The sequence below is a fragment of the Adiantum capillus-veneris genome, chromosome 9, assembly GCF_014529385.1.
Source record: "Adiantum capillus-veneris isolate H3 chromosome 9, ASM1452938v2, whole genome shotgun sequence".
Taxonomy (NCBI): domain Eukaryota; kingdom Viridiplantae; phylum Streptophyta; class Polypodiopsida; order Polypodiales; family Pteridaceae; genus Adiantum; species Adiantum capillus-veneris.
In genome coordinates, this window is record NC_140939.1 from 103,785,554 (window position 1) to 103,857,642 (window position 72,089).

At 44.5% G+C, this 72,089-nt stretch overlaps 1 protein-coding gene across 3 annotated transcripts; it reads left to right on the forward strand.

Annotated features, from left to right (window-relative positions):
- The first annotated feature begins 9,101 nt into the window (after positions 1–9,101).
- Positions 9,102–55,630, forward strand: LOC147450918 (uncharacterized). 3 transcript variants are annotated; one of them, XR_015189176.1, is made up of 6 exons: positions 9,102–9,273; positions 51,936–52,223; positions 52,297–52,372; positions 53,984–54,057; positions 54,155–54,262; positions 54,585–54,625. XR_015189176.1 is itself a non-coding variant. In XM_086519914.1 (5 exons), the coding sequence occupies exons 1-5, from the start codon at positions 9,198–9,200 to the stop codon at positions 54,163–54,165; spliced, it is 525 nt and encodes a 174-aa protein (XP_086376040.1). In that variant the 5' UTR covers positions 9,102–9,197; the 3' UTR covers positions 54,166–54,297. The 3 variants fall into 3 exon arrangements, 2 of the variants coding, with proteins under 2 accessions (XP_086376040.1, XP_086376041.1); XM_086519914.1 differs by lacking the exon at positions 54,585–54,625 and having other exon boundaries at positions 54,155–54,297; XM_086519915.1 differs by lacking the exons at positions 51,936–52,223; positions 52,297–52,372 and adding an exon at positions 55,295–55,630 and having other exon boundaries at positions 9,117–9,273; positions 54,585–54,686.
- Positions 55,631–72,089: the final 16,459 nt, after the last annotated feature.

Genomic DNA, 72,089 nt, shown 5'->3' on the forward strand with positions numbered 1-72,089 from the left:
TGCCAAGAGCTAGCTCCTTTCGGACTTCTTATGGCTCAATAATGGTAAAGGTGTAGGCAAGTCTAAAAAGACTCCATTATTAAGTCCAAAGCTCCCGAGGTCTGCACCATCCCCCACATAGTGGGCTTAACAAAACCGATATTAGATCCCAGTTCCACTCACCCTATTATAATTAACAACATCAACCATTTATAGGCTACTTAAGGACCCCTCTTCTTAAGCAAGAAAAGAGAAACCAAATGCTCTGATACCAATGTAATGGGGAAGGGCCTATGAACTTAGAGGATAGCGGAATTAAGAGAATTAGAGTGAGAAATTTTGAGAGCATAGAGGGTGAACTTAATTGGTAGTAGCAACTCTATCATAACACTTAATTAACTAGGCATGAACAATACTTTTACAAGAGAGAGAGTGTAGAGAATATGACAACAGTTGAGGACCGGATTTATGTGGAGCCGGTCCCCCCTCCAAAAGGCATTTGTATTATAGATTCTCTCATTAAGAGAGACTTGGTACAATACAATCTTTGTGTTCCTTGAGACCTCCTTGGCAATATGAAGATGGAAGGTTCACACACCAAGCTTTTGCATAATTTCAACAATCAATCTTAGCTTGGAAACAATCAAGAACTTGTGAACATCATTAATCTTTGTGTTCCCTAAATCATTTGAGTGCATGAAGATGTATACTTTTTATGCATCAACTTGTGCTTAAAGCAATAATTAATCTACCTTGCAATACAATTAATCTACTTGCATTAAGTAATTAATCTACTTGCAATAAACCATTAGCCTTCTTGCAATAAGCATAACATGCACTTGTAGAAAGCATTAACTATCCCAAGCCTCAATCCCAAGACCTCAAACACCTTCGAAGGTGGAGAGAGCTAGAAGGGAATGAGGGTAGGGAAGAGGAAGAAGAAACATTTCATAGGAGAAAGAAGTAGTTCCTCACTTATCATACTCTTGTTGCTAGCATACATAAATAGCATAGTAATGAAGAAGGAGGAGATGGCAAGCTTAAGCATTGAAGCATAGCTCTTGGTTGGATTTGCATTCCATAGCCAAGAGAGTTGGTGTAGGCTCTCAACTTCTCAAGGAGCTTGGAGAAGGAGATGGAGCTCTTGCACTTTGCATAGCACACCATGAGAGTGTTTGTGAGTGTGTGTGGGTGAGTATACCCCCTAAGCACCCCCCTAGCTTGCTTGGGTCGACCCCCCCTTGTAGCTCATGCTTGAAGCTCATTGGACCCCTCCAGGCCTAGCCAATCACAAGCAGGAGCCATTACAAGCAACATGGGTAGCCTTGGGACAAGTGTCCCCCTTTCCCCTTTGAGAGAGAGGACTTGATAAATGCAAAATCAATGAATTAAATATCCTAAATTATCATTGGACCCCTTGGGTGGCCAACCAATAGGCTTCAGGCACACCATGAGGGCAACATGGGGAGGAACTTGACAAGTGTCCTTGCTGCCTCTTCAAGCTGGGGCTTCCCTTGTATGTGTGTGTGTGTGTGTGTGTGTGTGTGTGTGTGTGTGTGTGTTCTCTCTCATCCCCCCCCTTGTAGGCTCGCCCCCCTCCTTGTAGGGATCTTTTTGACTTTGTATGAGCAAGCCCCTTAGTCATCAAGCATGACAAAGCACTTGAACTAGGGGGTGTTCCCACAAGCATCTCAGGCAAGCATCACAAGGCACCTCAAACACCTTAATCATGTAGCAAGTCAAGCACCTCAAGCATGGAGCCAGTCAAGCACCTCAAGCATCTTAATCAAGCACCTCAAGCATGTCAAGCACCTCAAGCACGACAAGCACCTTAAGCAGGACAAGCACCTCGAGCTTAGGCCGGGTTCCCACCTCAAGCTCAGCCCTAGCTTGCCTAAGGTCAAAGGACTTTTACACACATTATTGGAGGTCTTCAATGAAGCTAACCCTAAGGTCTTATGCTCCATTGGTTAGCCTTGCTCTTTGATAGACCATCTCTCATTTGGGCCCCTTAACCATTGGCCCCGTGTTGAGATAGATCTATAAGCACATGTCTATATCTTAACCTTGTTCCCGTGTATTCTCCCACATTAAGTGATCAATTTAATATGAGAAAATCATTTGGGTTGGATAGATATTAATTTTTATGACATAGATATAGTGAAGGAGTTGATGCAGAGGCTAGTTGTAGATGTCGACCCTCAACGACGTCTGCAGAGGTACTCCATCGTCGAAGCTCTGCCTGCCTTTTATAGTCGACATAGCTCTCGCTCTCCATTCCCTCGACCCAGCTGTTTTTGAGTCGAAGTGCGCAAGATCGTGCCCGCAGCTTCTCTTCCACCTGTTGATGACGATACTACTAATTTTCTTTTTTTTACAGTTCTTTTAACCTTACTTCATTTTCATTTGTACCTCGCCATTCCACTAGATTCACACGGATTGTATCTGTGTGGTTTCATATGGAGTTTTAGCCTTTTGTAAACTGTTGATATAACATTTCATTTGTCCATCCTCTTCCCCTTCCTAGTGCGACTACCTACTATGTTGGCCCTTTCACGAAGCTCGATCCTGCTGCAATACTTTTTTGCACAACCCAGGGCATCCTTGGGCATTGATAGGGATGATGATGATTTACACCTTGCTATTTTATGCTTTTAGTTTTAGTAGTCTTTAACTTTACTTCATTTATAATAATAATAAAAACCAGCAGTAGATTAGATTCACAAAGATTGTTTCAGTTTGGTCTCTTTGACCTTTTGAATACACATACACAAACATATATTGTGCGTGTTCTATATGATCTTTCATAGCTGGGAGTTGATGTTCACATCAACAAATTTTTCAAGCTCGAATTTTTTGTAAAACGATGGATATAGAAACTATATTACCAAGACCTAAGCCAGGGGCCGGATTGATATTCAAACTTCTATTATGGCTTTTTGGTGTCCAGTGTGAGGTGCTCATGTACTACTGTACTTGGATTCATGACCACGTCTGGTGTCAAGTCTTCTCTCTCTCTCTCTCTCTCTCTCTCTCTCTCTCTCTCTCTCTCTCTCTCTCTCTCTCAAACTTGTGTACTAACAGCTGTAGACAACCCTAAAAGATTAGTTACAATATGGCTAATATCAGTGTAGACGTGGCACAATGAAGTTTTGTTACCACAATTCATTTATAGATATTTCCCAAACGGGTGGCTCTACAATCGTTATGCTAACATGGAATGCATTTCTATTAGTAGCATCTTCACTACTATTCAATCAAACATTTCATTAGCCACTTATTCTTGCAATGGCAAAGATCTTTCTAGCATGATCTCACCACACCAGTACATTGTAAGCCCAGACATATAAAAGAGGATGAGAGCGTTGCAATAACTTTTTGCTCGAATGTGTACATAGAGTAGATCTTTTCTTTTGGCAATTGCTACGCTTGTCATAAGAATGGTGAACTACTGAATTAAGACATATGTATTTTTTCAATAAAAAAAACCTTCCTAACTCGAACCCTAGTCCATGAAGTTATTTTCCATAGGAAGATATCTACAAGAAGTAGCATTGTATTGGGAGATGGGATCCAAGGCCTCCATTAATCCAGGGACCTGACATTAAGGGAGTGTTTTAAACCTTGTCAATTTGGCTTACTTTCCTTTGTACAAAAGTTTACTTCCCCTCGTGGCACTCCATTCAAACACAAACTTTTATTCATAACTTCCTTATCAATTTTATTACTGGGTGTATTTTCACAGTATATATATCTTATCCATGAATATTGGGATATACATATCTAACAAGAGCATTTCACATTTCTATAACAATCGCTCGCTCTACATGTTCTCGTTAGATAAATAGTTTTGGTTTCTTATGAGTTGCTCTCTTTATTTGTGACTCAAATTCATCTATGATATTAAGTTGCACTGCAGAGTTTTTTTCCTTCTTGCTAAGCTGTCTCACGTTCAGTTTCAGCAAGGTTATGTATAACTTTTTATTTGCTCTCGAGTTTACTTTATTTTTAACTTTTTGATTGTCAAGTCAAGGTGCCAACACTGTACATTCTAAAAGTGTAATCAAACACTAATATTGAATCGATAGGTACGATATTCTTTTATTTCATTGCAAATTACTAACAAAAGATTACCACATTTTGAATTTGTTAACTATACTTTGGGCGAGTTGCAGCACTTGTACCTCATCCCATATACCAACAATGATATATATATTTTCAAATACAATATACACTTGTACCTCATCCCATATACCAACAATGATATATATATTTTCAAATACAATATATTTTCCTGGTATATACATCAAATATGTCATTCCTCTTTTCATATTTCATTTCTCTGCATTGTGTTCTAAGCTAAATACTCAGACACTACTAATGTCATGGCTTCTGATTGTATTGAAAGGAACTTTTATTGAGATGGTTTGTCAATGAGCTATGCAGCTACTCATGTGAGTTAAGGTGCTCTGGGATAGTAAATAATAGTTTGTAAGTACCCTCCTACTCAAACATGCTCCACATTGCTCTTACACATGTGATAAATGTTATATTTTTATACATCGCTTAGTCCATTGGTCATAGACACACATATTTTCTGATTTAGGCAGTGTGTAGATAGTCATCTTGGTGCAAATCCGCTGACTTAGGCAATACATTGATAAATTGCAGATTCATGATTTTTAGAAAATATCAAATGCAAATTCACTGATTTAGGTAGCACGTCTTATTGGTGTAGATTCGCCGGTTGAGGCAACACCGATCACAAAATCATATTGCAGTGGCTGGCCACCATTGTAACTACTGGTATAATTTTGTTACCCGGGTATACAAAATGAAGGATATTTGGATTTTGATTTGAAATGGATATGTGTTGGCAGATGTTTGAAATTGGATTTGGAATGGGTATATGATGCTTTTCTATCCCGACAATATTTATGAAACTGAACTTGAGATTGATGAGCATAGAGGATGAGTTGTGTGACGAATTATATCCTGTTTTATCAGGGTATGACATATACTGCTTATTCTAGTGGTATGGGACACTAGAGTAGGTAGTATGTGGATGACGGTAGGCATAAGCAATGTTGTCTAAAATTTTATGGATTTTTCTTTTACTATTTGATACAGATTTCTAATCATTGTTTTTGACTAGTATTGTTTGCAGATTTTTATATTCGCAAAAACTGAGAACAATTGCTTTCCAACGGAGAGGTATGTTATGGAATTGATATTTTATTATTTATTGCAGCTGACAGGTGGAAAAGACTTGACCGAGCTAGGCCTATGCGAATGGAAATATATATATTGTAAATTTTATTATTCAAGTGCTCTTTTATGAGCTTTGGCCATTTATGACCGACCGACCAGTTTGTAATCAATTTGACCATTCAAGAAATCTATAAATCAAATACGTCAAGAAGGAAATGGTCACTCTTGCACGGGGGGAGATTGCACACAGTGCTTATGTCTTTCTTCTCTCCTCTCCTCCCTTCTCTCTCGCCAAGCCGGTGTAGCACTCCGCTCTAGGAGGTGCACCTGCATGTGTTCTTTCGCTCTCTCCCGCTTTCTATCTCTCTTTGTTCGCGTATATCGTCGACTATGTGCTCGTGGATGCGTCAGGTATGCAGATCTATCGTTTTATTGTCCGTAACGTGTTATTTTACGTATTTTGCAGGGATGCTGCGTCTTACGTTTGTAGCATTGGCTAGGCGTCCCATGTGACATCAGCCTTTTAAAGGTCAAAAAAACATTAAAACATAACATGTTGATTTTACAAGGCTAAACAAGTGATAAAATCACGAGGCCTACAAAAGAAAAAGGCATGTTAGTAAACACAACAATCTCCTAGTGAGAATACAATATACCTGCAAGCGCATCACCGGACAAAATAATGAAAAGAAATTCTTGAATACAAACAAGGCAGTTAAACAAACCAAATGAGCACAAATGGTGTGACAAAAAGCAAGGTCAGTAGTGAGGCTGAGAACTTGGAAGGCGGAACAAAAGGGGTTCTAGAGGTTATCCTAGAATGCCCCTACGCAACATTTTTGCATCAGTCATGAGTGTTGGCCAAGAAAAGTTGGTAGTAGCACCAACACCAGTGCTGCAGTAGTAGAACCTCGTAGCACCAGTGTTGTGGGGTTCTAATGTTAGTGCTCACACATGTGTGCACAGAATATAGTGGATACAATTAAGCTTTCTCCTACTAATATTTTATACTTCAAGGTAGGTGTTAGTGCTTTTGCAAATACTATTTAATGTGGCATGATGTACATGAGTTTTGCTGTTTAAACCGCAAGAAAATGTCAAGTATTGTGCCACGGGGCCTCCCTTACACCTCTCAACCTTCTCTTTTACCTACGTCCTTCACTTGCTCACTACATTAAGTGTGAATATGAAGCGTCATGAAGTTGCAATTGGGTGACGAAAAAAAGCAGCATGCTCGAGAGTGTCAGGTTCGTGGGCAAGGTCGTAGAGACAGTGGAGTTGTTGAAGACACTGATGTTTCACAGAAGGGCATGATGATGCTTTATACGAGGGTGCACATGCATGTAAATCCTACGGGGAGGTAACTAGCCCTTGAGCAAGCATTTCGTGCAACATAGATGCGTGTATTAGGGTTGGCTATTGGCATCCTCACCCATATCGGCTATGGGTTACTTGCCTCCTCAACCATAATTCCCTCGTGCTCTACCAGCGAAAGACCTCTAAAGTCGTGTCTTCACCTGTAAGTGAAAGCGAGAGACTTTTGCACCTTGTCTTCACACACAGCTTCTTGCCATTTTTTCTTTACAATTCCTTTATCACTACCATCTACAATGTTAACATCCTCCCCGCCAACTACACTAGTCAAACAGTAGGGACTTCGATAAGTTTTGGGGTGCCTCAAAATGTCGCACCGTGCTCTCAGTCGGTTCTTGGTGAAGGTGATTAACTAGTGGTTGATTAAACAAAATGAGATCGGCCGACCACTTGGAGTTGCTTGACTTTATCCTCGTGGATTATTATGTGGGGTGGCCACTCGTGATGTAGAAAGCATAGCCCTCGATCTCCCCGACACACAATTTGCTCTTGGTAGTATTGTTGTGTCAACTTCCTCCTGCATTTGTCGCTGGCCACCCATCCCGGCGTTCACGAGAGAGAGAGAGAGAGAGAGAGAGAGAGAGAGAGAGAGAGAGAGAGAGAGAGAGAGAGAGAGAGAGAGAGAGAGAGAGAGAGAGAGAGAGAGAGAGATCCTAAGTTCGACTTCTCACTAGGCACGTGTGGCCTTAGACTCTCTGCCTTCACATCATACACTCATGAATTTCCACCTCCAATTTGGCTCCTCTTAAGGCTCTATGTGCCCATCATTGGCTCCTCTACTACTGATAGTGCTTAAGGGAGTTTCATTACCCAAAAGAATCTTGCCAGCAAGTTCCTAAGTAGCCCCTTCTTCCTCTTGATTTCCTCCCACTAGCATCTGCCCCTATTGAAACAACCCTACCTCTTAGTCATGTTCCACACCTCTGTGCTCTCTGCACCATGCAATGCAAAGCTTGATCACCCGTTCCCAAAGCTAAAAATGCCACAGAGCCTATCCATAGACATTGGTGTTGCTCATGCTACCTTTCTCCCATCACCTCTTTGCATTCGGAGTTTCCCTACGGTTTTCAATACAAAGGGCACTAGGTCAATGATTGATCTAGACAACACATTGGTGGATCGAGGTTGAGTTGCAGTGGACAATATACAAGTGCTTGATGACATTGAGGGCTAGTTGGGAGGCACACACAAGTGAAGCCATGGAAACAACAACTAGAACATAGAAGGAGAGGGAGATCCCCTCAGCATCAATCATCTAAGCTACCTTTGAGAGGCTTATTAGAAAGGTTACTGTCACACAACTTATAGAGGTGACATACAACTTTAGCCAAGAGAGCCTCATTGGCATAAGGGTCTTTGGCTAGGTGCACAAAGCTAAGTTAAAAGATAGGTCTATGGTTGCTATCAAGAAGCTGTTGCAATTCAACTTTAGCCAAGAGAGCCTCATTGGCATAAGGGTCTTTGGCTAGGTGCACAAAGCTAAGTTAAAGGATAGGTCTATGGTTGCTATCAAGAAGTTGTTGCAATTCAGCTATCCAGGAGATCGAGAGTTCACAAAGGGATTGAGACTCTGGACAAGATTTAGTATAGAAACTTGGTGCCCTTGTTAAGCTATTGGAAGGTGGGTGAAGAGGGGTAATTGGTGTATGAGTACACAGAAGGTGGAATGGAAGCTTAGAAGACAGGATGCATGGAGATGAGGGGATGTGCTGGGTGGAGGGGCGGTTTCTTGAGATAGTGGAGGAGCGGCCCAGGTTGAGAGGAGAGTGGAGGAGAGGCTCATGCAGTAGGGAATGAGAATCTGCTGGGGGTTCTCTCTCTCTCTCTCTCTCTCTCTCTCTCTCTCTCTTCGTTGGAAATTGAATGTCTTCAAGGTGAATGGGTGACGTTTGAGGCCAAGAAACATAGGAGATGGAGGTTGAAGGGTGCGAAGGAATGAACTATGGGTATTGTTCGAGGTCAAGAAACATCTGGGCATAGGGGCTGTAGCAAAAGAAGATGGAGGTTACAGGAGGATGGAGAGGAGGTTGTTCTCTCTCTCTCTCTCTCTCTCTCTCTTGTGATGTTGTCTCCTAGGGCTGCGGAGAATAAGACAGTCAAAGAGCTAGAGTCAGAAGTCCTTCGCCAGGCTGAGAGAGAGAGAGAGAGAGAGAGAGAGAGTTTGCTCTGCAATGGTGGGGAGTTGTAATAGCTGCCATGAATAATATGAGCCATCACCATAGCCAATAGCCTACAACGTTGGGAACTTGCCGCCATCGCCAATTGATCTCTCCCTCTTTTGTTGCGCATCCTCTAAGTAGCGTACGATTGAAGCTACATCATCATTATAGGTTAAATAGAAAGAGTAGGTTCGATTTTGAATATGACTTACCTCCGTGATAAATAACCATGTGCATATATTTACTTGTCTCCTGAATGAGTACTTGCTCTCTCCATCAACCACTAAAAAACCAACCACTCAAAATATTGTACATTTTAAAAGAAATAATCTTCCCTTTTTTCATTAGCAAAAAAGGGAGGCATCACTAAGGCCTCACCCCTTTGGGCCAGGGGCAGGCCAAAACGGCAAATAGACTCTATCACGGTAAACTATCTAAAACGAAATGCTGACTCATGTTCAAAAATTTCTGTAGATGATGGCTTCCCAGAGCGCTGCATTCTTTCGAGATGGCAGGTTCTGCGTCACCCACGAAACAGTGCCCTCCGCTGGTAAGCTGCTTTTGTTGCTTCATTGAGTGCGTGTGTGTGCGTATGGTGTGTGGTCGTGCGTGTCGTTGTTGTTCGCATTCTTATCCTCCGGGTTTCTAGAAATTATGTGAAAATTGGCCTCAGGGAAGGAGGTGCAGTGTTGGTTGCGCATTTGACAATGCCTGTAGATAACCAGCTGCCTAATAGATGATTGTCTCCTGTTAAGACAGTTTAGTACATACAGGTGGTTGGTGGGTTATTGTTTTGTTTAGTAGTAGATGGGTATTCAAATAGAAGCACAGGTAGCTAAGCACAGGTAGCTAATATCACAAGTAGACATGGGCTGCCAGTCAGCTGCTGACATGGCACGTTCCATGGCATTGCAGTAGGGGAACAGGTCATGCAGATGACCCTAGCAAGTGTAGGTAATGGCAAAAAGTAAAAAACCCCTGCTGAAAGCTCCAACGGAGATCTCAAGAAAACGGGCACTTGCTTTTTGCCAGAAAACCACAACATGCACACTCGGATAGGGCTAATTTTAGGCTGTGGTCACCAAGGAACGTGTTTCAGAGGGTCTTGATAGGAGAAACAATTTGAGCCTTGAAACATTTTGCTGATCAAGTGAAACACATTCCATCACTAACAAGAATCCAACATTGCAACCTTGAAACATTGCATGGTGAGGTTGGACTCAGGGGAGCCTGTTTATGGAGCAGGTTAGTTCAACTCGTTCCTAAAGGAGGACCGCTTTGGCTGATCTCCTACTTATCTTCTTATGAACCGTAGCTATCAATCACATGCCATCCCGGCATGGTGTACAGGCGAAGGAGCTCGAACGTGTATGGCTAAAACAAGCATTTGAACCTTTGCGGACACCGATTACTGTTTCAGGATCCATAACTAAAGATTTAGTCTATCTAGGTGCCCTTCGAGTTTCACTATAGAGGTAGTATGTTTGATGCTTTGTTGTCTTTGCTGGGGACCTGGACTCGTCAGATTCCTTAATCACTCTTTATGGCCTCTAGATCCTTGGACTTGGGATGCACCTAGGATTTGAGAGGGGGTGTTAGAGTTTTGAGGTGTCCTCCTATGTTTCCCATCTAAATCTAGGGAGAGGGCTTCTTTATGGTTGTGCCTGGCCTTGTGAGGTTCATGTCCTGTATACCTACTTGGACGGTGCCCACGTGCTACTTGGTTAGGTCAGATTTAGACCTATTTATTAGAGGGCGCCCGCTTTAGGGCTGTGACTCTTGAGATTTCTCTTTTTATTGATTCGTGGGGGCTTGTGGAGAGTCAGGCACCCGGGTTTCCTACTTATGTAAAGATGAGAGCGCCCTCTCATTGCTAGACTGGTGGAGGCATTTTACTATTAATGTAACGTGCAGCGGAAGTGATTGATGGTGTAAGCTCAGGATGAGTGAACAGTGAGTGCTCAAGGTTCCTTTAACTTCAGAGGAAGGAGGAGCCTTCCTTGCTTAGAGAGAATGTGCAATGACCAAAACAAGAGTGGAATGCAAATTGGGTGAGAGTGCATGAGAGAGAGAGAGAGAGAGAGAGAGAGAGAGAGAGAGAGAGAGAGAGAGAGAGAGAGAGAGAGAGATGGATGTCTCGCTCATAGGAGAGGGGATCTAGCCCAGATGCCGTCAGGATGGGCGTCCAGTGAGCGTAGTGTGAACCTGGCCAGTGTGGCCGGCCATTATTATAAAAGGGAGGCCAAGGCCTCATTTGCAGTTATCGACCCCCACTGGCAGAGTGCCGGTGGTTTGCCCGTGAGTCTAGGAGTGTGCGAGGTCACCTCGAGGAGGTGAGGCTGGGTGGTCTGGGATGCTCGGTCTTATAGGTGCACGTCTACGTCCTCGGACGTTGGCTCCAACACGAGGGAGCTGCCGGATGGTGGCTATGGTTGGGTGGTTCGTCTGACGTGTGTCTGTAGGCGGTCCGTGTAGTCAGAAGATCCACTCCCTTCGTTCGTTTGAGAGAGAGAGAGAGAGAGAGAGAGAGAGAGAGAGAGAGAGAGAGAGAGAGAGAGAGAGAGAGAGAGAGAGAGAGATATGAAATGAAATGATATATTAACGTCTACAAAAGGCCAAAATGACCTATGAGACCAAACTGATTACAATGATGAGTCTAGTACCAAGTCTGGGTACAAACAAAGAAAACTAAAAACTAAAAACTGAGATAGGAGTGTGCTGCCGACTCCTATGGGTGGCTGGTAAGCTGAGCAATGGTATCATGCCACAAAGGTACAAAGTGGGGATAAGTGTCACCATGATACAATATAGCAGTAGCATGAAGCCTATCCTGATCGACACTCCGGCTGGCGTGCTAGAATCTTGTGGATCCTCTGCCGCAATCTCCTCTGGTGCTGCGTGGCTCCCCTCCTCAGTCGTGGTTGTCTCGACCTCCCCAACTCTATAGCTCGGTCAATGAGAGTACCGTTGGTGTGTGTATGGGTGGGAACCGAGCTCTGTGATCGTGGTGTCCCTTCTGCCTCTGTGGTACTCGTACTGAAGAAATCTGAGATGCGTCTCTGGGACTATCTCTGTCTATGCCCTCTCAATAGAGAGAGAGAGACGACACCAGATGGGGTCCCAAACCCCCCTCCAAGGGCCCCCCTCTCTATTGCTAGAGAGGTATTTGCTTTAGATTGCACAAAGGTCTGGTACAATGCTTCTAGATGCTATGGTACTTGACGACGATGATGTCAACGACGACGACGACGGCGGCGAAGATTGAGGGCTGGAAATGAAAAATGCTAGGCTGAAGGCTGGCTGAAAATTGGGCGCTGTCCTAGGGCTGAATTTTGCAATTGTGATGCGGTGACGACGAGTCTATGCAAAAATGCTGATGGCTGAAATCTGAAAACGCTGGCTGAAACTGATGGCGTTAGTGGATTCTGACGAGGATTTGGTACGGGGAAAAGGTACGAAACTGCGAGGCTATGGGCTGAAAACGCTGAGGACTACCGGCGTTTTCCCAAGGTTGAAAAGGCTGACGTCTGCTGGTCAAAAACGCTAGGCTTTCTGGATCTGCTTCTTGAGAAGACACTGGAGAGCTTGAGGGTGCTGCCGGTCTACTGGGTGCTTGCCCTCCTTGTGTCTCTGCTTCTTTTGTAAGGTGCAGCGGAATGAATGTTTGAACTTTGCTCAAGATGAGTGCTCCGAACTGTGCTCAAGGTTCCTTTTGTTCTTATGGAAGGAGGAGCCTTCCGTTCTTAATGAGAGTGCAATGATCTCAAACAAAGTGAATGGAAACTGTGCGTGCAAGTGTATGAGACTGAGAGATAGAGAGAGAAGAGAATACGACACCGGAGATGTTGTCAAACCCTCCTCCGAAGGCCCCACTCTCTATGGCGAGAGCGGTCTACTTATGATTGCACAAATCTCTACAATGCTTGCACTTGCCGACGATGTCGACGACGACGACGAGACGGACTGAAATCTGGAAACTCTAATGGCTGAAATCTGCAAATCTTCTATTTGCTGAATTCTGACTCTATGTCGGTGACGATGTCGATGACGACGATGCGACGACGACGCGCTGAAAACGCAGATGCTGAAATCTGCATTTTTTGGGCTGAAATTGTAAACCTTGCGGAAACTGACCCTGCGGCGAGGAACTGCTGCGGGAAGGTGAGATCTGCGAGGTTCGGGACTTGATTTGCGATGTTTAAGGGCTGAAAATTGAAAACGCTGGGGTTTCTTGAAGTTCTGTCGCGGAGAATCTGCAAAACGCTAGGGTGTGATGCAGATGCAAAAACGCTAGGGCTGAAAATCTGCTTTGCTGCTGCCGGTTGTCACAAAACAGGAGCGTACACGAGCACTTAGAAATCTGAAAAATAAAATACTTTGCAAATGTGAGAGAAGGGAGAAGATCGACACAGTATTGGGGACCAGAAGATGGGCTGCCCCCCCCCCCCCCCCGTCAAGAGTATTCTTTATTCAGGGAGAATTCGTATACAAGCACGAGAACCCGAGGAAACCCCTCCGTTTTGTAATCTTAGACCCGAAGGTCGTCTTTCCCGTAAAGGGCTTGGGCACAAGGCCGTTCTTTCCCGTAAGGGACTTAGGCGTGAGGCCGTACTTTCCCGTAAGGGACTTAGGCGTGAAGCCGTACTTCCCGTGAGGGACTTTCCTGTAAGAAGGGAGATTCCTGCAAAACAAACCACACAAAGCAACAACTCGCAATGCGTATCAACAAATTATACCTGTTGCTCCTTGTTCGGAAAGGCGACCTCCGTACTCAGTCGTCACCTGAACACTTGCAGATTCCTGTCACCAGCACTTGCTCCAGAATCCCCAGCGCTTCAGACTTTTGCTGCTCCTTGCCTTCTTCCAAAAACTGAACGTTGGCTGCCTTTTTATAGGCCCGTGCACCGGCGGAAATAGGGCATAGAAGCAGAAGCTTTGGTGCTTCTAGAGAGAGGAGAGAGAGAGCTCGCTGTTTCTGGCGCTTCTAGAGAGAGGAGAGAGCTCGCTGTTTTCAGCCCATCCGTACAGCTTGTGTGGGTTTTTTTTAACGTAAGCTTTTGGGGATGCTTTATTTTATTAATAAAAGGGACCGGCCACTTTATAAAATAAAGTGTGAACTTCTTTAATTTAAAAACTCACTCAGTTAGTGAAAACAATGCTACACGAACACATTCCAGGCGTCCCCGGGTGCAGAACACGGGCACAGATGCAATGCAGACACAGACTCCTCGCGGGAAAGCATCTGCCCTCTCGCGAAAGTTCCTGCTTTTCGTAAAAAGCTTCCTTGAACCCATCTTTATTCTTGTGCTTGCATTCTTACGCGTATTTTCTTACTCAGTTCGGATTTCCTCCTCAGCCTACGGAATGCCCCCTTTCTGATGCACCCGTCACCCATCATGTGACGCATTAGGGGCACTCGTAACCCGGCCCTTTCCACCAAACTTACGGAAACTCCTTCGCGATGTTTACCGTCACCCATCAAATGATACATCAAAGTTGTCCGTTCTTGATGGCACTTCTTGTAGCTACAATCTTTTAACAGTTCTTAATGTACACAATAAAATATCCTAGAGAAAGAAATTAATCATTAAAAATTAGAAAATAGTCCAATTAGCAACATCCCTCTGGTTTCTAAACAGTTGACCTCAACTGTAGTGCTTGAACATATACCTCCAGTATCTCGGGATAAGCTGCTAATTCCTCCTGCGTCATCCACTGAGCATCTAGATTCAAATAGTTCTTAAACTTAACCAAATACTTCCGTGTTATTTTTTCGGACTTGAGGGGCCGCTCCTGATGACTTACTATATGCTCCGGTTGGAGTATTTCTTCTGTTTCCTCAACCTGAGGAGGTTCCTCAGCACTAGGCTGACTCGGAGGCGGTCCCACATACTGCCGGAGTAAACTGACATGGAAAGCATTATGGATCCTCCAATTAGGCGGTAGCTCTAATCGGAAGGTGACATCATTCACTTGCACAGTGATCTTAAACGGCCCATAATAACGGGTAGAAAGTTTAACCACCTTCCCCTTATGAGACGCTTGTTTCTTAAGTCTTGCCTTCTCAAACTTGAGTAAGACTAACTGTCCGACTGTTAAGTTTAGATTCCTCCTGTGCTTGTCTGCAGCTTTCTTATGCTTTTCCTGAGAGCGTAGAATAGCTCTCCTAACTTGCCCGTAGGTTGTGTCCAAGTCCCGAACAAATTCATCTGCTGCAAAGATCTTATCCTTAGTTAAAAGGATCGGTGGAAGCAAAGGCTTACCATAGAGAATCTCAAAAGGTGCTTTCCCCGTCGATGAGTGTATGGTATTGTTATACGCATACTCGACAAGAGGCAAATATTTCTCCCAGTCAGATTGCCGGTCTGACACATAAGCTTTTAACATATCCAATACTGTGGAATTGGCTATCTCACCTTGCCCGTCCGTTTGAGGATGGTAGGCAGATTAAAATTCAACTTCGTACCAAGATTATCCATCAAGGCACGCCAAAAATTTCCGGTCATGCGAGGATCTCAATCACTCACAATAGACTTAGGCATTCCATGATGCTTAAAGATCTGTGCCAGAAAAACCCTAGCCATATGATCTGCTTTGATCGTTTTCTTGACTGGTATAAAGTGTGCTTGCTTGCTAAACCTGTCCACAATGGTCCAGATCGCGTCATTTCCAGTCCGAGTTCTAGGGAGGTCCATGATGAAGTCCATGGCAATTCTTTCCCAAGGTTCATTAGGCACATGCAATGGTTGTAGCAACCCAGGCGTCTTATGCCGATCATACTTCACCTTTTGGCAAACCAAGCATTCCCTCACATACTTATCAATGTCTGCTTTAAGGCTAGGCCAAAAGAAATATCTTTCCATTGCTAAGGTCGTAGGGAGAATACCCCGATGACCCGCATAAGGCGAAGCGTGTGCTTCATCCATGATCTTCTTTCTTAATGGTTCCGCAACACATATGGCCTGATGGTGGTAGAGATAACCGTCCCGAATGGAATAGGGAAACTCATTCTCTCCACGATGTAGCTTTCCCCAAACGGTGGAGAAGTTTGGATCATTCGGATACAAATCCGATAGTGCTTCTAATTCTTGGTGATACACCGAAGTGATAGCGTTCACCCTTGGCCGCCTAGACAATGCGTCCGCGACCACATTCTTACTCCCAGCCGTGTGAAGGATCTGGAAGTGAAACATAGACAAAAAGTTTGCCCATCTCATCTGCTTCTCAGATAGTTTCCTTTGCGTAAGAAAATACTGCAAACTCTGGTGATCAGTCTTGATCACAAAATCCGCTCCTAGAAGATAGTGCTTCCAGTTGGATAAGGCGTGAATCACAGCCGTGAGTTCCTTTTCGTAGATTGATGCATGCAACTCTGCATCCTTGAGCCGTCTGCTTTCGTAGGCCAGTGCATGGCCTTCTTGGTTTAACACTGCTCCGATGCAATCTCCTGACGCATGGCAGTGAACCTCAAATGGTTTCCTTAAGTTAGGCACTATCAAAATAGGTCCATGGCTTAGCAAGTACTTGAGCCGATCAAAAGCTCCTTGTTGTCTCGATCCCCATTTGAAAGGGATCTTCTTCTTTGTCAAATCATGAAGTGGGCCTGCTACATGGGCAAATCCTTGGACAAACCTTCGATAATACGAACATAATCCCAGGAAGCTACGTACATCATGTACCGTAGTGGGAATAGGCCAATCTTCTACCACTCGGATCTTGGCAGGATCCATACGTACTTGATTGTGAGAGACTATATGGCCGAGATAGTGTATCTCTGAGAGAAAGAACTCGCTCTTCTTTGCATTCACATGCAACTCATGCTTTCGCAATTCTTGAAACACTAGGTCCAAGTGCTTCCAATGTTCCTCTTCTGACTTAGAGAAGATGAGTATGTCGTCAAAGAATACTCCCGTAAAAGCTCTATACGGGCTGAAAACGCGGTCCATCATGCGATTGAACGTCGCAGGAGCATTGGTCAAGCCGAAAGGCATTACCAAAAATTCATATAGTCCAAAGGTTGTGCGGAAAGCAGTCTTATGAACATCCTCAGGGGCGATCCGTATCTGATGATACCCACTCTTTAAGTCTATGCGACTAAAGACACTTGCACCCTGCAACTTATCAAGTATATCATCAATCCGAGGGATCGGAAAGCGATTCTTGACCGTGATCTTGTTTAAAGACCTATAGTCTATGCACATTCGAAACGTGCCATCTTTCTTCTGTACCAGTAGAACTGGAGAGCAGTAGGGTGAAGCACTTGGCCGTACTAACCCTTTCTCTAGAAGCTCGTTGACTTGCTTCAAAATTTCCTCTTGCTGAGCAAGACTCACCCGATAAGGGGGTTGATTGGGAGGCGAGCTACCCGGTATGAGATCTATGCAGTGATCTTCCGTGCGTACTGGAGGTAGTTCATCAGGGAGTGTTTCCGTGAAACAATCTTTGTACTTTTCAATAAATTGAAAACGCTTAATTTCCAGACTAGAGAGTGAATCCCCACTAGTTTTATCCTTCTCACGTGCAAAAATCAAGTAAGCAGAAACACACTTCTTCATTTCTTTCTTAATGGAGATATGGCTTACAATTGGAAACTGCCAATCTCCTACATCAGCATGAATCTTTATTTTCTTACCCCCATGATCAAAAGTGAGGGTCTTTTCCACATAATCGGGGATAGGTGTCATGTGGAAGTGCCATGGCATACCCAAGATGATATCACATCCCTCGATGGGTGCCATCAAAAATGATTCGCGGTCCTTGTACTTGCCAATCCAAAGATTGAGCTGTCCTTGCACGGGAGTTGCATTGGTTGTCAACCCCTCGAATGCCGATCCGGATGTAATTGGTGTGCCAAGTTGAGCCGGTGTGAGGCACAAACATTTCGCAGTATCCTGGGAGATGAAGTTATCCGTGGATCCTGGATCATAAAGAATCAGTACTCGCTGGTTGTTCAAAGACCCCCAGCCCTTCAGAAGCTGACGCTTCCCTTTCTCCGTTTCTGTGTTTCCTTGAACATGTTCGAGCTTGGTGGAGCGGGTTCCTTCCTTGCTTTATCTTGCCTCGTAGGGGCATGTTCTTGCCGTTGCTGCTTTAACGGGCAATCCGGTTTCATATGTCCTTTCTCGCCACAGTAGAAGCATCTTCCTTCCTCTCTGAAGGTTTGAAGTTGAGTAGGAGAGAGATACTTAGTTCGCTTGTCATTGCCCTCTGGCTTCTTAGAATGATCATGGTCCCTAGGTGGAGGATGTTTTCTTCCTTGCCCCCCTTGGTCATCGTAGACCCCTCTTTGTCTCGCATGGTAAGTGCTATGCTCCATTTTTCTAGGCGTCCCAGTTGAGTGCAAATCCTCAGCAATGATTGTTGACTCCATCATCCTCTGAAGAGTGTCATGCGGATACACTTTCATACTCTTTCGAAGCTGCGGTTGGAGACCCGCTTTGAACTTTCGTTTCTTTTCCTCGTCGGCAATCTTCATGAAGGGAGTGACCTTCAGAAGGACCGACCAATACTTGTCCACATAGGTAGTTACTCTTTCATGTTCCTTCTGGGCGAGCCAGTCCCATTCCTTCCGTATGTCCTGCTCGAAGTCAGGCGGAAGAAATTGTTCATAAAATTCAGATTTGAATCTCTCCCAAGTTCTGGCCTGAGAACCTTCCAGAATCTTGGCTAACCACCAATTACTTGCCGTTTCCTTGAGGTGCATCCCCACATGGCGTAATTTGGATCTTTCTGTGAAGTGCCCATTGGTAAAGGCGACTTCAAACTGTCTGATGAAGGACAATGCTTTGGAGATCTCTCCGTCCGTTGTAGGTTTCGAACTTGATGTCCTTGTCGCCCGATTTGAAGACTCTCATGCGATGTTGAGACTTGCGACCATGCTTCTTGAATCGAGGCTTATCTTTAGGTTGATGTAGGGTAGTAGTAGTAGCGGCTTCCTTCTTCTGGCGAGACGATTGAGAAGTAGAAGTATAATCAGGAGAGTAAGATGGAGATGAGATAGAGATGTCCTTGCTCTCGTCTAGCAAAGAGAGCGCTTTTTCCTGGCCTTTCCTTGGAGTAGGCCGTTCATTCCGATCCGAAGATCCTTTGTGCACCTCGGCATGTTCTTCTTCTCTTTCTTCCCGTGGTCTCACACCAACAGTGTGGTCTGGATGCCCGGCTGCATCGGTTCCATTCGTTCTCTTCATTCCGCCCAAGAGCTTTTGGACATTTGGCAATAGTAGGATTTGTTGCAAATCCGCAAGCTGAGCTCGCACTTGTTGAAGCTCCTCTTCAACGCTTCTCCCTTGGCTCGACATGGTTCTTCCCGTTCCTCCCATAATCGTCCTTCTTTGCAGAGAAAGAGAGGAGTCCGAGCGCTGATACCACTGTCACAAAACGGGAGCGTACATGAGCACTTAGAAATCTGAAAAATAAAATACTTTGCAAATGTGAGAGAAGGGAGAAGATCGACACAGTATTGGGGACCAGAATATGGGTTGGTCCCCCCCCCCCCCCCCCCCCGTCAAGAGTATTCTTTATTCAGGGAGAATTCGTATACAAGCACGAGAACCCGAGGAAACCCCTCCGTTCTGTAATCTTAGACCCGAAGGTCGTCTTTCCCGTAAAGGGCTTGGGCACAAGGCCATTCTTTCCCGTAAGGGACTTAGGCGTGAAGCCGTACTTTCCCGTAAGGGACTTAGGTGTGAAGCCGTACTTCCCGTGAGGGACTTTCCTGTAAGAAGGGAGATTCTTGCAAAACAAACCACACAAAGCAACAACTCGCAATGCGTATCAACAAATTATACCTGTCGCTCCTTGCTCGGAAAGGCGACCTCCGTACTCAGTTGTCACCCGAACACTTGCAGATTCCCATCGCCAGCACTTGCTCCAGAATCCCCAGCGCTTCAGACTTCTACTGCTCCTTGCCTTCTTCCAAAAACTGAACGCTGGCTGCCTTTTTATAGGCCCGTGCACCCGGCGGAAATAGGGCATAAAAGCAGAAGCTTTGGCGCTTCTAGAGAGAGGAGAGAGAGAGCTCGCTGTTTTCAGCCCATCCGTATAGCTTGTGTGGGTTTTTTTTAACGTAAGCTTTTGGGGATGCTTTATTTTATTAATAAAAGGGACCGGCCCCTTAAAAGTGGCCGGCCACTTTATAAAATAAAGTGTGAACTTGTTTAAACTTCAAAAACTCACTCAGTTAGTGAAAACAATGCTACAGGAACACATTCCAGGCGTCCCCGTGTGCAGAACACGGGCACAGATGCAATGCAGACACAGACTCCTCGCGGGAAAGCATCTGCCCTCCCGCGAAAGTTCCTGCTTTTCGTAAAAAGCTTCTTTGAACCCATCTTTATTCTTGTGCTTGCATTCTTACGCGTATTTTCTTACTCAGTTCGGATTTCCTCCTCAGCCTACGGAATGACCCCTTTCTGATGCACCCGTCACCTATCATGTGACGCATCAGGGGCACTCGTAACCCGGCCCTTTCCACCGAACTTAGGGAAACTCCTTCGCGATGTTTACCGTCACCCATCAAATGACACATCAGAGTTGTTGTAACCGGCCTGTTAACTTCAAAAAGGGCGGTAGACTTTACTTCAAACCTTGATTTAGCTTTCACCCATTATTAGTCGTCTATTCTACCCGTGCTATAATGACACAAGAGAGGGGAATGGGATACAGATGCTAGAATGCATTTGTATGCGAGTCAGACACGAGATTGGCCCCTAAATAGGCGCCCCTTTTGGTATTTCTTTATTCTTTAAAAGAGGGATTAAAAGCTGTGGTTCCCTACAAGCTGCCCCGCACAATCTTGGCTGAATTTCAACTGTTTTGGCCTGATTTCGGCAGCATAAATGTACTAGGACCCTTCACAGTCAATATTCCCACGCATTGGATGACTTTCCCGACGCATACGGACACTTTGCAAAACCTGGCGAGAATCTGCAGCACGCTGAATTTCTCTGTTTTCTGCCCCGAAAATGCGCCAAATCACCTGTACAGCGGTTCCCTTGCGTCCCCGAACTTCCTGGGGGTATTAGGGTCCGTGTAGGGCCAAAACCCTAAACCTGCAAAAATACACAGCAGGCTGTAATTCACTGTTTTGGGCTCCGTTTCGCGTGCCGGTCGCATCCGTAGCAAGTCCTCGAGCTCCCGCACCTGTAGGGCTACTTGCCCTTTGAATCGGACGAGATTTCGCACGTGAACCTCTCCGAATCACCTGTACCTGCGGGGGATTAGCCGCTAGCTAATCCAGTACCTGTGCAAGAGGCTCTTGCCTCGGCAATCGCGCATGAACCCACACAACTGTACATTGGTCAATCTGATGAGCCCACTAGAGGGGCATAGTCATAAAGAATAGGGGAGAGAGAGAGCAGTGAGAGGTGTGCAGGTCATGACATCCTGCACCTCACTGTACATAGAGGGTAAGCCAACACTCCATTGAAGCTCTCCCACCTGTGACAGCACTCAAAAACAAGCTCACTGCTGAAAATCATGTTTTTGCCTTCTCTTTAAGTAGTAAACTGGCCTCAGAGTGCCAAGTCTCACTCATTTGTGCATTTTCCCGCTTTAGACCCTCGAGTCTAAAAATATCTCACCTGCAGCCTCTGTTGACTTGGCCACAGAGTAACAAAATGATCCCCATGTCAAACTGCACGTAATGACGCGAAGACATTTTGCCGTCCAAAAATAGCAGTCCCTAAAATTTAGGAGTTTCTGCCATTACATTCTTCTAGGTCATCTGACCCTCTTTGTACACCGCAGCCACACCCAGAACTGAAATGTAGCCTATGTAACAAAGGATTCCGCTTTGGCTGGCCAATGACCCCACTTTGGCTAACCATAGTCCTTGTCCAATCTTAGTGCTCTTTAGCCCTCAGGCCTGGACTCTCTCTGAACAGTTCCACACTGGCTATGCAATGCAGGGCAGTTAGATTTTCAAAGGGGTGTTTCCAAAAGGTAAAACAAACGAAATTCCCGAAAGAAAGAGAAAATAAACAAAAATTCAATTGCCACTGGTTGGTGACATACCCCCCTCTTGAAATCTCAAACGTCCTCGTTTGCACCTATGTCGTACATGGTCAGAGTCAACCTTGGTGTATTCAATACCTCGTCGACACATGTACGACACATACATGCTAATTGTCAACCCTGGTGTATTCAACACCTCGTCGACACACATATTGCCTGCGTGTGAACTCTATCCCAATGACATAGTGGTAGCTTCGCACTCTGCCATTGCTTTGAGTCATTAACTTTCCAATGACAAAATGGTAGCAACGCATTTTGCCATTGTCTTTTAGTACACGTTGGATCGAGTAACACTTTCAAGCATACCCAAACCAACAGTTTAAGAATGCAGTTACACATGTACCCTTTAATAGAAGCAATTACTGTATCCTTGACAAACTGACAAGAAATACTCACTTCTATAGCACTAACTAAACTTTTGGACATTCCATAAGAGCAATTGCCAAACTGACAATCTGTACAGCTCTAACATTCATGTAACATGCACTTCATTTGAGCTCACTGTAAGTAACATGTACATTTCTTTCAGAAGCGATTGTCACACTGACAATCCATGTAGCTCTGAATCTCAAGGAGTCAAGGTAGGTTGCAAATCAAGGTTTTAAGTTCCCATACTTTTAGTGACTCTGCAAGTTCACTTTTTTCCATCCACTTGACATCCAGAGGTGAATAGCTTTTGAACTTTACCAAATAGCGCCTTGCAACCTTGCCTTTTCTTTTCTTTCTTTATGTGCCAAAATCTGTTCCGGGACCAAGATCTCGTCAAGTTCCTCGACTTCCGACTGATCTTCAACTGGCATATCTTCTGGCACATCACCCACATAGGGTCTGAGAAGACTCATGTGAAACGCATTGTGAAGCTTCCAACTCTCAGGCAATTTCAGCCTTTATGCAATATCACTGATTTGCATACTGAGCATCGAAAACAATCTTTCTCTGCTCTTCATCTTGATCTTTGGAGATTAACCTGTGATCTACTCTTATGCTGTCACTTTTATTGAGCTGAGTATTCTCTTTTTGACCCAATTTTGGCAGCATAACTGTAGTAGAAACCTTCACAACCAAAAATCCACATATCCAAGTGATTATCCACGCATAATAGAGCACTTTTGCAAACCTGTCCTGGAAATTCAGCACGCTGAATTCTCTGTTTTTAGCTCCTAAAATGCTCCAGATCACTTGTATTACTGTCCTCTAGCTTCCCCGAAGCTCTTGGGACAAAAAGACATCAAATAGGGTCAAAACCCTAAATCTGCAGAAAAATACAGCAAGCTATATTTTCTTCTTTCGGGCTCTGTTTTGTGTGTCAATCGCACCAATTCGTAGCCTTTGATCTTCTGCATCAGTAGGACTACTTGCCCTTTGATTTACACGAGATTTCTCGCAAGAAATCTTGTTAAATCATCCTGTACTTGTTTTGAAGTAGCCTTTAGCTAATTCGGTAACTGTATGAAATCATTCCAAGTGGAAGGAGTCTGTCCTTGTAACAACAATGTATTCCACCACTGACTTGCATTTTTTAAAGAAAAGTGGCAGCTTTCTTGACTTTAAATGCTCCTTCCAACAAATGCTTTGTCAAACTGTTCGAGGAAAGAGGAAACCTTTGTCCTCTCATCAAAGCCATTGAATGTGTCAATGGACTCACTGATCATCTTCTTTGTATGGCTTTAGCTTATCCATTGACTCCAAATTGTCAAAAGAGACACTTTGCATAATGGGTACACCTGTGGGAGCCATCTGTACTCCCTGGCCAGTAACATGTTGATGTCCAGGTGTCATATTCACTGATGGGATTGAAAAACCAACCATACCCAAGTTGCCTTGTGACACCCCAAACTGACCTTGTGTGCTCTGAAATCCTGGTGCAAACCAAAGTTTGCATACATGGGGTTGGGAACCATGCCTTGCATACCCCTAAACACTGTTCCTGGCATGCCAAAATTGCCTTGAACTTGATGTGCTATTGATGAAGATTGTATGAACTCCATAAATCTTGGATTCTCCATCAATTGCTTGAACATGGTCATAGCAGTAACAACCTGCAAAGCTTTCTCTGCTTGGCCTGAACTCTCGTCAATTTCATGTGCAGTTGGAATAGGCTGTCTATCCTCTGAAGAGGAACCCTCTTCTTTGTTGCCATCCATCCTGTATCCAAAGAAAGACTCGTAGCCTTTCTCACCTGCATCCAAAGAAAGACTCTCGTAGCCTTTCTCACCTGTAAATCCACTCGATCTACTTTCAAACTCTCTGTGTTTTCAAGGTCATCCCAAACTCTCTCTGTGTCTTTAACCCAAACTTGACCAAGGCTCACTTTTTGAGGAAAAAGTGATTTAATCCCGTCGATGGAACCATGTAACCGACCTGTTAACTTCAAAAAGGGCTGTAGACTTTACTTCAAACCTTGATTTATTTTTCACCCATTATAGTCGTCTATTCTACCTGTGCTATAATGACACAAGAGAGGGGAATGGGATACAGATGCTAGAATGCATCTGTATGGGAGTCAGACACCAGATTGGCCCCTAAATAGGTGCCCCTTTTGGTATTTCTTTATTCTTTAAAAGAGTGATTAAAAGCTGTGGTTCCCTACAAGCTGCCCCGCACAATCTTGGCTGAATTTCAACTGTTTTGGCCTGATTTCGGCAGCATAACTGTACTAGGACCCTTCACAGTCAATATTCCCACGCATTGGATGACTTTCCTGACACATACGGACACTTTGCAAAACCTGGCGAGAATCTGCAGCACGCTGAATTTCTCAGTTTTCTGCCCCGAAAATGCGCCAAATCAACTGTACAGCGGTTGCCTTGCGTCCCCGAACCTCTTGGGGGTATTAGGGTCCGTTTAGTGCCAAAACCCTAAACCTGCAAAAATACACAGCAGGCTGTAATTCACTGTTTTGGGCTCTGTTTCGCGTGCCGGTCGCATCCGTAGCAAGTCATCGAGCTCCCGCACCTGTAGGGCTACTTGCCCTTTGAATCGGACGAGATTTTGCATGTGAAACCTCTCCGAATCACCTGTACCTGCGGGGGATTAGCCGCTAGCTAATCCAGTACCTGTGCAAGAGGCTCTTGCCTCGGCAATCGCGCATGAACCCACACAACTGTACATTGGTCAATCTGATGAGCCCACTAGAGGGGCATAACCATAAAGAATAGGGGAGAGAGAGAGCAGTGAAAGGTGTGCAGGTCATGACATCCTGCACCTCACTGTACATAGAGGGTAAGCCAACACTCCATTGAAGCTCTCCCACCTGTGACAGCACTCAAAAACAAGCTCACTGCTGAAAATCACGTTTTTGCCTTCTCTTTAAGTAGTAAACTGGCCTCAGAGTGCCAAGTCTCACTCATTTGTGCATTTTCCTGCTTTAGACCCTCGGGTCTAAAAATATCTCACCTGCAGCCTCTGTTGACTTGGCCACAGAGTAACAAAATGATCCCCATGTCAAACTGCACGTAATGATGCGAAGACATTTTACCGTCCAAAAATAGCAATCCCTAAAATTTAGGAGTTTCTGCCATTACATTCTTCTAGGTCATCTGACCCTCTTTGTACACTGCAGCCACACCCAGAACTGAAATGTAGCTTATGTACCAAAGGATTCTGCTTTGGCTGGCCAATGACCCCACCTTGGCTAACCATAGTCCTTGTCCAATCTTAGTGCTCTTTAGCCCTCAGGCCTAGACTCTCTCTGAACAGTTCCACACTGGCTATGCAATGCAGGGCAGTTAGATTTCCAGAGGGGTGTTTCCAAAAGGTAAAACAAATGAAATTCCCCAAAGAAAGAGAAAATAAACAAAAATGGAATTGCCTCTGGCCGGTGACAGTTGTCCGTTCTTGATGGCACTTCCTGTAGCTACAATCTTTTAACAGTTCTTAATGTACACAATAAAATATCCTAGAGAAAGAAGTTAATCATTAAAAATTAGAAAATGGTCCAATTAGCAACACCGGTTGTCCTGCAAATGCAAAACGCTAGGCTGATCTGATGTTCTGCTGTCGTCGGAATCTACAAGTGCAAAAACGCTGGCTGATCTGGTCCAAAATGCTAGGTTGCTGCTGCGGAGAAAAATTACTAGGCCTCTTGGATTCTGCTGAGAAGTTGCCTGTTGAGCTTGTGCTCCTGCTGCCTCTTCTACCAGAAAGTGCTAACTTTGGTTTGCTTATATACAAACTTACTCAATTTGCCCTATCTACTTTCCAACAAAAGTCACTTAAAAATAATAAGTGAAAAATGTCAAAAATAGACTAAATGCACTGAAAAATTCCCTTGAAGGATTCTAATGGGAATGCTTATGATCATGCTGTGTGCAACCAGAGGATATGAATCTACACTAAGTGACTGGGCATGCACGATCTACGAATAGACTCATAAAAGTGCCAGATCACTTTCTAATCTAGACTGACTTGACTTGAACTGAACCCTGGTCATGCTGTAGCTTGTCCACGGACACATAGGGTTGGATGTGCCACGTGACATCCCCTCCTTTTCAAAGTGAGGTATTGGTACCGAACTGTATGGCGTCGAGGAAGATCGCCAACAACATCCGGAATCTTGGAAGAGACTTTTCGCCGGCCCACTGTGATGTGTGGGTCGTGCGGTACTTGAACTTCATAAAGGTGTGTAACGCTTGCTTCTTTGGGCCGCGTCGAAAGCGACTCAAAGTCTCCTGTAGCTCCTTCGATGTTTCAACTTCGTCTAGAGGCCTGCTTCTTTTTTCTTCAAGAATCTCCATGGCTGAAAATTCCTGAAACCATTTCCAACACAAAACCATGAACATACCTATTCCATGTAAAGTGAGTGGAAAAAATCTTGTCTTCCTCAAAGACTGTGCATGCAATGTAGATGAACAAATAGATGGAATGCCAAACCGATCACCACACACATGCAAACAATGAGATTGAATCTTTCTCTATTGATTTAAAGTAATCAAATGGCAATTCACAACGGAAATGCCCATGCTTGGTGCTCATACTTTCATGTGCTCTTTCTACAACTGTGTCATGCCAAGGAAGAGACATGGAATGTGACGTCCTTGAATGCATACTTTTCAGCTTTTCATGAACAAATAGATGGAATGCCAAACCGATCACCACAAACACGCAAACAATGAGATCGAATCTTTCTCTATTGATTTAAAGTAATCAAATGGCAATTCACAATGGAAATGCCCATGCTTGGTGCTCATACTTTCATGTGCTCTTTCTACAACTGTGTCGTGCCAAGGAAGAGACATGGAATGTGACGTCCTTGAATGCATACTTTTCAGCTTTTCATGAACAATCCGCATACATTCGTGCTCATTCATGAGTGAAACGTGCTCAACGTACAATATGTCATGCCTAGGAAAAGGGATCACATATAGACGCTGACGAAAATACAGGAAACGATCACGAATGAAACTGTCACGTGACACATCCAACCTTGTGTGTCTGTGGACAAGCTACAACATGATCAGGGTTTAGTCAGTCCAGTCAGTCTAGATTTAGAAGTGATGTGGCACTTTTGTGAGTCTATTCGTAGACCGTGCATGCCCAGTCACTTAGTGTAGATGCATATCCTCTGGTTGCACACAGCATGATCATCAGTATTCCCTTCAGAATCCATCAGATTCCATCAGGGGAATTTTCCAGTGCATTTAGCCTATTTTATCTATTTTTGGCATTTTCACTTATTAATTTAAGTGACTTTCCAACAAAAGTAGGTAGGGCAATTTGGTTAAGAAAATCTATAAGCAAACCAAAGTTAGCACTAAATGGCAGAAGAGGCAACAGGAGCCAAGCTCAGCAGGCAACTTCTCATCAAGACCTTGGTGGATTTCCTCCAAGCAAGAACCTTCGCCATAGCCCCTTCCCTCTCCTAGCGTTTTTGCACAGAATCCCCAGCCTGGCGTTTTTGCATCAGATCTGCATTGCCAACAATACCCAACACCTAGCGTTTTTGCAAGGATCAACCACTGCTAGCGTTTTTGATCATCAGCTCCATTGGCGTTTTTGGATTTTAGTAGCAGATAAAGACCGGCAATTTTCACCTAAAGTGTGGCAGATTCAGCCCGGTAAAGACCTCAGTTTTCAGCCATGAAGAACCTCAGTTTTCAGCCTAAATACACCTCAGTTTTCAGCCCTAAACCTGCAGATTTTCAGCAACAAAGACCCATAGAAACAGCCCCCAAAATCAGCGTTTTTGGACTCGCATCAGATTTCAGCCCATAGCGTTTTTGGATAGCAGGTAAAAGATTGCAGATTTCAGCCCTAGTGTCGGCCTCGTCATCCCCGTCATCGTCGTCAACATAGCCTAGACTTGCATCAGTCTCATGCATTCCATTTGTACCAGATTGTGCAATCATAAGTAGACCACTCTCGTCGACGAGAGTGGGGCCTTCGGAGGAGGGTTTTACAACGTCTCTGGTGTCGTATTCTCTTCTCTCTCTATGTCTCAGTCTCATACACTTTCACGCACAGTGTCCATTCACTTTGTTTGTGATCATAGCACTCTCTCATTAAGAACGGAAGGCTCTACCTTCCATAAGAACAAAAGGAACCTTGAGCACAGTTCGGAGCACTCATCTTGAGCAAAGCGCAAACATTCATTCCGTTGCACCTAACATTGGTATCAGAGCTTTGGCAGTGTTCTGTATCACTCAAGGAAAGAACCACAAGAATTTTTTTTGCTTGTTGAGGTCGCACGAACCCAAGTTCGCTTGGGCGTGTCGATTCCTAATCGTGTTTTTGAAGAGTGATAGGAATCCCAGGAAAGAAGGGCTTGTCCAGCCTCCCCTTGTGTCTCTTTTCACTCATTGAGAGCGGACCGTGCACTTAGCGGCCGGCCAATCGACGTGAGGTGGGAAAAAGCAACCTTGGTGTGAGCGCAAGGCCGCCAAGGGGGGCGCCCACGGAAAGGAGTAGAACTCGGGTGAAGAGAAGATTCTTCTCGAACACGGTTTGCAAGCGAAAGAAAACCTCAAGAACCTCAAGAAGCTCAAGAACTCAAGATCCCCAAGAACCCAAGTTCCTCGTGAACTTAAGAACCCACAAGAACCCACGACTTCAAAATGGTCATCACTCGAAGCGGAATGGATACTTCGCTTGGAGGTGATGAGCATGAGAGAGGCGAAGAAGACTTTTCTCCACAGGAGGTTTTGCCGACCCTCCCGCTGCCCCATCTACGTCAAGGATTGCACTAACTCCTATGGAGGAGTTGAAGCAGTTGTTTAAAGAAAGACAGTTAGAACGCGAAGAAAGAAAAGCAGAAAGAGAAGCAGAAAGAAAGGGCTAGGAAGAACGAAGGGCAACGATAGATCGTGAATACGAAGAAGGAATGGCAGCCATAGAGCGTCAGTACGACTTTGAAGAAAAAGAAAGTCAAGCCTAATTTGATCGCGAGAGCAAAGCAAGACAAGCAGAATTTGATCGCGAGAACAAAGAAAGAATGCAAGAGATGTTGCGACTCTTTTCTCAAAGGCAGGCACAGATGCAAGAGATTCGGGAAAAGGAGACTCTCTTAGTCTCTTCTTCTTCAAAGCATGACACACAAGATTTGCATGATTATGAGAAGCATGATGATTTGGATGTTAATGATGAGCATGATGATTTGCATGATCAAGATGTGATTTCTCACAAGCATGATGAGTTGCATGAAGAAGATGTGATTGGTCACAAGGATGATGAGTTAGTTGATGATTTTTCTAGCGAAGCTAACCTCGTTGTAGATTCGATCAATCACGAAGAACCGATCTTGGCTTGCGAGTCGAGGTCCAAAGAACCCCCACAGGACGATTCGATCATTCCGGAAGAACCGATCTTGGCTCTCGAGCCTCGGTCCAAAGGACCCTCACAGGAAGTATTCTGTGTGCGCATGATTGATACACACGCATTTTTCAAGTGTTTCATTCGTGATCGTTTCCTGTATTTTAGTTAGCGTCTTTATGTGATCCCTTTTCCTAGGCATGACATATTGTACGTTGAGCACGTTTCACTCATGAATGAGCACGAATGTATGCGGATTGCTCATGAAAAGTTGAAAAGTATGCATTCAAGGAAGTCACATTCCATGTCTCTTCCTTGGCATGACGCAGTACCTGGAAGAGCATATGAAAGTATGAGCACCAAGCATGGGAAATTCCGTTGTGAATTACCACAGTTGATTGCTCTAGATCAAAAGAGAAAGATTCGATCTCATTGTTTGCGTGTGTGTGGTGAACGGTTTAGCCCTCGGTCTCTTTGTTCATCTACATTGCATGCACAGTCTTTTAGGAAGACAACTTTACATGGAATAGGTATGTTCATGGTTTTGTGTTGGAAATGGTTTCAGGAATTTTCAGCCATGGAGATTCTTGAAGAAGAAGGATGCATGACTCTCGACAAAGTTGAAGCATCGAAGGAGCCACAAAAGACTTTGTCGTTTTCGGCGCGGTCCAAAGAAGCAAGCGTTGCAGACCTTTATGAAGTTCAAGTACCGCACGACCCACACATCAGAGTGGGCTGGCGAAGAGTCCCTTCCAAGATTCTGGATGCTATTGGCGATCTCCCTCGACGCCATACAGTTCGGTACCAGTACCTCACTTTGAAAAGGAGGGGATGTCACGTGACACATCCAACCCAATGTGTCCGTGGACAAGCTACAGCATGATCAGGGTTCAGTCAGTCCAGTAGTTCGGTCTCGATTTAGCAGTGATGTGGCACTTTTGTGAGTCTATTCGTAGACCGTGCATGCCGAGTCACTTACTGTAGATGCATATCCTTTGGTTGCACACAACATGATCATCAATATTCCCATCAGAATCCATCAGGGGAATTTTCCAGTGCATTTAGCCTATTTTACCTATTTTTGGCATTTTTTACTTATTAATGTAAGTGACTTTCCAACAAAAGTAGGTAGGGCAATTTGGGTAAGAAAATTTATAAGCAAACCAAAGTTAGCACTAAATGGCAGAAGAGGCAACAGGAGAAGCTCAGCAGGCAACTTCTCATGAAGACCTTGGTGGATTTCCTCCAAGCAAGAACCTTCGCCAAAGCCCCTTCCCTCTCCTAGGGTTTTTTCATAGAATCCCCAGCTTGGCGTTTTTGCATCAGATCTGCATCGCCAACAGTACCCAACACCTAGCAGTTTTGCAAGGATCAACCACTGCTAGCGTTTTTGATCATCAGCTCGATTGGCGTTTTTGGATTTCAGCAGCAGATAAAGACCGGCAATTTTCACCTAAAGTGTGGCAGATTCAGCCCGTAAAGACCTCAGTTTTCAGCCATGAAGAACCTCAGTTTTCAGCCTAAAGACACCTCAGTTTTCAGCCCTAAACCTGCAGATTGTTAGCGACAAAGACCCATAGAAACAGCCCCCAAAATCAGCGTTTTTGGACTCGCATTAGATTTCAGCCCATAGCGTTTTTGGACAGTAGGTAAAAGATTGCAGATTTCAGCCCTAGTGTCGGCCTCGTCATCGTCGTTGTCGTCGTCGTCAACATAGCCTAGACTTGCATAAGTCTCATGCATTCCATTTGTACCAGATTGTGCAATCATAAGTAGATCACTCTCGCCGATGAGAGTGGGGCCTTCAGAGGATGGTTTTACAACGTCTCTGGTGTCGTATTCTCTTCTCTCTCTATCTCTCAGTCTCATACACTTTCACGCACAATGTCCATTCACTTTGTTTGTGATCATAGCACTCTCTCATTAAGAACGGAAGGCTCTACCTGCCATAAGAACCAAAGGAACCTTGAGCATAGTTCGGAGTAGTCATCTTGAGCAAAGCGCAAACATTCATTCCGCTGCACCTAACAGAAACACTCGTACAATGCGTGCGTACTAATCATGCGAACACATAATACTTCCTGTGAGGGTTCTTTGGACCTAGGCTCGAGAGCCAAGATCGATCCTTCGTGATTGATCCAATCTGCAACGAGGTTAGCTTCGCTAGAAAAAGCATCCACTAACACATCATCCTTGTGAACAATCACATCATCTTTATGAAAATCCTCATGCTTGTGAGAAATCACATCTTGATCATCATGGAAATCATCATGCTTGTCATTGTCAACCAAATCATCATGCAAATCATTGGCATTCAAATCATCATGCTCATCATTATCATCCAAATCATCATGCTTATCATTATCATTCAATTCATCATACTTCCCATAATCATGCAAATCCTGTGTGTCATGCTTTGGAGAAGAAGAGACTGAGACAGTCTCCTTTTCTTGATTCTGTGCAAAGTATGTCTGCACTTGAGAAAACAGTCGCAACATCTCTTCCATGTGTCGGTCGTTTATTGCCTTTCTTGCTTTCTTCTCACGATCAAATTCGGCTTGTCTTTCTTTGGCTTCCAAGCGTGCTTGCTCGCGCTCATGCGCTATGGCTGCCATTCTTTCTTGGTGTTCGCGCTCCGTTTTTGCTTTTCTTTCTGCTCTTCTTGCTTCGCGTTCTAACTTCCTTTCCATAAACATCTGGTCCAAAGCCTCCATAGGAGTTAGTGCAATCCTTGACGTAGATGGGGAAGGGGGAGGGTCGAAAAAACCTCCTGGTGGGGAAAATTCTTCTTCGCCTCTCTCATGCTCATCACCTCCAAGCGAAGTATCTATTCCGCTTCGAGTGATGACCATTCTGAAGTTGTGATTTCTTGTGGTCTTGGGTTCTTAAGTTCACGAGGAACTTGGGTTCTTGAAGGTCTTGGGTCTTGGGTTCACGAGGAACTTGGGTTCTTGCGGGTCTTGGTTCTTGGGGTTCTTGAGTTATTGAGGTTCTTGAGGTTTTTCTTTCGCTTCCAATCTGTGTTAGAGAAGGATCTTCTCTTCACCCGAGTGCTGCTCTTTTCCGCGGGCGCACCCCTTGGCGGCCTTGCGCTCACACCAAGGTTGCTTTTTCCCACCTCACATCGATTGGCCGGCCGCTAAGTGCACGTTCCGCTCTCAATGAGTGAAAAGAGGCACTAGGGGAGGCTGGAGTCTAGACAAGCCCTTCTTTCTTGGGATTCGTGTCACTCTTCAAAACAGGATTAGGAATCGACATGCCCAAGCCAACTTGGGTTTGTGCGACCGCAACAAGCAAAAAAAAATCTGTGGTTCTTTCCTTGAGTGATACAGAACACTGCGAAAGCTCTGATAGCAATGTAAGGTGCAGCGGAATGAATGTTTGAAGCTCCGAACTGTGCTCAAGGTTCCTTTTGTTCTTATGGAAGGGAGAGCCTTCCGTTCTTAATGAGAGAGTGCAATGATCACAAACAAAGTGAATGGACACTGTGCGTGCAAGTGTATGAGACTGAGAGATAGAGAGAGAAGAGAATACGACACCGCAGATGTTGTCAAACCCTCCTCCCAGGGTCCTACTCTCTATGGCGAGAGCGGTCTACTTATGATTGCAAAAATCTCTACAATGCTTGGACTTGCCGACGATGAGGAGGACGACGAGACGGACTGAAATCTGGAAACTCTAATGGCTGAAATCTGCAAATCTTCTACCTGTTGAATTCTGACTCTATGTCGGTGACGATGTCGATGACGACGATGCCACGACGACGCGCTCAGCATCTGCGTTTTCCGGGTTGAAACTGTAAACCTTGCAGAATCTGACCGTGCGGCGAGGAACTGCTGCGGGAAGGTGAGATCTACGAGGTTCGGGACTTGATGTGCGATGTCTAAGGGCTGAAAACTGAAAACGTTGGGGTTTCTTGAAGTTCCGTCGCGGAGAATTTGCAAAACGCTAGGGTGTGATGCAGATGCAAAAACGCTAGGGCTGAAAATTTGCTTTGGTGCTGCCGGTTGTCCTGCAAATGCAAAACGCTAGGCTGATCTGATGTTTAGCTGTTGCCGAAATCTGCAAGTGCAAAAACGCTGGCTGATCTGGTCCAAAACGCTAGGTTGCTGCTGTGGAGCAAAAACGCTAGGCCTCTTGGGTTCTGCTGAGAAGTTGCTTGCTGAGCTTGTGCTCCTGCTGTCTCTTCTACCAGAAAGTGCTAACTTTGGTTTGCTTATATACAAACTTACTCAATTTACCCTACCTACTTTCCAACAAAAGTCACTTAAAAATAATAAGTGAAAAATGTCAAAAATAGGAAAAATAGGCTAAATTCACTGAAAAATTCCCCTGAAGGATTTTGATGGATTCTGATGGGAATGCCTATGATCATGCTGTGTGCAACCAGAGGATATGCATCTACACTAAGTGACTGGGCATGCACGGTCTACGAATAGACTCACAAAAGTGCCAGATCACTTCCTAATCTAGACTGACTTGACTGAACTGAACCCTTGTCATGCTGTAGCTTGTCCACGGACACATAGGGTTGGATGTGTCACGTGACATCTTTTGTCTCCTACTGAAGCGCTAAGCCTCCTTATATAGCCAACTCAAACTGGGTCGAGCATGGCTGAATTTAGGCCTCTACGATTTGGTTAAAAAGTCACTTATTAATAAAATAAGTGTCATAAGAGGTTGTTCACATGTTGTGGCAAACTCGGTTCATGAGGTGGAAAATGCTCATGCTGGACACTAGATCATGATGCCAATGCTATGGGTTGTGCAATCAGAGGGTATACAACTACTCTAAGTGCCTGGACATGCACGGCCCGCGTACAGGCTCACAAGGTTGCCAGAACACTTCCTAGGCTACCTAAATCCTAGAAGTAGGTATAGCTTGTCCACATGCACATAGGGTTAGATGTGCACGTGACATCCCCCCCTTTTCAAGGTGAGGTACTGGTATCGAGCTGTATGGCTTCCATATAGTCCGCCAACAAGTCTTGGGCGTCTACGAAGAACTCTTTGCTGGCCCAATTTGCTGCGAGAGTCGCGCGATACTTGAACTTCAGGAAAGTCTACAATGCTTGCTTCTTTGGGCCCCGCCGAAAGCGACACAGAATAAATCATAATCATATCTGTTCCTTGTCGAGTGACTGAAAAAAGACTATTCTTTCTAAATGACTGTGCATGGAATGTTGATGAACAAAGTGATGGAGTGCCAAACCGCTCACTAAATACATGCCAAAAGTGAGATCGAAACTTGACTTGTCATCCTAAAGCTATCAACTGTGACAAACCGCAACGGAAATGCCAATGCTTGATGGACAATCGTGCTCGTGCTTTTTCTGTGACTGTTTTATGCCAAGGAATGAACATGCAAAATCGATTGACAAAACGGACAATCGTGAGACATTGTGAATTCTTTGAATGCAAACTCTTTATCTTTTCTAGAATGCTCTGTATACATCCGTGCGCATCCGTGAGGGAATTATGTGCATCGTGCAATTCGGCATGCCTATGAGAAGGTAACACATAAAGACAGTGACGAAAATACAAGAGACCATCACGAATGAGAGACAATGCGTACTGACTAATCATGCGAAGAAAAAATACTTCCTAATTGGGTTCTTTGGACCTCGACTCGAGAGCCAAGATCGGTCCTGCGTGACTGATCGTAGCTGCAATGAGGTTAGCTATACTAGAAACACAATCATCCAAACCACCAAATTGGTCACAAGATTGGAACTATCTAGCTTGACGGTCACCCCAAGGTGTCTCAGTATAGACTGGAGCAACGTGAAGGCTTGATTATCCTTACAAACAATCACATCTCTATCATGCAAAAAATGCGTGTCATGCTTCGGAGAAGACATGACAGCAAGAGATTTTTTTTCATGCAATGACTCATGCTTTTCTACTGTGTACTGAGAGAGACTATGATACTGTGTGTTTTATCCATTGTCAAAACATGAGAGTGAGAGATCAATGGCAAAAATGGAATGTTCTTGTCACAACGAAGAACCACGTGAGGTGCTCCTTCAAATGGGAGAGAGAGAGTGTTTTCTTTCCAATCAATGCGTGGCTTTAAACCACTTGATGCCAAAAATCAAATAACATCTTTTGAGAGGAGAAACCACAAATCTATGACGAAAACCGACATTTTGAATTAACACTGTTACATCAGGACATTCATGTGTAAAAGAAGAGTGCATGCCAGGAGCAAAACCAGAGATCACAATGGGATTTATAGGAAGAGCTTCTAAACGTGCGCTCTTCACGAGAGAGTCTCTAATCACATCATGCATGCTACCCAAATCAAACCAAATCACAATGCGTCGACTATTCACATGACCATAACACTGCATGAGAGACTCATCTACATGATCATGAGAAACTGGGGACACATTAGTGTTCTCACTGAGTGCATTAACAGATGATGTGGATTCTGTGGGTTCTTTTGCGGGTTCTTTAGGTGCTTTCTTAGGACAAACTTGTTTTATGTGACCTTTAGTGTGACATTCAAAACATCTTCTGTCTTGTGCATATTCGGCTCGTTCTTCAAGAGTTAACCTACCTCCTAAAATTCCTTGAGCAGATTTTTCATCAGGTGTCAACTTAGGGGTTTCCTGAGTTTTAGCCTTCCCTTTATGATCATTGTGAGAATTCTGTGCTCTAGGTGTAGAAGAAGACTGAGAAGAAGAATTACTGTCATGCTTTCCAAGGGTCTTACCGTTCGGTTGATTCGGAGACGTACTCGACTTGTTTCCCTTCGGCTTACCTTTATTGTGCTTCATTTCTTGTGCTAGAGCAATTCTGATGGCGTCATTGTAGTCCGTAGGGCTGAAAACTTGTACATCAAACTTGATGTACTCATCTAAGCCGTAAAGGAAAGCCTCCTTCCGTTCGGCATCCAATCTGCAAAATACAGTTAGAAAAAGACATAACAGGAGTGCTATTTTGCTTTAGACCACGCCAATCTTCTTTTAACCGAGTAGGCAATGCTCTAAAGGAAGGTTATTTGATGCGAAAGACCATGTTGTCTGTCACAGGGTTGAGGAATAAGTCTTGATAGAGTGCCATAACCCACCGTTTGCTTGGCATAGAGGCATCGAGAGTACCTTGAAAGGTGCAGAAAAGTATTTCTACTGGCCTAGGCTTAGAAAGAATGTGGATGAGTTTGTACGCATGTGTTTAGTGTGTTAGAAGGTCAAGTTTGACAGACACAAAGCACCGGGTCTACTACAACCTTTATCCATTCCTAACCAACCATGGGAGAGTATAGCAATGTGCCATAGCTTTGTCGTCGTCATCGTTGTCGTGAAGTACCAACACTAGCAATACCAAAGTACCCCGTAGTACCAAGCCCAAAGTACCCGTAGTACCTAGCACTTAGCCTCTCAAGTACCAAGCATCCACTGTAGTACCCCTCAGTATCTACCGCAATACCCTTCAGTATCTCAGTGGTACCCAACCTCAGTAGCCTCAAATACCCATTCACATCTCATCATTAAGCATCATTGTATCAGCATTTTTGTGCAAGAAATAAAGCAAGTACTTGCTCTGGCAACAGAGCAAGGTGGCCCATGAGGGTGGTCGTCTCTTTTCTCTCTCTCTCTCTCTCTCTCTCTCTTTGCATCTCTTTCGGTGTCGTCTCTTCTCTCTCTCTCTCTCTCTCTCTCTCTTTGCGTCTCTCTTGTTCATGGTGTTTAGTTTAGTTTCTCTTTTCAAGTGAAGTAAAGTAACCTTGTGTCTGTGTGGAGTACTAGATCCGAGCCAAATCCATAAACCCTTCTGCTGCACCTGACACAGTCATCGATCGATTCAACAAACAAGCTCACTTTATTTCGGTAAAGAAGACAATAAAAGTGGATCATTCAGCCAGGTTGTTTGTCTCAAAGATTTTCAGATTACATGATACGCCTGAATCTATCATGTCGGATACAGATCCCCGATTTACGAGTTTGTTTTGGAGAGTAATACGGGAGAATACAGACACACGGCTTAAATTCTCGTCCTTGTTTCATCCACAAACAGATGGGCAGTCAGAGATAGCCAACTCTGTGGTTTTGAACTTGTTGAAGTCATATATCTCTGATTAGAAGACTTAGTGGGAAAAGGTTTTGCTCCTGGCTTACAACAACACAGTCCATACGTCTATAGGGAAGGCACCATTTGAGATTGTCAAGGGTGTCAAAAAGGTTCCACCGATTCTGAGAGCCAAGGATAAGATTTTTGAAGCAGATAACTATACACAAGATCTAGACACTGCTTTTGCTAAGGTAAGGGAGGCTTTGAAAAAGTCTCAAGCATGGCACAAGAAGGTAGCAGACCAACATTGACGTGACTTGCAGCTGAAAGACAATGATTGGATGCTACTTAAGTTTGAGAAAGCATGTTTACAAAAGCGTAAGGGTAATGAGAGGCTTTTTCCAAAGCTAAGTATGAGATACTATGGACCCTTCGAGAAACAGGAAAAGATAAATGATGTATCCTTCAGACTGAAGTTACCAAATACTTCGCAGATTCACAATGCATTTCATGTGGAAGTTACAAGATACTTGGAAGATTCACAATGCATTTCATGTGAGTCTAATAAGACCTTTCAAAGGTGAAGTGCCAACGGATAGAGAGCCAAATAGACAACCAAAAGTGGAAGAGACGGAAGAGATACTCATTCCATAACAAGTCCTGGATCACAAGGAAAGGAAAGTGAAAGTAAGCTGACAAGACGGTATTTGCTCTACCTTGAGGCTTTCAGTGCGTGCTGCACAAGAGGGGAGTCACTCTGCCCCTTTGTCATAGAATCCTCCAGAGTTAGGAAGGCTTCTCCCTTTTTGAAGGGAATGCCCAGCCGTGGTGGTCCACAGTTTTGTTGCAAGACCAAGTGTTAGGTGCAGCGGAATGAATGTTTGTGCTTTGCTCAAGATGAGTGCTCCGAACTGTGCTCAAGGTTCCTTTTGTTCTTATGGAAGGTAGAGCCTTCCGTTCTTAATGAGAGAATGCTATGATCACAAACAAAGTGAATGGACACTGTGCGTGCAAGTGTATGAGATTGAGAGAGAGAGAGAGAGAGAGAAAGAGAGAGAGAGAGAGAAGAGAGGTACGGCACCAGAGACGTTGTAAAACCCTCCTCCGAAGGCCCCACTCTCGTCGGCGAGAGTGGTCTACTTATGATTGCACAATTTGGTTTAAATGGTATGCATGGGACTGATGCAAGTCTAGGCTATGTCGACGATGACGACCGGGATGGCGAGGTCGACCTAAGGCTGAAATCTGCAATCTTTCTACTGCTGTCCAAAAACGCTATGAGCTGAAATCTGTTGCGGGTCCAAAAACGCTGATTTTTGGGGCTGTTTCTGAGGGTCTTTGTCGCTGAAGTTCTGCAGGTTTAGGGCTGAAAACTGAGGTTCTTACCGGGCTTTACCGGGCTGAATCTGCTACTCGTTAGGGCTGAATCTGCTACTCTTTGAGGGCTGAATTTGCAACTACTTCATTGCTGAAAAACGCTGCAGTTGTAGCTCATCAAAAACGCTAGGCATGCTGAGTTTCCAAAAACCCTAGGGAAGGTCTTTTGTTGGCGATGGTTACTGATGCAAAAACGCTATGTGCTGGGGTCTTCTGGCGATGGTGTCTAGATGCAAAAACTCCAGGTTTATGCTCTGCAAAAACGCTAGGCTTGAGAGGATCTTGCAGGGGGATCTTGCTTCTTGCTTGGAGGGAAGTCCACCAAGGGGTCTTGTTGAGAAGTTGCCTGTTGAGCTTGGCTCCTGTTGCCTCTTCTGCCATTTAGTGCTAGTCTAGGTTCGCTTATATACAAACTTACTCAATTTGCTCTACCTACTTTCCAACAAAAGTCACTTAAAAATAATAAGTGAAAAATATCAAAAATAGGCTAAATGCACTTGAAAATTCCCCTGAAGGATTCTGATGGGAATGCTTATGATCATGCTGTGTGCAACTAGAGGATATGCATCTACACTAAGTGACTGGGCATGCACGGTCTACGAATAGACTCACAAAAGTGCCAGATCACTTCTAAATCTAGACTGATTGGACTGACTGAACCCTTGTCGTGCTGTAGCTTGTCTATGGACACATAGGGTTGGATTTGTCACGTGACATCCCCTCCTTTTCAAAGTGAGGTACTGGTACCGAATTGTATGGCGTCGAGGGAGATCGCCAATAGCATCCGGAATCCTGGAAGGGACTCTTCGCCGGCCCACTCTGATGTGTGGGTCGTGCGGTACTTGAACTTCATAAAGGTCTGCAATGCTTGCTTCTTTGGGCCGCGTTGAAAGCGACACAGAGTCTTCTGAGGCTCCTTCGATTCTTCAACTTTGTCTAGAGTCGTGCTTCTTCCTTCTTCAAGAATCTCCATGGCTGAAAATTCCTGAAACCATTTCCAACACAAAACCATGAACATACCTATCCCATATAAAGTGACTGGAAAAAATCTTGTCTTCCTCAAAGAGTGTGCATGCAATGCAGATGAACACACAGACGGAGTGCCAAACGGTTCACCACACACGCAAACAATGAGATCGAATCTTTCTCTTATGATCTAGAGCAATGTGGCAATTCACAACGGAAATGCCCATGCTGGGTGCTCATACTTTCATGTGCTCTTTCTATAAATGTGCCATGCCAAGGAAGAGACATGGAATGTGACTTCCTTGAATACATACTTTTCAGCTTTTCATGAAAAATCCGCATACATTCGTGCTCATGCATGAGTGAAACGTGCTCAACGTACAATATGTCATGCCTAATAAAAGGGATCACATAAAGACGCTGACTAAAATACAGGAAACGATCACGAATGAAACACACGAACAATGCGTGCGTATCAATCATACGAACACATAATACTTCCTGTAAGGGTTCTTTGGACCTAGGCTCGAGAGCCAAGATCGCCTCTTCTTGAGGGGGTTCTTTCTGAGGGGGTTCTTTGGACCTCGACTTGAGAGCCAAGATCGATCCTTCGTGATTGATCGAATCTGCAACGAGGTTAGCTTCGCTAGAAAAAGCATCCACTAACACATCATCCTTGTGAACAATCACATCATCTTCATGCTTGTGAGAAATCACATCTTGATCATGCAAATCATCATGCTTGTCATTGTCATCCAAATCATCATGCTTATCATTATCATTCAAATCATCATGCAAATCATGTGTGTCTTGCTTGGGAGAAGAAGAGACTGAGAGAGTCTCCTTCTCCTGATTCTCTTCAATCGGCGCCTGCACATTAGAGAATAGTAGGACAAACTCTTGCATGCGTTGATCTATCTGCGCTTCACGCTCTAACCGTCTTTCTTTGCGCTCGCGAGCTAATTTGGCTAGTCTTTCTGTGGACTCGCGATCCAATGCTGCGTTTCTTTCTGTGGCCGCCAAGCGTGCTTGCTCGCACTCACGCTCAATGGCTACCATTCTTTCTTGGTACTTGCGCTCTATGGCTGCGATTCTTTCTTCGCTGTCTAACTTCCTGTCCATCATCCTCTTGTCGAAAGCCTCCATAGGAGTTGGTACAACTCGTGGCGTAGATGAGGAAGGGTGAGGGTTGGAAAAACCTCCTGGTGGGGAAAATTCTTCTTCGCCTCTCTCATGCTCATCACCTCCAAGCGAAGTATCCATTCCGCTTCGAGTGATGACCATTCTGAAGTCGTGGGTTCTTGTGGGTGTCTTGTGGTCTTGGGTTCTTAAGTTCACGAGGAACTTGGGTTCTTGGGGGCCTTGGGTTCTTGGGGGCCTTGGGTTCCTGAGTTCTTGAGGTTTTCTTTCGCTTGCAACCCATGTTTGAAAAGGATCTTCTCTTCACCCGAGTTCTACTCCTTTCCGCGGGCGCACCCCTTGGCGGCCTTGCGCTCACACCAAGGTTGCTTGTTTCCACCTCACGTCGATTGGCCGGCCGCTAAGTGCACGGTCCGCTCTCAATGAGTGAAATGAGACACAAGGGGAGGCTGGACAAGCCCTTCTTTCCTGGGATTCCTGTCACTCTTCAAAAACACGATTAGGAATCGACACGCCCAAGCCAGCTTGGGTTTGTGCGACCGCAACAAGCAAAAAAAATTCTTGTGATTCTTGTGGTTCTTTCCTTAGTGATACAAAACACTGCCAAAGCTTTGATACCAATGTTAGGTGCAACGGAATGAATGTTTGCGCTTTGCTCAAGGTGAGTGCTCCAAACTGTGCTCAAGGTTCCTTTTGTTCTTATGGAAGGTAGAGCCTTCCGTTCTTAATGAGAGAATGCTATGATCACAAACAAAGTGAATGGACACTGTGTGTGCAAGTGTATGAGATTGAGAGAGAGAGAGAAGAGAGATACGACACCAGAGACGTTGTAAAACCCTCCTGCGAAGGCCCCACTCTCGTCGGCGAGAGTGGTCTACTTATGATTGCACAATCTGGTACAAATGGTATGCATGGGACTGATGCAAGTCTAGGCTATGTCGACGATGACGACCGGGATGGCGTGGTCGACCTAAGGCTGATATCTGTAATCTTTCTACTGCTGTCCAAAAACGCTATGGGCTGAAATCTGCTGCGGGTCCAAAAACGCTAATTTTTAGGCTGTTTCTGTGGGTCTTTGTCGCTGAAATTCTGAAGGTTTAGGGGTGAAACTGAGGTTCTTACCGGGCTGAATCTGCTACTCGTTAGGGCTGAATCTGCTACTCTTAGAGGGCTGAATGTGCAACTACTTCATTGTTGAAAAACGCTGCAGTTGTAGCTCTTCAAAAACGCTAGGCATGCTGAGTTTCCAAAAACGCTATGGGCTGAAATCTGCTGCGGGTCCAAAAACGCTAATTTTTAGGCATTTCTGTGGGTCTTTGTCGCTGAAATTCTGAAGGTTTAGGGGTGAAACTGAGGTTCTTACCGGGCTGAATCTGCTACTCGTTAGGGCTGAATCTGCTACTCTTCGAGGGCTGAATCTGCAACTACTTCATTGTTGAAAAACGTTGCAGTTGTAGCTCTTCAAAAACGCTAGGCATGCTGAGTTTCCAAAAACGTTAGGGAAGGTCTTCTGCTGGCGATGGTTACTGATGCAAAAACGCTATGTGCCGGGGTCTTCTGGCGATGGTGTCTAGATGCAAAAACGCCAGGCTTATGCTCTGCAAAAATGCTAGGCTTGAGAGGATCTTGCGAGGGGATCTTGCTTCTTGCTTGGAGGGAAGTCCACCAAGGGGTCTTGTTGAGACGTTGCCTGTTGAGCTTGGCTCCTGTTGCCTCTTCTGCCATTTAGTGCTAGTCTAGGTTCACTTATATACAAACTTACTCAATTTGCCCTACCTACTTTCCAACAAAAGTCACTTAAAAATAATAAGTGAAAAATGTCAAAAATAGGTAAAATAGGCTAAATGCACTGGAAAATTCCCCTGAAGGATTCTGATGGGAATGCTTATGATCATGCTGTGTGCAACCAGAGGATATGCATCTACACTAAGTGACGGGGCATGCACGGTCTACGAATAGACTCACAAAAGTGCCAGATCACTTCTAAATCTAGACTGACTGGACTGACTGAACCCTTGTCGTGCCGTAGCTTGTCCACGAACACGTTGGGTTGGATGTCTCACGTGACACCAAGCACCTAGAATGTGGTGTGTGTTCAAGCAACCTTTTGCATCCTAATGGCTTACCCCATCTATAAGCAGATATTCTCTCCGCATAGAACCGATTGCCTTTTGAGGAGGACATCCTTCAGCTCTATGATTAGAGGTTCTGGAACTCCTATCTCGTTGTGGCTTCCTTTCAAATGGTCACTTGGTAGTATAGTTGTAGTAGTACTATTGTGCCTGCCTTGAGAGCTCAAGAACTACTGTTTGAAGAGAGTCCACAAGCATTCAACCGACGATGGTCCATACTCAGATGGGTACGATCTCCTTGTGGAAAAGAATAAAGTCACCGATTTCTTTTGAGATTTCAGGGATATTACTAGGCTGACAATACTCTACTTAATGACTTTATGTAAAGATGTACCTTCGAATTAGAATTCCTAAAATGAATATGTTATTTGTGCTCTCTCATGTGTGTATAGTTTGAGTACGTGTTGGAAAGATAAAATGGCTATAACATTTTATCTTAGTCACCTGAGGGGTAAGGAGATTTAGTAACTCAAGACATCCATGAAAAGACCAGCATGGTCTTGATGTGATTGCTAAATAAGTTACAATGATCATGAAGAGAGTAGAAATGAAGAGAGTAGAAAAAACGGTAAGTCGAGCAGGTGCTCGCTGATGCTCCTGCGCGTTCCCCTCCCCCCCCCGCCTGCGCCTACTCTCCCGCGCCATAGCCCCCCCCTCCGCCTTCGCCCTCGCGCTACCTCTGCTGCGTGCTGCCCCCTGCCTGCGCGCTGTCTGTCTGCTCGCGCTGCTGTGCTTGCACCCAGCCTGCGCCGCGCAGCCCAGCCAGAGCGCAGCCCCGCCCGCTGCCACCCCTCTTGTTCGTTGCCCGCTGCCCTCGCCGCTCCAGCCCCATATCCCATGCCCCCCCCCTCCCCCCTCCTCCTCAGGCCTCGTTTAATTTGCTTGGCAGTGGATTTTCATTTGGTTTCTCCTTGCCGAGCTTTCAAGCGTTAGCCTTCACGCCCGCCCTTCTCCTTCAGAGCAGCAGACACTTATGGAGGCTCATGCTCTGCCCAAGAGGGACTCCTCCGAAGCCCCCTCGCCCGATTCCGCTGAGCCCACCATTCGACTTGCTCTTTCGCCGACAGAGCAAGCGAGCCTAGCCGCAGAGGTAGAGCGTCTGCAGGCGACCTCGTTCATTTGCAAGATTCTCGGCACCTGACCCAGCAGAGGAGAGTTGCGTGACCTTCTCCAGGCCCGCCTTCTCGCAGAGGTGGGCAAGATCTTGGATGTCCAGATTCTCGGACGGGGGTACTACCAGATTGAGTTCGAGACCTCCGAGATGGATTCCAAGGTCATAGCTATGAGTCCACTGGCCATCCGAGCATCACGCGCCCACTTTCGACAGCAGCGTCATGGTTTTGACCCGACTTTGGATGAGCTAGTAGAGGAGGCAGACATCCCTATCTCAGTCTGCTTTCCGGGTTTACGGAGGGAGTACCTACCACTTCTCTCCAGGATTGGCTCCGCCATCGGGACTGTCCTGGAGACACCTCGTACGGCAGCATCAGTAGCTGCCAAGCCTGCTGCCACCCCTCCTCCGTTGGAGCCCCATGCTCGGAGGGTGACTCTGAATCTGTGCGCTGTGCCGCTGGCTGTGGCTGCGGCCCAGCCTTGGTGTGAGCGGGATGAAAACACACACAGCGCCTCTATAACGACCTGACACACACTCTTGGAATGATACACACACACACACTATGGGGCACCACTCGGCTTACACAACACACCTGGCCGAGACAGGGAACACACCTCTGGAGTGAGGAGAGAGACTATCCACTTGCCCACTCCACACAGACACACACACACACACACCCAAAAAACTCAGCTCAAAAGAGGAGAATTTCTGATGTTTAGATACAATTGAGCTTGGGCCAACACCAATGGGGCAAATAGCTCACACAATATGGGTAAAAGATACGAGATACAATCACAAATTGGAGTAGAAGCTCGCTCATTAGGAGAAACTTACACAGCCAAAACAGCAGAAAAAGAATTAGGAATTTGGCAAAATGGACGGCGCCATCACGTCCGGAACGGCCCAAAACCCCAGTTTACAATGTCAAAGTGCTCAAATCCGACCTCGGATGAGCAGTTTACGACCAAAACAGGCTCCAAAATGAGCAAAAACACACCTGCGGCTGTTCCTTCTCTCTTCTCCACGTTTTTTCTGGTCTTCTCTCTGTTTTTTCAGTTCCCACACTTAGCTTTATTAGTTGGGCACCCTTGGCCTTTTAGATGACCTCAAACGGACCCCGAAAATGCGTCAGGAGGCCGAATGGGGTCAGTTGTTGCACGCGGAGAAGTACGGACACGACGTGGGTGTTTTCTTATGAGAGTTATGCAGAAAGGTCATCATTAGGACCACTTTTTGGGGCCACTTCACGTGGTTGCGAGACGCATTATTGAAAAATGTTGAGTGCCAGGTGTGCGGATGATGCAATAAGGTGACAACTATGCACTGCAAGGTCAGTTTTTGGCCTGTTCGGGGTCCGTTTGAGGTCATCTAAAAGGTCAAGGGTGCCCAACTAATAAAGCTAAGTGTGGGAACTGAAAAAATAGAGAGAAGACCAGAGAAAACGTGGAGAAGAGAGGAGGAACAGTCGCAGGTGTGTTTTTGGGGTTTTTGGAGCCTGTTTTGGCCGTAAACTGCTCATCCGAGGTCGGATTTGAGCACTTTGACATTGTAGACTGGGGTTTTGGGCCGTTCCGGACGCGATGGCGCTGTCCATTTTGCCAAATTCCTCACTCTTTTTCTGTTGTTTTGGCTGTGTAAGTTTCTCCTATGAGCGAAGCTTCTTCTCCAATTTGTGATTGTATCTGGCATATTTTACCCATATTGTGTGAGCTGTTTGCCCCATTGGTGTTGGCCCAAGCTCATTTGTATCTAATTATTAGAAGTTCTTCTCTTTTGAGCTAAGTTTTTTGGGTGTGTGTGTGTGTGTGTGTGTCTGTGTGGAGTGGGCAAGTGGATAGTCTCTCTCCTCTCACTCCATAGGTGTGTTTCTTGTCTCGGCCAGGTGTGTTGTGTAAGCCGAGTGGTGCCCCATAGTGTGTGTGTATCTTTCCAAGAGTGTGTCGGGTCGTTATAGAGGCGTTGTGTGTGTTTTCATCCCGCTCACAAAGCCAGGGGCAACAGCAACAGGTTGACACTCAGAGTGGCCCTCAGGTGCCTACTCAGCAGCAGTGGGTTCCCACGGGGAACCGCTTTGGTCCTCTTGAGCAGGAGGAGCCTCCTGCACTAGCCTCCACCTCCGCTTCACCCTCGCTAGTTGCCCCCCCTTCAGAGTTCCCCTCCTCCTCCTCATCCCCCCCCCCGGCCGCCCTCTGCTCGTGTCCACTCACCACCTCGCCCTTCTTCCTCTTTCGCCCCTCCCCGCTTTTCCTCCCCTCCGCCCCCTCCAGCTCCTCCCCCCCCTCCTGCTCCAGTTCCACAGTCGACTCAGGAGACTGGTCCCTCGCCGGCGGCTAGGAGATCTCTTGGTAGCGCCTTTGCCACGAGTCGCCTAGCGAGAGAGGGTCAGCCCTTCTTGCGGCCCCCTCTGCAGATTCAGACATCTTCCCTTGCAGCTATCCCTCGTGGTCTGACGAGCATTGACCTCCGACGCCGCTGGGATTTCTTCGACTACGGGTTCACTCGCTTTCTCGGCGACTCCGCAGCAGACCACGAGGCAGCCTGCTTCAGGGTCCATGCTTTGTTCCTCGCTGCTAGGGGGACAGAGGCCTTGGACTCAATAGTTGGTTTCTCCTTCCCCCTCTGTGGTAGGATCGAGACAGAGTGGTCCCTCGACTTAGTGGTGGGATGGTTGCATACACAGGTTCTCGAGTTCTCTCATCACATGGGAGAACTTGGAGTTACAGATTTACTGCAGACGTTGTGGCCATTGGCCAAGTTTGCGGTGACACCCCCAGACTCAGCAGGATGTAGGCACATTGTGGTGTACTTTTTTGTTGATACGCAGTGTTTGCCTTGCTATGTATACATTCATGAGGACTCCTGGACAGAGGAGGTTGCTTCACGTACGGCTCGCTCTGCTTGGGATTGGACTAGGCACTCACTACAGTCTCGCCTATCTAGAGGACGCTCGGATGCGGATTACTCCCCATCCCAGCCAGCCTCGAAGATAGCCCGTCTTGCTGCTGCGGCAGCATGTGTTCTCTCTCGCTCCCCATGAGGATCGTCTCGTGGAATGTGCAAGGACTAGGTGGGCCCCAGTTTTAGCGACAGCGGGGCCGGTTGCGATAGGAGCTTCAGCGTTGCCTTGTGGGAGGAGAGATTGATCTCCTTATGCTACAAGAGCACCATCTGTTTGAGAGCTGCATTCGGCGATGTGGTCAGATTTTGCGTGGACGATATGATACCTTTTGGTTAGCTGCTTTTGGACCTGGAGGCATCCAGGGTGGGGTATGTATGACTATTGCGGACTCATTGCAGCAGGCCATTGTGGGCAGAGGGATTATTGTGCTAGGCAGGGCTCAGTGGATTACTATGCAGGTTCAGGGTGGCCTTGTGGGCTTCCTGAACATCTATGCGCCCAATGTGGCGAGTGCTCGTGCTGAGTTTTGGTCACAGATTGTTGAGTCTTTGCCACAGACTGACCATTGGTGTTTAGGGGGGGACTTCAACATGTTGGAGGACCCTTCTGACAGGATTGGAGGCAGCCATGCTACTGTGCATGGAGTCGAGTTAGCAACTTGGGAGAGGTTGTGTATGACTTTGAGGGTCTTGGATACATGGCAGCACTCTGGCTTTGTGAGGCCTCCAAAGAGTCTTGCCTTCTCTAGGTCGGACCGCAGAGTGGGTGGAGTGAATCTATCGCGGATAGATCGCTTCTACACTAGTGACCACTTCAGTGACTTGGGGGGATCAGTGGGCATTCTGGCAGGGACATCCTTCTCGGACCATGCACCAGTGATCCTCACAGTGGCAGACAGGCAGCGGAGTGGGAGCACGATGCTTCGCATCCCAGAGCGGGTCTTGTTGGACTCAGCACTCAGAGAGAGGGTAGAGGCTCTTTGGACAGAGGACATGGACAGCCAGGCTCTACCAGCAGACAGAGTGGCCTTAGGCCTAGCTCAGCTAAGCCACTTTTTTCTCCAGGAGTCTCTGGCTCGACGGGCTGCAGCGAGAGAGGAGGAGCAGCGTCTCAGACGAGGCATTGCTTCACTACAGAGGATGTAGGAGCAGCATCCAGACAGTCCATGGTTGGAGGAGCAGTTACAGCAGGCTCGGCAAGAGCTTGCTTGCACAGAGGAGAGGCGTCATGAGTTTGCCTTTCACCGACAGGCATCTCAGTGGACTCAGGTGGGTGACAGAGTGACATGTGCTTTTTTTGAGACAATGGGACCTCGGCACTCGCATGCCAAGGTCAATCAGTTGAGGAGACCCGATGGGTCAGTTGTTTGTGAGCCCGAGGATATGCGTGCAGTTGCTACTGACTTTTACCGTGAGTTACTGTCGGCTGAGCCCCAGTCAGAGCGGCAGGATGCATGCAGAGAGCAGGTTTGGGCACAGATGCCTTGTCTTGTGACTGAGGAGATGCGCCAGAGGCTAGAGATGCCTCTTCAGCTTGAGGAGCTACACATGGCTCTTAGGGCCCTACCTCGTGGTAGCTGTCCAGGTGAGGATGGGCTGACTCCCAGTTTCTTCTTGGAGTACTGGGACCTGCTTGGCCCAGATCTTTGTAGTGCCTTTCAGTACATTCTGCACACAGGAGTGATGCCGGATAGCATGAGTGAGGGTCTGATTTACCTCATTCCAAAGGAGGGTGGCTCCTTGGATGAGATTCGACAGTGGCGCCCCATCACCATCCTCAACTCAGCCTACAAAATTCTTGCCAAGGCTCTAAGTTTGAGGTTTCATCCACTTTTGGAGAGCCTTATACATGCGACTCAGACAGGTTTTGTCAAGGAATGCAGTATCCTTGACAACATCTTCACTTTCTGGGAGGCTTCTGCCTTGGCACGGCTCCGTGGGGAGGACCTTGTGATTCTCCTTCTCGATTTTGAGAAGGCATACGACAGAGTTGACTGGGACTTTCTAGAGGGCACTCTACGCAGGATGGGCTTCTCAGATGCTTGGATCAGAGGGGTGTGAGCTTTGTACAGACAGGCTCACAGTCAGGTGCTTTTGGCAAGAGGTAGAGGAGAGCGCTTCATGCTCACACGTTTGGTCAGACAGGGTTGTCCTCTTGCCCCCTTTCTCTTTCTGTTCTATGCGGAGGCGATGAGCAGATTTTTGGTGTCACAGCAGGTTGGTCTGAGGGGCCTCGCACTCCCTATACGGGGAGATGAGCTTCTGGACGCTGAGTTTTCCGACGACTCAGCCTTGTACTTAGAGGGCCAGGAGGCCAATCTACACAGATGTGAGCAGGCTTTGGTGACCTTCTGCTGTGCATCGGGCGCACTGATCAACTAGAGGAAGACAGTGGCTTTCTCGGTTGGCAGTGCCCCTGTGCCAGATTGGATGCCAGGAGAGGGTTTCAGGTGGATTCCTCCAGGGATTACAGTTCGGTACTTGGGTTGTCAGGTTGGTTTGGATTTGTCCCCCGAGCAGCAGATTGCTCCTCTTCTCCTGTCCATCAGGAGAAAGCTGTTACATTGGAGCTCAGCACGACTTTCGCTGGCTGGTAGAGTAGTAGTTGCCAACCAGGTGTTGTTGGCGACTATGTGGTACATCACTTCTTGCTGGATTTTCTCGAGTTCTTGTATCAGCCAGGTAGAGAGGCTGATCAGGAACTACCTTTGGTCAGGTCGTGACACTCAGATTGCCCGAGCCAAGGTGGCTTGGTCGGTCATCACACTTCCTTGTTCTCAGGGAGGGCTTGGGATCATTGATCCAGCACAGCAGAGCAGAGCCCTTCTTGGGAAGTTCGTTGTCAGAGGACTTTTTCCAGGTGAGGAGCCCTAGAAGGAGTTCTTGCTGCAGAGGCTTCGTGCCAGGGTGCCTCAGTCAGGAGGCCCTTGGCAACCTTCGACCAGATGGATCTTTACAGAGTTGCGCCGAGTTGGTTTGAGCAGGAGACTGGAGGACCGATTCGCTGTGAGTCTGCTTCGATCTTGGGAGCTCTTACGGCGTGGCCTAGAGCAGAGACAACCGACGTGCACGGAGGAGCGCCTACGGCAGCCCCTCGTCTGGAACCCCATGGTTAGCACTCAGAGAGGTCACTTGGTTGGGAGTTGGCCTCATGTTTCTTGGGGTCCCATGGCAGCAGGTCCAGCGCGCTCTCTAGGTGATTGGCTTGAGTTCACAGGTTTGTCAGAGGAGGTGTAGGGTGTCCAGCTACAAGGCATGAGAGGGGTGCAGAGCATGTGTCAGGACATCTCAGAGTCAGTTCTAGTTAAGTGGCTCACGCCTCTCGAGACAGTAGCACCCCGGTGGATGGGAGCCTTCACACGACTGGAGGTTCTCATTTCAGTCAAGGCCTGCTCAGAGACTGTCCCAGCCCTGTTCTTTGAGCTTCAGGGTGGGGGACGATTACAACGAGTTGCAGTAGAGGCCCCGTAGGTAGCAGAGTGCTGTTTCCAGAGGATCCGAGTTGTGGGCATCTGTAGGAGGACTTGCGTCATAGACCCTGACCCAGTAGCTCTTGAGACTGGACACTGGAGGCTATGGGCTTGGGAGTGTTGTCCACTGGCACGAGTACTGTGGGATCCTGGTGAGTGGCTATGGAGGGACCCTTTCTCTTCTGCAGACCGCCCAGGAGTCCCCTTCTTTCAGTACATTGTTCGGCTTGGACATCACATACTTGCAGCACAGAGAGAGGCCCGCCCCGCTGCAACACGTCATTGGCAGGAGGAGGGCCTCACAGTCGAGTTCTTGGCAGCTTTTTGGCAGAGGCTGTGGGACTCCAGACAGCCGAGGCGCGTCACTTTGTTCCAGTGGCTGGTTGCACACAGAGCCACAGCAGTAGGGAGCTGGCTTGTGCATAGTGGTCTCTCGGCCGCATGTGCAGCCTGTGACCAGTTGGTGGAGAGTCAGCGTCACTGTCTTTGGGACTGTCCTTCGGCCCAGCAGGTGTGGCTACGAGTTCTTCGGCTGATGCCTGCCCTCTCCACGGCTCGATAGTACACTTGGGGGGCAGCGGCTTGGTCCACCCTCACGGGCCCGGCACTTCAGTTTGAGCTATCTTCCACCAGCAGGATGATAGTGATGCAGGGGGGGCGACCTACACTCCAGCCTGCTACAGAGCTTACTCCACAGGAGTGGTGCAGTGAGAGAGAGGAGTGTTGGGAGCTCATCAGTGGCCTAGCTCTCTGGTTCATCTAGCGGGCCCGCTGTTTCCGCATCTTTGAGGCTCGCCCTGTGCCACCAGCAGAGACTGTTCGTGACTTTTGGCTAGAGCTGATCCATACTCTCAGAGGACAGCTCGAGGGACTACATGGTAGCTCCGACCGCATGCGGGAGCGCCGCGAGGCTTTCCTTCGACTCTGGCGCCCTGGGCCGTTTTACACCATTGTCCAGGGGGTGCTCAGATGGCACTACTGTCCACCTATGTGGCTCTTCCCTCCTCCCATCTCTTGATTTAGCCTCATTGTATATGTGCTGTTTTTTCATTGGGAGAGTCTCCCCATCATGCTTGTTGTAGCCCTCTCTTGCAGAGGTGGATGTAGCCCTATGGGCAGTTTTCAGTAACTAATAGAAGGATCTTTTTCTCAAAAAAAAAAAAAAGTTACAATGATCATGATTCTCATCTAAGGTCTCGACGGGGATACTGATGTGAATTTGATGTGAATGTTCAATGACTGTCGTCTTTGTGCAAGTGTTGGATATGTGTAGTCGTGTATGTTGGTACTCAGAGTCAATGCCTACTGAACTAGTTTTTGCCCTATGTGTCTTTTGCAGCCGTAATCAAGGACAATTGCAATTTTTTCAAGAGGGGGGTATGTCACAAACCGATGATGTGGCATGGCCTAAACCCTAATAAAGAGAAGCAGAAGAAGTTTACCAACTTACAGTTTATGGTCAAGTGTCAGGTGCAACGCAGAGAGAGAAAAGAGAGACGACACGGGATGTCGGGTCCCAACCACCCTCAAGGGCCCCCTTGCTCTGTTGCGAGAGCAAGTACTTACTTTATTACTTGCACAAATGCTGATACAATGATCCTAAATGCTGAGATGCTGATGCCAGATGGTACTTGATGTAGATGCTTGATATTGCTGCGGTACTAATAATACTGGAGACTGATGCTTGGTATTTGCTGTAGGTACTTGGATCTGCGAGGCTAAAGGCCAGAATGCAAAAACGCTAATGGGTCAAATCTGGAACTTGCTGACGATACGGTGCGGGAACCTTCCTGCCGAAAACGCTGATCTGCTGCTGAATTGGGCTGAGATTGAACGCTGTTCTACGTGGGCTGAAAAACGCTGAGGTGTTGTGGATGACAAAACTGCGATGGTGCTGAAAAACGCTAAGGTGCTGAGGGTAAAAACGCTGACTGGCTGGCTGCTACATGGCGATGGCTGAGGTACTGGTGCTGTGGTACCGACTTCTGGTTTTGCTGCTTCTTCGTCCTTCTTGCCCCGAGACTCGAGAGAAACGCTCCTAAGCCACCTATATAGTAATCTTCATGATGGGTCGATAAAAAACTTTAAGCCATGACGATCTTGAATTAATGCTAAATTGTCACTTACAAATAAAATGACTTAAGTGCCTGTTTGTTGCAACTATGACCTACTTGGGCATGCACGCCCTTCTAGAGGCTCACAAAGTGCCCAGATAGATCCTACGCTAGACTACGACAAACGCTAGATTGTAGCAAAAGCTTGTCCACGTGGCGCAAGTGCAATGCGCAAGTGACATCGAGAGGCCTAAAGGGGTTAGGTTTCTAAACCCACCCCTCCGAACTTTCAGAACTTGGCCGAGGGGCCTAATGCCCTTAAAAATAAAGCAAAGGACCCAATAACCTTAATCATACTATGGTGATGATTGAAGAGTTCAAATAGCACGCTTAAATAGTGGAGTTATGACAGGTTGTAGAGCCACCTATAGTTCCACATGAAACTGAAAATGAATGAGGAGGCCTCATGCCCAGCATATGGTTTATAGAGAGGTTAGAGTGAAGTGGAAGGACAAAGATGAGGATGTATCGCCGTAGTGCTATAAGCAAGATATTGGCCCAGTTTGTTTTCAAAGATGAAAACTATTCTAGAGAAGGGGGAAGAGGGAAGGGGAAGGGGGCGGGGGGGGTATATGGTGGTAGTGTCATGTAGCTGAGAGCGCCATGAGGATCGATAGGACATTGAGACTGTGTACGCTGAGGGTGTCTGCAGCGGCGATCGTGGGGGACTGGGCTATTGTGGGCAGGCAGGCCACTTACCCTAAACAACGTGGGAGTTGAAGGCATATCCCATTCCCCTCTATGGTGGATGGTGAGCTAGAGCCACACCTTCTCCTGTTCTTGTTCGTAGGAAGGAATCTTTCAACTAGCTTGGAGTTTATGAACCAAATAAAATGCACATAGATGAAATTGCATGGTTTTGGGCTGAAAAAAATGGAGGCATTGTTTCTGTACCTACGGATCAGCTTGTACATGAACCATCCCAACTTCTGCTAACTAGGCATGTGTTGATGTATGCTATTTTATGCAATATTCGAAGCATGGTTGTATATATTAGGACATAATTATATGTGAAATAAACTGAGCGGGGTGAATGATTGGTTCTTGGGCATTGCAATAAGAAATCACAGTGGCTTTACGGGTGGTCTGCCATCGCAGTACAAAAACCGCCTCTGGCTTTGCTGTAGGTGGGGGGATTGCGAATATCTGCGACTGCACTACAAATCAGCTCCCAGTGTCACTAACTATAATGATTCTGAGATTATTCTGTGGTGCTCTGTATGTGATAGGCCTGTTTTATGTAGTAATTAATATACAAGCTGTGGCTTTACAGGAAAAGGCCTGATCAAGCTACCGCGCGTTACCTTGAGGAAGGCAAAAAAGTCCCCTGTTCAAGCCTTTGCTCAGGTACGGATACCTAATCATTTTCAGGTATTGCTGCATTCTTGTACTGAGTTTTTTCTTTTTTCTTTTTTGTTTGGTTTTTCGTGGTTGTATGTTGTAGAGAGTGGTTAGTTCAGCTGCAAAGGAGGTAATGATGGTGGATCCCATAGAAGCAAAACGGTTAGCAGTTGAACAAATGAAACAGCTAGAAGCCAAAGCCAAATTTAAGGTAAGGAGTAGTCAATTGAGATTTGCACCGTCCATGAACTATTCCCTAGTTGATTCTTCTACTGGGAAATGTGCTAAGAATGGGCTATCAGTTTGAAGTACTTTAAAATGGCCTGAACAAAGGAAGCCCGACCACAATCTTTCTGATACTTCCTTGCTTTTAATCGTATTTTGTAACTTACAATTGCATCGAATGGGCTATCAGTTTGAAGTACTTTAAAATGGCCTGAACAAAGGAAGCCCGACCACAATCTTTCTGATACTTCCTTGCTTTTAATGGTATTTTGTAACTTACAATTGCATCTTGTATCTCGTATTTCCAGAGGCAGCGTTCTATCGAAGCAATCAATGGTGGCTGGGCAATGTTGGGCATCACTGGATGCCTTATTATAGAAGGATACAGTGGAAAACCTATACTGTCACAAGTAAGCTAATGCTGTCAGTCCTTTATACTATATGAAAAGGAACGATAAGAGAGGGCACGCGGGGGGTTGGGTTTAAGGGGAGCACAAAAGTGGGACCCTTTTTTTTTTGGGTGTTTCTTTGGTGATGGTATTCAGTCAACCAAATGGCAAGGTTTGTGATAGCCTTATATATCCAGCATACTGCAGGGAACTTAAGTGGCAGACAGAAAGAAGGGACACAGCGTTTTGAGCTCTACTCTTTTAAGGTGGTTCAAAACTGCAAAACAAGAGTGAATTGTGCATATTAATGTTTTGAGATGTCGCGATTTCAGATCATTTGTCTTGTAGGAGCATTTTTCAATGGGCAGTCTGGCAAACGTAGAGAGCAACACTTAGTTTAATTATTCTTTGTACGTAATAATTCAAGTTAAGGTGGTTTAAAATTGCAGAAACAAGAGCAAATCTTTCTTCTGGATAGTGTTATTTATGACAATTTTTAAATGACTTGTCCCTTGGAAACATCTTTTTACACTTTCTAGCAAATGAAGAGCAGATAGCTAGAGTAATGCTCTTGTTTATGAAATAGTTGGTCCAAGTGTAAGGTGCTCATAACTTGCTCTAATGGCCAGGTTGCAGGCTATCTACATTTTCTTGCAGATTTTTTTGACAAATATTTTCCATCTCAACAACTATGACTTGGAAGTTTTATCTTTGCTTAAAGAGGCTGTAGGTAAATTAGGCAATTTCGACGGACTCCTGCTTGTTGCTCTTGGAAGCGCATGCATAGGGCAAAGAACCATGCAGATTCATGAGATTTGCAGGTTAGGCAAGGTAAGGAAGGAGAAGAGCTCCACATTGATACCACACAATTGTATCGACTGTATCATAAGCTGTAAAATACGCTTGACAACTCTTTGTCATATTTTGCTAAAAAGAGAACATTTGTGAGAAGTCAGATTTCTTTTTCTTGGCTTTCTTCTCTTGCAATGAAGAGTAGTGACTTCATTGTGTGAGCTATTTTACAGGCAAAGTTTGTCTCATAGTCGGGGAAGTTTCTTGCCTTTGGAACCTTTTATCCGTTTCCTTGCTTTCGGTAAGCGCAATATGGATACTATTTGGCTACCTCGTGTTTGTAGAAAACAGGGGAGTGCTTTTCCCAAGTCTCTCTCTCTCTCTCTCTCTCTCTCTCTCTCTCTCTCTGTGTGTGTGTGTGTGTGTGTGTGTGTGTGTGTGTGTGTGTGTGTGTCCCCTTCCCCCCCTTGCATGCTTTGACTTGTAATTTCTAGATAGGTAGCTCATTTCAGCCCTAACCTTTAGGCTTACTTTTCTGTTACCCTCGGATGAGAGATTTCCTTTAGTGTATGTACTGGTTTGATGTCATAGGCCACAATGGTCTTGTAGAGACGTTCATATACTCTCTCTCTCTCTCTCTCTCTCTCTCTCTCTCTCTCTCTGGTAATAGGTCTTCACTTGTGGACTCTTTTTGACATAGTAGTCAAAAAGAATAATGTAGTTCACATAGTAGTCACAAGAAGATTTAGAAATTTTCTCATATAGTAAAACAGTCTTTTTCATTGTTTTTCATACAATGCATAACATCTTGAGCTTATGCTTGAGAGGCACCGCATACCTAGCTAGGTACACGATGTCTCTTGAGCATACGCTCATGATGTTGAGGAAAGTCACAATGTGGGAATTATTGTGAGAATTTGTCCAAAACTTCTTGTACTAGTGCCACAACACTAAGTCACACATGCATGGGGGGAGGGTATCAATGATGGAGAGCGTGAGAGTTGTCCGATGCATTGCTTGTAAGTTCGGGACACCAATGGAGATTCATGTGGGTGTCCCCTTTCCCCACCTTGAGACTTGAACCCGGATAGTACTCTGGTTAGCTTGGTGCTTCTTAAAAAATATTGAAGTCGCTTGGTATCATTAATGTAGATGTATGTAAATTTGGGAAGATTAAATGAATTTCTTTGCTCGAGTGGTGTTTTGTAAATTTGGAATGCGCTACAAGTGCCAAATGAGTGCTCTTCCTTGATCCTTTCCCACCATGCATGTCACATAAGAGGAAGAGATTAATTAGAGAATCGGTCAAATCTCTGCTTCAAATTACTTTATGGTCAAATGCAATATGTATGGAGCATTAAAAAAAGTTCGAGTACTCTCGAAAGTGAGCCATTGCAACTTTGTTTTGGTTGAAAAACTCTTATGGATCGGTCATGAAGAGGGGTTGTCTTGAAGGCACACCTAGGGCAGGTTATTCTAAGCTCTTATTCTGTTGCAATCAATGGGTAACCCTCAAGCTACTTAAAACAACTCATCATTGATTAAGAAAACCTGTGTACACGATGAAAAAGATCACTATAGTGTCACTACAAAAAAGGCCTTTTTTGGTAAACAAGCAAAACACATAGATTGTGGCAAAATGGATAGAAAAGAAACAGTGTTCTTAATTCATACAATATTGATACAAAAATCTACCACTTAAGCACAATCCAATACATGGCTCAACAACAAAACTATGTAGAATGAAAGTTCATTGTAACCTAAGTATCCTTGTTGCATTGTTTATTGTCTTCTTGCCATTGTTTCTTGATTTCCTAGCTTCCTTGAGAGAGACCACAAATAACTTTTTCTTTTCTTCAAATTTCTCATTTGTCAAGTGCATAATTCATGATTTCTTTCGACTCTTTGGTCTTGAGACTTTCTAGATTCATCCATATATATGCTCGAAGTTTTTCCACTTGTCCTTGTTTCCTAGGAGAGCATCCGCTTTGGCATTGAAGGTGCATCCTCCTACATTTGAATCAACTATATATTGCTAGATGCATTCTCTAGGACTAATTATTTAAATTTACATTGTTATCTTTGAACCTTGAAGAACTAGGGTAGAAAAGCAAAATTACATGTAAAATTAACTAGCACTACACATCGTTGTCACTAGTGTTTGTCAAATAGCTTGTTGGCATGTGGGTTGGTTGATTGGTATAGGATAAACAAAATTATTTGCTTTGCAAAGTGGTTTCAAGTTTTTAAAAAGATGCAGTGTGTACACATTGTGGATAGTCAGGTTCGCGTGCTAGCAGCAGTCGGACACGTCTACATGCCTGGATAGGGTATCGGGGCCTTGGATATGGTTCTTGGTGGCCTCTTTTGACTCTATAGAATGTGTTTGATATTTCTAGAATGTAAATAATGCAAGAAAAAAGTATGGGTACTCTCATTCCGCGCAAAAAGTTTGGGACATGCAGTAATCGTCTATTTACAGTGCCTGATATTCGCTGATGTGTGCACCGCCCTAGAAGAGTTCAAAAATGGAATGTGGGAATGTGGAAAAGTAATTTGGGTATTCAAGATGAAGCATACAAAATTTGGTGAATTTTGGAGTCCGTTTGGGATTTTTCCCATGAAAAATGCTTGCCAGGGTCAAAAAGGTCAAAAAATGACCAAAAATCGTGTGAAAAGGCTTCAATTTTCTACACCACTCATGGTGCCATGAGTGTTTTAGCTGAGGGGGTACTTTGGAAGGCGAGTCTTGGCACTTTTAGCTCTCTGTGTGTGGGAGGAAGTAGGGTTCCTGCAAGTGGTCTAGTGCAATCCTGTTGCGTTCGCGTCCTGTTTTAGAGTGTGTGGAGAAGTGAATGATAGTTTTTTCTCTTCAATTTTGCACTTGATAGAGTCTATGGAAGTTCTCAGGTTTCCATGAATATGTGTGTCCAAGGAATTGAGCGAAGAAGGTGCGGCTTTCTGCAAGACTATGTGACCCTGTATCCGTGCCATTAGCGTTGGTGTTACTCCAAAGAGTCCAACAAAGTGAATTTTGGTGAATCTTTTGGCTGGAGTTTCTTAATTTTTGATTTTTTTCTTGTATATTTTGGTCACCATCAAGTGTGATTTCAAGTGTTGATAAACTCGACTCACCTTGTAGTGTCTGCGGCGGTGGGCAGGCAAGGGCTTGTAGGTCGAGGCGTTTGGAGTTTGAATTGAGCTTCTGGGTAGTGTTGTTATTGAGCTCTTGAGTGGTGGTGTGTGTGGGTTGGAATTCAAGTAAATTCTTTGTGTGTTGTTGAGTTGTCTGGGTGTGTGAGTGTGTGCACGTCGTCTTTTGCTCCATCGTCCTTTGGCCATCTCGCTCAGGAGCGAAAACTTGCCGGTTGTGCAAATGTGAGCCTATGATTTGTGATCCTAATGTTCCACATCTACATCCATTTGTAATGCATCCATTTGCCCCATTGATCAAGACTAGCGAACTCCCAAAAGAGGTGCTTAAAGGTTTCCTTTTTCTTTCATCTAGCACACAATCCATTTGACGTGATTTTCTTGGCAAGCAACTGCTCTATGGGAAGGTTCCCTACTATCACTCTTCAAATGAAGACTTGATGTTTAAGTGCACATGTGAGAGTCCATATCTATTGGAGCTTTGAAAACCATCAATTCTCACTGTTCTGGAGTCCCCACACTCTATTGCATTTAGCAACAATGGTAGTGGTAGGAAGAAGCATCAAGTATAGTTTATTTTTAGGGGCATTCCACTAGGGTTCTTGAGAAAGAGAGTTCTTTCAGTCGTGAACTCCAACGTCCACATTGGTGTTACATGCTCTCTTATCTCCCCCCCCTTCTCTCTCTCTCTCTCTCTCTCTCTCTCTCTCTCTCTCTCTCTCCCCCCTTGTATGTATTGAATTGTATTTTGTAGATAGGTAGCTCTTTCTAGCCTTTACCTCTAAGCTTACTTTTATGGTACCCTCAGATGATGCCCATATCACTTATTGAAGAGGATACTACTGTAGAGAATTGCATATGTTTATATGGTCAAATGCGATGTGTATGTATGTAGCATAGTAAAAATCTCAAGAACTCTTGAAAGTGAGTCATTTTGCAAGTTTGTTTGTGATGAAAAATGTTTTGGATGAGTCAGGAAGAGGAGCTATGGCCATTCAAGGCACATGTAAGGCTGGCTAGCCCTGAAGCTACTTACCACCACTCATCATTGACTCATCCAATATTTGTGTACAAGATGACAGTAATCACTATAGTGTCACAGTCAAAAGAAAGATTTTTTTTGGGTAAACAAGAAAAGCACACATCCTTAGTGGCAAAATGGATAGAAAAGACTCAAGTAGGACTCAAGTAGGCCCTTTTTTACGGGCTTCATGTACATTCTTGAGCTCGCTTGCCATAGCTTTGAGTTGATTTGTCTTCGATTCTTCAGCGATCCAAAAAGGTTTTCCCTTGAGGAGGTGGGATGGCATAGTAGCTTTACCCGTTCTTCTTTGTCCTTGAAGGTGAAAATAAAATGCTCGGGTGGCAAATGTCTATGTGTGTCATTGATCCAAGAAATGGTTTCAAAATTGACGTTGAGAGGTTGAAGAATGTCATAAGCTTTTCGTTTGCTGTTTTTAAGGTATTCTCGCTCATGCACCATGGTGATTGAAGTCCACCAATGCTTACCTTAAGACTAAGGGATTCTTGTAGGCACCGGCATTCTTGTAAGATTGCTTGTATCTTGGTGTCGATCTTCTTATGGGGTTGTTCATGGACTTTTTTCACTACCTTGACGGTCTTGGTAACGGAGGCTTCAACAACTTGGGCTTTCTTGAGTAGAGCGATAATCCTTGCTTCTTGACGCTGTTGGGCGTATTTCTCACACCCCGTTCTTTGAAATACGCTGTTGGGCGTATTTCTCACACCCCGTTCTTTACATATGGACATGAAACCCGATGTCAAAAGGGTGTGTGGGCTTTTTTTTTTGTGGGTTTTTAATCTTGCTTTAACAAGCACATGTACATGCACTGCAAGTCGCTAGTCTAGTGACAGTTGTCGGGCTACTGTAAGTGAGTCTTTTGAAGTGAGACTTGTATATACCTAAAAAACATGTACAAATTTAAAAAAGTTCAGCCAAACATAAAAAATTTGTATGTTTGTGGTCGTTTGGGCTTCTTCATGCTTTCTGATGCAGTTTTTTGCCCCGACTAGCCTTCTCTACGTGTAGTCGTGTTGGGACAGCTTTCTGTTCGCGTCAATTTTGCTCATGGAAGCATATGGAATCAATTTTGGTCATCTTCAGCTTTCTCGCCAGTCATTTTTCAATATTTTTTTCAAGCTTTAAAGTGCCCCAATTGGACTTGTGCTCTTTAGGTTACGACTAGTTCTCTGCAGGGTTATGGCTATGGAAGCCTAGTGGCAAATTGTGGTGCAGGCAGATTGGGAGGGCATGCATGTATGAATTGTGGAATTGATGTTGAAGTTATGGGTTTTCGATGTTTGATTGTGAAAGGAGAGGCTCCTGTCTTCATCTGCATTGGTTGGAGTGTGCTGTAAATCCGTGCTTTGACAGGGTTTTGCTCCTATGTGACGTAGTCTCTTGGGTGGGCGACGGCTAGTAAATTCCCAAGGGTCTACTCCTATTGGACTTGTGGTGTTTCAAAAGGATTTTGCAAATCTTTTGGTGTCTTGTAGTTCTCTTTCAATGGCCTTGGGTGACATCACTAGAGGTGTTTCAGTTTGCTTGTTTCCCAACAGTGTTTTGGTCCCCGCCACCGAGGATCTTCTTCAAGTGACCTTCAATTGACAGCTTTGATAGCTATGATGATAGAGTTTCCAAGGTTCTATGGTCATGTAGGTGAGGATGCTGATGCATTCATTGAGAAGATGGAGTTTTGTTGCTTGATTGCAAATAAGGAAGATCCAATGATTATACTCAAGATTTTGTTCTTTTGCTTGAAAGAGGATGCAAGGATATGGTATGATGAGTATGAGTTTTGGTTGAAATCATCTCAACCTCCATTGGTGATGACTTATGATGCATTAAAGAAGGCTTTTCTTGAGAAGTTGAAGAAGGTAGAGGACCCAATGGATGTATGGCACTCCATTGAAGGACTTGTGCAATGTGATGGTCAAAGTGTAGATTCCTTTGTCAAGGAGTTCAATGCTTTGTGGAGAAGATGGTGTGTTTCTTTGGGAAGTGATGTTCCTACTCTTATGCTTAAAAAGTGTATGTTTATGCAAAGTTTGAGGGGGGTTGATATGAAGTTAAAGGTTGAGCTTAAAAGGCTACCTACATTTGATGATGCAGTAAAGGTTGCAAAGCATAAGGAATGGAAGCTAGAGAGAGTGAAGCAGCTTGGATTGTAGGAAGATGTGAAGCCAAATGTATCTTATGTTCTAGACATAAATATGGACAATGTATGTAATGAAGAATTCCATGTTTCTCATTCTCTTGAGCATGTGAAAGAAGAATTCCATATGCACAATCAGATCAAGGAGAATGCTCAATGTATGCCATCTTTGTTGTTTAAGCGCTTTGATGTCAACCTTCCTGTCAATGATGATGATGCTAGTGAGATGGATGTAGGAAAGAAGGCTACCATGGTCATGAATGAGTCTCAAATGCAAGGAAATGAGAATTTTGAATATCCAAGTCACATGGCTGATTTTTGTAATGTATGTTGTAATGAACAGGAGTATGTTTGTGATACAAATGTGACTCTTGGGAGTTCTCTTTGTGTAGATGAAGTAGTCAAAGATCACATGATGGAGATCAAGGAAGTTAGCAATGGGAAAGATGGTGATGCATATGATGAGGGTTTTCAAGTATATGCTTTGGATGATTGTATGCAAAAGGGTGATGAAGCAACTAAGTATACTACTTGTGTTGTTGATGAGGACCCTATCAATGAGAAGCTTCATGGCGTGCATGATGGTGTGGGTGATCCTGCCTTAATTGATGAAGAGAATATTGAGGTTTTAGAAGATATGGAAAATGATAGAGATTCTCTTGTTATGCCTCATGTGAATATGGTTGATTCTACCTTGTTTGATCCTCTTGTTAAGGAGCCTAAGGTATATATGGAAGATGGCTTACCTATCAAGCATGGTGTGGTTGAATTGGATGGATGCTTAATGAAGAGTGGGGATAATGAGATGGATATATATGAGGATATGAAAATGGTTGAGGTAAAAATTGAAGGTATTTTGGATGAGATATTAAAGGATTTCTTGCATGCTATAGGAATGAAAGGGTGTCTCTATGTGGTATCTATTGAGAATACTTTATGCTTTGACGAGGATTTTGATATTACATATGGTTTATGCTTTGATATTGGGAGTGAGAGAATTGATATGGCTGGTGTTTCTTCGTGCATTTTGTGCTTATGTTGTATGGCCCTTTGATCCTGGTGGACAATATGCTTATGCTACTGCTGAGCATGAATGCTCTAGCAGACTCGAGGGTTGGCAAACTATGTTGGGCGCATTTCTCACACCCCGTTCTTTGTAAATTTTTACATATGGACATGACACCCGATGTCAAAAGGGTGTGTGGGCTTTCTTTTCGTGGGTTTTTTATCTTGCTTTAGCAAGCACATGTACATGCACTGCAAGTCGCTAGTCTAGTAACTTGCAGTGACAATTGTCGGGCTACTGTAAGTGCCCGTGAGTTAGTCTTTTGAAGTGAGACTTGTATATAAATAAAAAACATGTACAAATTTTAAAAAGTTCAGCCAAACATCAGAAATTTGCAGGTTTGTGGTCGTTTGGGCTTCTTCATGCTTTCTGATGCAGTTTTTTGCCCCGACTAGCCTTCTCTATGTGTAGTCGTGTTGGGACAGCTTTCTGTTCGCGTCAATTTTGCTCATGGAAGAATATGGAATCAGTTTTGGTCATCTTCAGATTTCTCGCCAGTCATTTTTCAATATTTTTTTCAAGCTTTAAAGTGCCCCAATTGGACTTGTGCTCTTCAGGTTACGACTAGTTCTCTGCAGGGTTATGGCTATGGCAGCCTAGTGGCAAATTGTGTGCAGGCAGATTGGGAGGGCATGTATGTATGAATTGTGGAATTGATGTTGAAGTTATGGGTTTGTGATGTTTGACTGTGAAAGGAGAGGCTCTTGTCTTCATCTGCATTGGTCGGCGTGTGCTGTAAATCCGTGCTTTGACAGGGTTTTGCTCCTATGTGACATAGTCTCTTGGGTGGGCGACGGCTAGTAAATTCCCAAGGGTCTACTCCTATTGGCCTTGTGGTGTTTCAAAAGGATTTTGCAAAGCTTTTGGTGTCTTGTAGTTCTCTTTCAACACTCTTGGGTGACATCACTATAGAGGTGTTTCAGTTTGCTTGTTTCCCAACAACGCCCAATAAGATCCTTTTTTTGGTGCGGCATCCACTTTGAGGAAGCTCTTGTGTGAGGTCGGGGTGCCAAAGTATGACATTGGGGCTTCCTTTACTTGCCAAAATGAATGGTCTAAATGGCCTGCTTGAACTCAAATCTCTACATTGGGAGGATTGTATGACCCTTGGCTTATACCTAGTCTCGGTTAGAAAAAAACTTGAGCCAAAATCTCCAAGATGAGACTGTGTGAACATGTGGTTTGGTGAGAGTAAGCTAGGGTTGAAAGTAGCGGCATGCTTTTGGCCATCGGCATTGCGACCAACAGGGGATGAAGCTTTAACGCGACCTCTGCAAGAGGATGTAGGGCAGGTGAAGCTTTAATGAAAGCTTTGTAGGAGGACATAGGGAAGCTGGGATTTTATTGGGATGCATGTGTTTGACAGTCAACAGTGCAACCAACAAGAGATGAAGATTTAATGGAATCTCTCAAAGAACACAAGGGTGATAGGTAGTGCAGAAGGAGCGCATAGCAGAGGAGTGCTAGTGCTAAAGGCTATCTTGGCTTGAGCGCGGGGATGGGATATAACCTAACACCCCCCAACCCAGAAACCCTCACCCACAAGAAGACAAGGAGGGAGGAAACCCTAGAGCTGCAGAGCAGAGAAAAAGGGGCGTTATCACACACACACACACACACATACAAATAAGAGAGAGAGAGAGAGAGAGAGAGGGAGGGAGGAAGAGTCGTGTTTATTGCATCGGTTTGGTTGGATCGTCTATTGTTAGCTTGCTATTTTTCTATGTACTCACTCTACCAAGTCTCTACATTAGTTTTTTAAAGGTTTTTATCCTCCTTCACTATCTTCTTGTTGTTCCCTCCCCAACTTTGGTCCTTAGGTGCCACCTTCAACAAGTGCATTGTTTGCTATATTGGATGATAGTGCTGTCATGCATTTTTTGGATGAGCTTAAAGTCATTAGATCATGCCAAAAAGCTTGTTAACTAGGCTCATGCATATATGTGTAGATAGTGCTTCGAGTCTTGGAAGTGACAATGTAAGAATTCAAGTACAAAGGTTTGGTTTTGCTAGGCTTGGGTGCTGATGTTTTGAGTTGTTCGAATCCCCAAAACATGGTTTTCAATAAGCATTTTCATCCGCTCTTTATAGCTTGTGAATCGGACTTGTACATCATGAATTATGTGTGTTCGAAGTGGGCGGTCTCGACTTGGAAAGCGGTTCCAGATACATGCGACAAAGGAACCTAGGCAGAAGATTCCGAGCATGGGTAGAAGGCTCGCATAGTTGCCAAAGGTTTTAGGCAGCAAAAAGGAGTGGATTTTGATGAGATTTTCTCTCTAGTAGTCAAGATGACTACACTTCGCATTGTGCTTGGCTCGGTTGCTATCCGGGACATGAAACTTGTCCAAATGGACGTGAACACATCATTTCTTCACGGGGATCTAGATGAAGATGTCTACATGAAACTATTAGAGGGATTCGTATGTGAAACCCAAAAGCCAACGAGGTAGAATTGGTTTGTAGATCTAAAAGGCACTCTATGGCCTCAAGCAAGGCTCAAGGAAATAGTATAAAAAATTCAACAAATTCATGCAGTCTCAGGGTTAAATCAAGAGGATCAATGCTTATACACCAAAAGGTTAAACGATGGTTCTATAATCATCTTTGATCTTGTATGTAGGTGATATGCTTCTCGTAGGCAAATCAACTGATGAGATCAATCAGTTGAAAAGATGCTAAGCACTCAATTTTCCATAAACAATTTGGGAAATGCCAATCGCTTTCTTGGTATGCAAATCAAGAGAGACCGGCAACGTGGAATTCTTGAATTATCTCAAGAAAAGTACATCCACAAAGTCTTGCAACGTTTTAGCATGTAGGAGGGGAAGTCACTGAGTGCCCCAATGCAAGCATACTCCAAACTTAGCAAGGAAGATTCTCCCAAGACAATTGCTGAGAAAGAGGAAATGGAGAAAGTGCCATATTCTTCAGCAGAGCTGGCCCTTTGATGTATGCTATGGTAGCCACGAGACCACACATTGCACATGTAATGGGATTGGTTAGTAGGTACATGGAAAACCCTCACAAGAAGCATTGGGAAGCAATGAAGGAAATTCTCAGATACTTGAAGGGTACACCTAGAAAGTGTTTACACTCTGGAAACAATGATGCATCTATTGTAGGTTACACAGATGCGGACTATGCGGGTTGCGTAGATCGTAGAAGATCCACATATGTCTATTTGTTCATGTTTGCAGGAGCAGTTATCTCTTGGAAATCATGTCTCCAAGACTGCACATCTTGATCTACCGTTGAGGCAGAATATGTTGCTGCGTCTGATGCAAGCAAGGAAGCCATATTGTTAGCTCATCTAGTAGGAATGGTTATTCACGAGGTTCCAATACTGCATTGTGATAGTCAAAGTGCCATTGCTTTGGCAAAGAATCCGGTGTTTCACTCAAAGTCAAAGCACATAGATATTAGATACCATGTCATACAAGATGCATTGGCTGGCAAGCACATCGAGCTTGTCAAGGTTCACACTAACAACAACCCCGCAGATGCTCTCACGTATTTATGGGTGTAGGATGAAGCCTAGGTGATGCTTCATCAAATTTATATAGACTAACTATATTGATGCCACTATTGGCCACCATGACCTTCAAGTGGGAGGTTGTTGGGGTGTAGGCCAGGTGGCCATGGGAAACCACCCTTACTTACATTATTCTTACTAATGGATATAGCGAGAGAAAGTGAGAGAGTTGACTTAACTCTCTCACTTTCCTCACCTACTAACCCAACTCCCTATGCAGCTTCTTCTTCTTCCCCAATTCCCTTCTCCTTCCCTCTCTTGCACACTCCGTACACGCACAACGACACAACAACAACCCATTGGAGAAGCTTTTTTTGCCTATGAAAAAAAGGAAAATTTTCATCGTAAGAACACTATTGTTTTCCCAACTGGCACCTTCCTCATGTCTATCTTTCCACTTGAGGAATGGTCGTTGAATCACATGATGAAGGGTACTAGATCATGATAGTTAAGAATGTACTCAGGCTCATGTGGCTAGGTTTGAGGTTCAATGAAATCAACCAAAATCTACTCTTCAATGACATTTTTGTCCCTATGCAAGCGTTTACATAAATGACTTACATAAATATCACGGATGAATACAAAAGTGCATAGATAAAGAGAGTTTGTAACCTATATCTCCAACGCACTTGAGTATCTTAAAAGGCCCACAATATCTTGGAGTTGATTGAGGTGTTGGCCCAGTCTTCAAACTTTCTAAATACTTTTCCACACATAAAATGAATGTAGCTTATCGACGTTTCCCATCAACTTACTTTTTGTATCTATTCTATGCTTTTCAAACATTTTGAAGAGCATGTTTCAACATATCCATGTGGTATCGGAGATAATCTTTGACCTACTAATGTTTCTCAATTGACAACCCCACGGTAATAGGTGATCTAGGTTGAAAACCATACATAAGAATAAAAAGACTAAAGCCAATCATCACATACTTGGCACTATTGTAACCAAACACTAAAATAGCAAAATAATCTTCCCAATCTGATTGCTTTTTGCTAACGTATGCTCTTAGGATATCCTTTAGAACCTAATTGACATGTTTAGTCTGACCATCCACTTTTGGGTGATGTACAATATTAATTTTGAGCTGTGTACCCAATCGTTTAAAACACAACTCTACAGAAATGATTGTTAAACTTGGGAACATGATCTCTCACAATATTGAAGGGCGACCTACTTAGTCTATGCAAATTATCAACAAATAAATTAACCAATTATGGAGTTTTAAATGTGTATTTTGTTGGAATAAATTTATAAAGTATAGTCAATGGATCTACTACCACTCATATTGAGTCATGACGTCATACAATGGCTCGTACAATTGTTCCATCTCTATAGCTCATCACTCAAAAGAGGAGAATTGGGTCTGGAGGAAGAAGACACACTGCTAGTATAGAGTGAGAAGGATTCCTCATTTTCACATGGCTCCACACTTTGGAGTATATTTCATCATGCTCATATTTTCCCTTTGGAGATTCCAAAACTCATTTATAAAGAGAAGAGAGTTCATTTAAGGCGTATGGCTAAGAGAATTTGCTACCACATTGTATCATCTTCCTTTACAATACCAGAGCTTTGTATCATACTCCTGAACAATCTCAAGCCACTTGGTCTTTTGAACCTTCAAATTTGTTTTTTGTGTAAACATTTTTTACTTTGTGTAAACATTTTTGACTTTCATGGTCAAACACAATCTCAAACTAATCCCCAAACAAATAATGTCTCCATGTCTTCAAAGAAGTCACTATTGTATAGAGTTCTCTTTCATAACCAAAGTAATTTTGATGTGCAAAATTGACCCTTCTTGTGTTCAAACACAATTGACCATCCCTTCTATAGAAGGACTACACCAATAGCACTATTAACACAAATGGTCTCATAGGGTCCTTAATAGCTAAAATAGGAGTTCTAGCTAATGCAACCTTGAGAGCATTGAAACTTTGCCTTTGTCCTTCTCCCTACTAATAGATTTTCCCTTTGTAATTTAGTTGGTCCGTCGTTTGAATAGCAATATGAGCATAGTTTTTAACAAGTCATCAGTGAAAACCTACATACCCCAAGAAAATGTGCAGCTCCTTCGGATTATTGGGAGAATTCATCTCCTAATGGTATTCACTTTGGATTTATCCATATGGAGTATGGAAGTTGAAATTACATGCCTCAAAGAATGAATTTCCTCTTTGAGAAAATCACACTTGGATTTCTTGGCATATAACTTATTTCTCCGTAACAACTCAAACACATACTTTGCATTTTGTAGGCGCTCTTTCCCAAAGGCACTATACACGATAATGTCAGTGAGAAACACGATAACAAACTTGCTCAAATATGGTCTTAAGACACTGCCCATAAGCTTCATGAAAGTTGTTGGCACATTGGTCAATTAAAAGGCATACCAAAAGCTCATAGTGTCCAAACCTTGTTAAGAAAGAAGTTTTGGCTATACGAGCAAGCATAATGCATACTTGATGATAATGTGACCATATCTCTCTCTCTCTCTCTCTCTCTCTCTCTCTCTCTCTCTCTCTCTCTCTCTCTCTCTCTCTAGTTTTAGAGTCAATTTGTGCATTTCCATAAAAGTCTACCCTTTGAAAAATCCTTGCCAGTACGAGAGTATAAAAAAAACCCTAATAATACATGCATGGCCATTTCAAATCGATTCTTCTCCCCCCCTCTCTCTCTCTAGTTTTGTCTTGTCAATCAATGCATTTTCATAAAGGTGTGCCCTTTGAAAAATCCTTGTCAATACGAGAGTATTGAAAAAAGACTTAATAATAGAGGGATGCTTCAAATAGGATCTCCAATGGCCTTAAATTGATCAGCAATCTAGTCTACAATCCTATAATTCTTGAGACTTTTAGTAGCGCTAGCCTAATATGTGATGAGGATTTTGAGAAAATATTTTTGAGGAAAATCTGGTAGATGTCGTGGAAGACTTAAGAGGAAAAGAGCATGTGCACGATAGGTGGCACGACATGAGATGCAAGCCAAGTGGTGCAGGTCCAAGCGAGGGGCCCAACGAGGCACATAGGGTGCGGTGCCGAGACATATCAACACCATGACAAGGGAAAGTGCATGGATTGGCTATTTTTTAATAAAACAAGGCTAGGTAATATGCAACAAACGTCACTTGGTGAGTTACCTCGGCAAGAGTAGAACCATGCAACTCCTTTTATCTTTTATATATTCAAATTTCAAACATTGGAGCAAGGCCTTTGCTTTACATTTCTTGAAAATAGTCAAGAGCTTCTAGGTTGTGTCCCTAGTAAGAAGAATTTGCAATCAATTCAACCTAGGAGAAAAATGTTGACCAAATATTTGCCAAGCATGACTTTTTCCTATACTATATATAGTGGAGCTTAAAAATTTCAAAGGAGGAGAGGGCATCCACATTAATGCTTTTACACAATCTTATGTTGGCAACAGTTGTCCAAAAAACCCTAAATTTAGTGTAATTCCACTTGCAAATTTTGAGATTCCTCTAAATTTTTAATTCAAAGGTGAGAAAATATACAAATTTTAGAGAAAACCTATTGTAAAAAACTTCAAACATGATCAATTTATCTCTAGGATTTCTCATATGTCGGTTTTCCTAGTTTTTGGGAAAAAAAATCGTTTTGAGCACTTGTTGGCAAAGTCCTGGACGATGTGTAGTTTAATTTTAGAAGATCTTTAAAGCAATTGAGTTGGTCAATTTACAAAACACCACATCTTCTCACAATCTTGTGCTGTGTTTGGAGTTATTACCAAATTCACTACCATGCATGTCTTGTAAACGAGAAATTCAATCATGAATTTGAGTCATTAAATAGAAATTTGGTAGAGGGAGAAAAGCTCGCTTATTATCAAAAAGCACTCACCCAACACTGATTGCCTAAAATGGGCATCCCATCTCCAATAGAGAACTTACCTACTATCCCTTAGAAGATTGGGAACTTCTTTCCTTGAAAGTACAACTATGAAGAGGTCAATCAATGACCATGAACTCTCATGGAGAGATTTGACCTTAGCTTGGTCATACCCTTCGAAATACCACTTCTATAGCCTTAATTAATGCTAGAGACTAAACATGAGATCCTTGCCATTTGGAATTTTATTCACAACTTGATCTAGTTAAGCAAAATATTCTTTCAAGGCTAATACATATTCAAACTAGACCTTAAAACAATCTTGTCTCCCATGAAAAGAGGAGATAGAAAGATGTGGCTCCACGAAGACGGTGGTCTAGACGATTTTCAACTCCTCCCAAGAAAAAATGGTCAACCCATAGTCCTTATCCTTGTGATTCCAAAAGGTAAGAGAGAAAAGAAAGGAAAAAAAGGCAAGAAGAGTTCACCCTCTTCTCCTTCTTCACCTTCCTGCTCTTCTGACAAAAGCTGCGGATATTCTCCTAGAGAATAAAGAGGAGAGGACATCACAAATCCTACCCTACATGGAGAAGATCCCAAAAACTAAATAAATTCAAAGAGGGAGGAAAGAGTATCTCTTTTCTCACCTAGGATGGCAGCTTTGGTGCTATCAAAAAAGTATTGGCTTTCATCTAGCAATTTGATGCCTTTGGAGATGAGGGCTTCACGGAGTCTTCCAAGCTATGCCATGTAGCTATGCACTTCCAAAAATCTTCTCGTCAATGGTGGGCTAGCCTTTGTGGAAACGGTGAAGCCCTAAAGACATGGAAAACTCTACGAGTTTCCATCATGAAGCAATTCCTTACAAGTGATGCAAAGGACAAAGTGCTTACCAAATGGTAGAGTTTGAAGCTTCTCTCCAATGAGTCTATACACAAATATGTGGATAAATTTTGGGATTTACATCTCAAGGCTATTGTCTTTCAAAAGATAGACTTCGTCCATCAAAAGAAACAATTTTATGTGGAATTACCTGAAGCAATGGTTGAGTACGTCAACTCCCAATGGCCTGGTTCTATCACCAAAGTAATCCACCACACTATGGTTGCTTTGCGCATAAACTTCCAACAAGGGGCTAGAAGGAATTCCAAGCCCATGGAAAGCAAAGACAAAAGTGATGCAAAGGGGAAAAACAATGCCCAAACTTCTTCCCAAGTCAATTCCAACAACAACAACAATCGGTCCAAGGAGAAGGGAGTTTACAAAGGTAAAAATAAACTCTCTCTTAAAGTGCTTGAAAATTTTCGTAAGGACCAAAAATGTTTTAAGTGTGGGGAGCAAGGACATGGATATCATTCTTGACCCAAGAGAAATTCCCGCAATGAGACTTCTAGAGATTCCACGATCAAAGCTGCAAAAGAGCATGCTCATTGCAAAGGATTACTTCTTTCCTATGTGTTGGGAAAGGTAAGGGAGCATGATGCCTTCATCTTGTGTGACCCTCGATCTACTCACAACTTCATATCAACGGAGTTGGCCTTGGCCACCACTAAGTTGGGCATTCAAGCTTTCGAGAGAGGGGGGATACTATAGATGATGATGGATCTTTCAAGTCACTCCAAGCCTCTGTTACTCCCTTGATTAGGAAGTCAAGGCTTCATGTCCAAACCTATGTCAAAAAAGAAGAGTTTTTCATCTCTCCTCTCCAACATGAGAATGTTATTCTAGGGGCACCATGGGTTAACCACACGCTGCCAACATGAAGTTCCCTGAAAGGAGAATCTACTTCATCTACAAGGAAAAGAGCATGTATATTGATGCTAGTGAGTCTGGTTGTACGATACCACTTGT

Bases quoted from the DNA above. Each gene is read 5' to 3' on its own strand.
- LOC147450918 (XM_086519914.1), top strand. From the start codon at position 9,198: ATGATGGCTTCCCAGAGCGCTGCATTCTTTCGAGATGGCAGGTTCTGC. The intron at 9,274-51,935 runs GTAAGCTGCTTT...TGTCTTTTGCAG, and splicing joins CGAAACAGTGCCCTCCGCTG to CCGTAATCAAGGACAATTGC. The intron at 52,224-52,296 runs GTACTTGATGTA...TATTTGCTGTAG, and splicing joins TGAGATGCTGATGCCAGATG to GTACTTGGATCTGCGAGGCT.